We start from the raw sequence: 60,948 nt of genomic DNA, 5'->3' as shown, positions 1-60,948 counted from the left end.
TAGGTCAAGATCAAAGGGAAAACTTTGAAATTGATTAATTAAGGCAATGAAATTTCCTTTGATCGGTATCTCCCATTTTTCTGTCTATATTAAATAAATTCTTTTTCCTAATCTTTTTTTTTTTTTTTTTTTTTTTATGGTGATGGCTTCTCCTGTCATGTAACTCTACATAGGGTTTTGGTTCTCCTTCGAGTTGACTTCTCAAAAGCCAAACCTATTTGTGTCATGTTGGTTTAGAAACTGCGTTAACACCTACTATTGAAAAGAATCCAGAGCCTGAATGAAATTAGAACTGTAATGGGATCTAGGGCAAGATGACATGCCTATTTTCAGTCATATTTTTTTTTAAAAAAGGACATATTACAAGGACTATTGTAAAAAAAACTCTAGATCCCCATACCTAAAAAGACGGGTGACTTAATGCATTTCCTTTGCTCTTTCTTTTCCTTAACAATTTAATTCCTATATAATTTTTCCATTACAGTTGATATGTCAGTTTTATTTTTATTTATAGAACACTACTTCATATATCTAAAGTGTGCATATTTTAATTGTTTAAAGTTACATTGTAATCCAGAGAAATAATATGATATAATTTGTTAAGATGTTTCTAATTGCAGAAATGGGCAGATAGAACAATAAGGATAATTCTGTGTACGTTAAATTATCAAGGAGTCTGTATAACCTGACACAATCATAGGAAATATTATTTTTTTCTTTGTAAAAAAGTAACTCAGAAGCACAAGATATGGTGCAATTATGCTATTGTAGTTTCGATTAATTTTCTTCACTCCTGTGCTAATTAACCCAGCTTGTAAATTTTAAGAGTATACAAAGAAAACACAGGAAGATATAACTCATCACACATCTTTAATTTGTTAACAATTATAAGTAGGCCACTGGAGACAAGTTATGATGGAACTTCACCTCATCTTTTTCAAGAAACTGGGTTTGGCAGGATGCTCTGACCCTATGCCCACTGCCAACTTTTTTTTTTCCCTTATGACCAAAAAACAACTTATTCTGTAACAATGTTTGCTCACTCTGTATCTAAGTCAGGTGGCTGGCATCTTCTAACTACTACTATGAGGGTCATACATATTTATTAGGTTGAAAGGACTGTCTCATACAAAAAACTAATTATATATATTTGTTGTATGGGAGGAAAAAGTACTGAGACATTTCGTAGCAACTAATGGAGTTTTCTGAAGTCTTCATTTTTAAATCTCCTCTGACTATCCAGCAGTAATGATTCCCCTAGGGATCCGGGCCTGCTACTTCCTCGTTCCTGTACATACAGAATAACAAACAGTTAAATAGCAAGTTGTACAGCAAAGTGCTGTGGTAGGCACTTTATGCATATTAATAATTTAATCTTTCCAACAACACTGAGGCAAGGGTACTATGAATAGCTCCATCTTATAGTAATGAAAATGAGGTATAGAGAGGTTAGATAACTTGGTCAAGGTTACTGCTGATCATGTTGAGTCCAGGGTTCCTGCATGGGTGGTCTTGCTCCAGAGCCCGTGGTCTGCACCACTGTGTTTTTTTCCTAGATGCCAGGCATCTTCCAGGCCAAGGAAGGAAGTGGTAATGCACAATGCAACATGCTCTCTTTCAGTATTAAGTAAGAGAGAGAAGATTAATAAAAGATTAACATTCATCATCTTGAAATGAGAAAGTGAACAAAAAATTGGGGAGACAAATTAGTCCTATGTGATCACTTACTCATTCAAGAGTCAGTAGTTGGGCTCTTTCCTCTTGCAATTACAGCTTGTGCTGGCTCTGCATGGAATCTCACTATCTCATCTTTAAAAATTTCTCTGAGAATATGCCTTCTTCCTGTTAGGGATAGTATGAATACCTTAGACTTGGATGTTTGCAGACTTGTTTACGGACTATATAGTTTTGCAATTCCTTAGACCATGTTTAGCCTTTGGAGGAGGGGGGTCATAAGTCTGAAGGTCACTTCAAAAGCAGCCAGCTGTCAAATGTTGGAATATGACAGATTATCTACTGCAAGGAAGGGCGGATGAGGAGAGAGATCTGGAGCTAGAGGGCCCCAGGGGGCTGATATGAGCTGGAAAAAAGTTCCATCTAACCAGTAGATTCCGGGAACACAGGAGCATGCAATGTTGTGAAGTGAAGAGAGCATGGGATTCAGAGCCAGGAGGCCTGGGTCTAAGCGCTGGTATAACAAATGCTAACTCTATGAGCTCATGTGAGTTATCTAACGTCTCAGATTTCTGGATTTTTTTGAGGCTCTTCGGATTAAATAAGAGAATAGATGTAAATATACTCTGTGAACTACTCATTACTAAATATACTTGAGCTAATTAAAAAAGAGAGAGAGAGTGACATGGATAGTGGGCACTATGTTAGGCAAACAAGCTGAGTCTGAATCCCTGATGTGGTATGGTGGTGTACTAGCTAGTGGTCAAGCTCCAGGGTGAATAACCCAGATCCAAGCAAGAGTTGGAATCTCAGGTCTCAAGAACATCTGTGAGCAGTTACGAGAACTCTAGCCACTGGGCTAGGATTCAGGCAGAAAGCCTCAGTTTTAAATGTTAAGATGCTAGGCAAAACTTTGGTTATTTACATAAGAAGAAACAAGGCCAGTGCCCAGATACTGGGTCATAATATTATCTGGGAGAACAGCAAAGATTCTTGAGTCTGCATCCCAATATTTGGGCTACAGGGTCTAAATAAACCCTTTTTGACTAAAAGGTAGAGTTGAGTCCATAGACAGGGCACTGGCCATGGGATATAACGGCTGCCAGGGCCAGGAACCTGATACTAGTCTCTGAAACTAATGGGCCACGCATGATTCTTACAAATTACATTCTCTCCATTACAAAAATGGAGATGGCTTCAAGGGGTTGGAAAATGAGGACTCAAAGGTGACTTTGTAGTTTTCAGCCAGAGTTGTTGGGGCCACAGATATCTCATTTACAAAGTTGCAAGGTAGGGGCCAAAGGTAAGAAAGAAGGGACATGAGAGAAGAGTAATATTCTGAAAAGGCAGGATCATGGTTGGGGAGTCATGAGGTGCTATTGATATGGTAGGCCTAGAACACAGAAGGAAAATTAGGACCAGAGATAGGAGTTTGAGAAACTGTTCACAGAATCCTTGTCTCTAAGCCCTTGGAAAGTGTTTAGTTTCCTGGGGCTGCTAGAACAAAGTACCACAAATTGGGTGGCTTAAACAAGAGAAATTTATTGTCTACAAGTTGTGGAGACTAGACATCTGAAATTAAGGTATCAGCAGGGTAGGTTTCTTTTTGAGAGCTTTAAGGGAGAATCTATTACATTCCTCTCTTCTGGCTTCTGGTAACTTCAGGTGTTCTTTGGCTTCTAGATTGCATTCTCTTTGTGTGTTCACATGGTATTCCCTCGTCATGTCTGTGTGTGTATCTAAATTTCTCCCTTTTATAAGGACATAGCTATACTGGATTAGGACCTGCCCAACTGACCTCACCTTAACTGGATTATTTGCAAATAAGCTCACATTCACAGATACAGGGGTTTAAGACTTTAACATGTTTTGGGAGGACACAATTCAGCCCAGAAGAGAGAAGAAAGATGGTATTCGAAGTCTGTAGAACAAGCAAAGACAGAGGCTAAAGTAATACCTTTGAAGGTGAGAGCATGAAGAGAGGCACAGAAGACTGAAGAAAGAGCTGCAACCATCTCTTGGAAATAAGAAGAGAACCAAGAAAAATGTAGTAGCCAAGGGAAGAAGAGTTTCTCAGAGAAAGAATATGAACTGAAATACTAGATAAAAAGTTAGGCAATAGAATGAGGACTGAGAAAAGATAACTGGATTTGGTAATCAGGAAGCCACAGATGTCCATGATCAGAGGTGTCCATGATATAATGTTTCTGGGACAACCCCATGGGCTCTGTCTTAGTCGTTTTAGGCTGCTGTAACAAAGCACCATAGATTGGGTGGCTTATAAACAACAGAAATTTATTTCTCAAATTCTGGAAGCTGGAAGTTCAAGATCAGTGTGCCAGCACCATAGGGTTCTGGTGAGAGCCCTATTCCAGGTCATAGATTGTTAAATTCACATTATAGCCTCGCGTTGTAGAGAGCAGAGAGATCGGGATGCAAGCTCTCTTATAACTCTTATAAGGGCATTAATCCCATTCATGAGGGCCCCACCCTCATGATTTTATCTAATCCTAACTGCTTCCCAAAGGCCCCTTTCCTAAAACCATCACAATAAGGGGTAGACTTGTAAACATATGAATTTGGCGGGGGGAGGGGGGGACAAAAGCATTCAGTACATCAGAGACTCAAATCTAAGCTCATTCAGGGGCGCCTGGGTGGTTCCTTTGGTTAAGCATCTGCCTTTGACTCAAATCATGATCTCAGGGTCCTGGGATGCAGCTCCACGTTGGGGTCTCCGCTTAGTGAGGAAGCCTGCTTTTCTCTCTCTCCCCCTGTGTGCTCTCTCTCTCTCTCTCTCAAATAAATAAATAAAATCTTTTAAAAAAATCTAAGCTTAGTCATTACCATGGGATGTTGGTACATTACTTAAATCTCCTATGTCTCAATATCCTTATATGCAAAATGTGGATAATAATAATAGTACCTACCTCATAGAATTATGAGGATTAAATAAGTTGTGATTAAAATAGTATCATGTTACTTTTATACACCAAAGGGCACTATCAACAGAATGAAAGGCAACCCATGGGAGAAAATATTTACAATCATATATATGCTGAGAACATTTATAAAGAACACATATATAAAGAGCTCCTACAACTCAACATTAACTTGACTAAATGACTTGATTAAATGACTCAATTAAAAAATGGGCAAAAGGCTTGAATAGACATTTCTTCAAAGAAGACAACTGAATGGCCAATAAACACATAAAAAGATACTCAATATCATTAAATCAAAACCAGGATGAAATACCACTCATACTCATTAGGGTGGCTATTATAAAAAAAAAAAAATAACAAGTGCTGGTGAGGATGTGGAGAAATTGGAATCCTTGCATATTGGTGGTGGGTATGTAAAATGAGTAGCTGCTGTAGGAAACACTAGGGTGATTACTCAAAAATGAAAAATTGAATTACCTTAATAAGCCAGCAATTCAACTTCTGACCATATACCCAAAGGAAGTGAAAACAAGGACCTGAATGGATATTTGTACACCCATGTTCACAGTAGCATTGTTTGTAATAGCCAAAAAGTAGAAGCGACAGATGAATGAATCAACAAATTATGGTACATACATACAGTAGAATATCGTTCAGCCTTAAAAAGTAAGTAGATTCTGACACATGGTGCAACATGGATAAAACTCAAAAACACTAAACCAGACACAAAAGGACACATATTGTATGATTTCACTGACGTGAAGTACCCAGATTAGTCAAATTGATAGAGCCAAATTCATAGAAAGTAGATGCGTGGATTCGAGGGGTTGGGGGTGTGTGTGGAGGGGGTGTGGGAAATAGAGAAGATGGGGAATTACCATTTCATGGGTACAAAGTTTCAGTTGAAGGAGATGAAAAAGTTCCAGGGATGGATGGTAGTGATGGTTGCACAGCAATAAGAATGTACTTAATGCCACAAAACTGTACGTGTAAAATTGTTTTCTTCTTTTAAAAGATATATTTATTTTATTATTTTTATTTTATTTCATTTTAAGATTTTTTTAATTTATCATGAGAGACACAGAGAGAGAAAGAGAGAGGCAGAGACACAGGCAGAGGGAGAAGCACGCTCCATTCAGGGAGCCCGATGTGGGACTCGACCCTGGTATTCCAGGATCACACCCTGAGCTGGAAGGTAGATGCTTAACTGCTGCGCCACCCAGGCGTCCCAAAGATATATTTATTTTAGAGGGATGAGGGTTCCATCTCATAATCCATGAGATCACGACCTGAGCAAAACCAAAAGTTGGTCCTCAACTGACTGAGCCACCCAGGCAGCCCTAAAATTTTCATGTTATATATATTTTACCACAGTGAAAAAATATACCAAACTGATGAAAAAACAGTGTCATGGAGGTATTATCTCATGTAAAGTCTATTACAGAGGGTTTAAAGAATAAATGGGGGGTGTCTGCATGGCTCAGTTACTTAGGCTCCTGCCTTCAGCTCAGGTCATGATCCCAGGGTCCTGGGCTGGAGCCCCGGGTGGGTATCCCAGCTCAGCAGGGAGTCTGCTTCTCCCTCTCCCACCCTCCATGCTCATGCTCTCTGCCATATACATAAACAAAATCTTTTTAAAAAGAAGAAGAAGAAATGAGAGACATGGAAAATCAAGTAGCGACTGAAACTACCACTCAGCAAGTGCTTGGGGACAGAACATTGGATGTAGTCCTCTAAGAAAGGGGCTTGGAGACAGGAAGAAGGAGTTTAGGTACAGACATGTATTAACTTTTATAGTCTCTTACTACTTAGGGGATCTGAAAGACAGTTTTTGAAACTTCCAATTCTTGAAACTTTATTTCAAGGAGAGCAAATACTAAAGATATCATTAAAAAAATGCATCATTTAAGTTATTTCTCTTTTCCTGAAAGAGATAAAAGACATGAACCTAGCTTCACATGAACACTATTTTGTGCCAAGGTTTTTTTTTTTTTTCTTTTCCTTTTACATGGTATACTAACAGTCTTGTCTTGCCTTGCCTTGCCTTTTCTTTTCTTTTCTTTCTTTTTTCTTTTCTTTTCTTTTCTTTTCTTTTCTTTTCTTTTCTTTTCTTTTCTTTTCTTTTCTTTTTTAAAGATTTATTTATTTGAGAGAGAGAGAGCACAAGTGGGGACAGGGAGGGGCAGAGTGAGAGGGAGAGCCACACGGGGCTCCACCCCAGGACCCTGAGATCACCACCTGAGTCAAAGTTTGATGTTTAACTGACTGAGCCGAGCCACCCAGGGGCCGCTGCATACTCACAGTCTCAACTGTAATAAAGTTAGATCATGGGTTGCCTAACTTAGGTGGTAACTCTATTCATTTATTTAGATTTTAGCAAGTTGTTTCCTTAATATTGACTTTGGAAATAACTGGAGTAGGTTTTACTAATTGCATCCAAATGAGTAGCATTAAAGGCTCTTAAACTCCAATATCAAAAATATTCCAAGTAATAAGGAAATTAATGTTTAAATTTAGAAATATTCCTGGCTGAAAACAGAAATATAAAAACAGTTATCATATGTAATTACTTCCAAATTTAAGCCTTTGACAGAGTTATTTTGAAATTGAATCTAAAGAATTAAAATAACCAAATGGGGAAAAGAAATAAAAGATCTAGAGCTTTAATTATTTGCACACTCTCATAATTTTGCTAAAATATCTTTTAATTGGAGAGTTAAAGATATATTCAGCTTCTTAGCCAACTCAAGCTAAGTAAGTACAGTCCTGCCTTTTTCATCATTTCAGTCTTATGTTTACTGAACTGTAATGTTAAGGTTAAACCCTCAAATTAGTTTTCAGAACACTTCACAGTTGTGGAAATAGGGTGAAACAATGTTAAGCATTGTATTTTTAGGTATAATGGGCCATCATGTATTTAAATGTTGATACAGGTGAAACAAATTTTATTGGTTGATTCCTATTTAAAAGAAAACATTTTACATTGATGTGTTTAAAAAATTAGTTTCCCTAAAATTTATCGTCTCGTGATTTTTTTCATTTAGTAGGAAAATCATGTTCCTTACTTACTCTCTCATTCTACCCTTCCTAGGATTAAAATCCTGGACGACCATGCCAGATTTTAAGTCCTAGCTCGTATAGATGGAAATTCAGATTTTCAGATGAGATTCGCAATTAGACTTATATTTTCTTTATATAACATGCTAGTAGCTTGAATAATGGCTTCCAAAGATATCACAATCTAATCTCTGGAACTTTTTATTTAGAAAAAGGGCCTTTAAACATGTAATTATGTTAGCAATTTTGAGCCGGAGAGATTATCCTGTATCGTCTATATGAGCCCTACATGCCATCACATGTATCTTTCTAGAAAAAATTCAGAGGAAGCTGAAAAACAGAGGAGAAAAATATCAGGAGATAGAGGCAGAGATGGGATTGAAGGGGGCACAAGCCAAAGAAAGTCTGCAGGCACTGGAAGCTGAAGAGGCAAGGATTTCTCCCTAAGTTCTCCAAGGGAGGGCAGACCCTGATGACACCTTAATTTTTTTTTTTTGACACCTTAATTTTAGCTCAGTGATTTTTGCTTTGGACTTCCGGCCTTCCAGAACTGTAAGAGAATACATTTTTGTTGTTTTAAGCCACCCACGTGTGGTAATATGTTTCAGCAGCCATAGGAATCTAAAACAAATATAAGCTTTTCCAGGGACAAATTTTCACACAATCACTTTAATGTTGTAGGTAATTCTGATGCTTTCACAAAACTCTGGGGTCGGGGGGGTGGGGGTAGTCCTATGAATTAAACTCCATTGATTCCATATTTAGGGAGCCATAAAGAACATTCTAGAAAAAGAATGTTGCTGACATGCTGAATCACTGTAAATGATACTCAACTGCATAAAATATTTCATTACACTGCATAGTGTTACTATGTAAGCCTAGGAAGAAATTTCACAAATGTCAGCGAAATCAACATTATTTGAGTATTTTAATCTTTCCTCCTACTCATTTACTTAAAAAATTATTTTTCAAATTATAAAAATAGCATATTCACATTGAATAACTTTTGCAAAACAGAAGAAGAAATTCAAAATCCTCAATATAGCTATTATATTATTTTGCTATAATCACATTCACTTTCTTTTTATAATGGAAGTAATCACTCAACACCTACACATTTGCATATTGATTTTTTCACTTAATAAACATGCAACTCTTGCTATTGTTATTTAGTCTTTATGACTATTATAGTAAAAGGTAGCTTAAATCACTATCAAGCAGGTACACTGTAATTCAAGTATTCTCTTGTCAGACGTTGTACAGACTACCTTCCATTTTTTAAGGAACCCATAGATGTCATCTTTGAAAAACCCCCTTATTTAACATTAAAGAACTCAAGACCTACTGACTAGAGTTTCTGAATCTCAGCACTATTAACATTTTGGGCCAGATAATTCTTTGTTGTTGGGGACTGTCTTATACATTGTAGAATATTTGGCAACATCTCTGGTTTCTACCCAACTAGATGGTAGTACCTTCCCTCTCGTGCAGGTGTGGCAACCAAAAATGTTTCCAGACATTGCCAAACATCACCTGGCAGGCAAAAGAGCTCCTCGTTGATAATCATTGCCATAGAAGCTAAGTTCAAGTTCAGTAAATGGACAATCCAATATTAAAATCCAATTTCAGCGCTTTTTAGTCCACCTTCAATGGTCTTACTCCACCATTTCAATAAGAACTTTAGGACTCCTGGTGGTAAGCTGGTCCCTGCATCCCAGGTACCACATATACATTCCTGGCAGGATGATGAGAGGCTGACGGGTAATGATATGCAAGAACACTATTCTTGAAGAGGTTGTCTTTCTATCGAGAAGGAATGTTGTCACCAGTAATTGTACCTACGCATTATAACCCCCAAAAGTGTGTTACATGGCTGCCTCTAGTCACAAAGGGAGGGAGGAGTTCAAATTCTTAGCTTTCACAGCCTCTATAATGAAGTCAGGGAGAAGGGTTATTCTGAATGGTTTTTGAATAGTCCATTCACTACATTGGCTAAAATTTCCCATCCTAGTTCAGCCACTTCCCTGCGGCGGATGAGATGGGCAGGAATTTGGAAGCTCCTAAAAATGTTGTCTCATATACGTGTGAAGTTTTAGTGTGCTATGATTTATTATCTACAAAGTACTTCATAAAATCCTTTCTAGCTGATGGATTTGGTGATTTCTTTATTCTGTTTTCTCTAAAGCAGGAGAGTGTATTCACGTACAAGTAGGGTCATTGAAAAGACTCAATTAATTTCAGCGAGAAAGGTCACTACTTAAACCAGCAGTGCTTTTACCAGTGGTAATAAATGTGCCTATCAATTCATATCATTCTCAGGCTAAAGTTTAGAAGACTCGAGCTTGATTTCATTTCCCACCCAGCAATATTCAGCAGCGATCCAAAGAGCTAGGAGCATCTGAAGATGTAAAGGACATGGACACATCAGACATACATTAAAGGCACGACGAGCAGCAGCATGATTCACTAGCTAAAATTCTTTGTTCCCTTATTTACTAAGTCACCGAGAAATTTTATTTAATTATGCACTTTTTTTGTTTTTCTATTCAAAGAAATGTTCCCTTCCCCAAGTGTTTGGATTAAATTGTCTCTCTCAAAAAGAAATATTGAAGTCCTAATCCTAGGTACCAGTGACCTGATCTGGAAATAGGGTCTTTGTGGATGAAACTAGTAAAAAGGAGGTCACTAGGGTGGGCTCTCCATTATGGCTGGTGCCCCCCTAAGAGACCTAGAGACATGCAAGCTGAACACCATGTGACTACAGAGGCAGGGATTGTACTGATGCATTGATAAGCCAAGAAACACCAAGGGTTTCTGCAACATGAAAAGCTAAGAGAAAAGCATGAAACTTCAGAGAGAGGACGGCTCCCCCAACACCTTGATTCCAGACTTCTAGCCTCCAGAACTATCATAGAATAAATTTGTCATTCAACACCACTCCTTTGCAGTGCTTTGTCACACAGCCCTAGGACTCTAATACACTAAGTATGGGAAAATAACTACTTGCCGATTGGAAAAATCAGTAGTACCTTTTATTAGGCTTTTCAAGAGATAGTTTTAGACAAGTTCTTCTATTCTGCGTGTAAATCCTCTTTCCTTCTATTTGAGCAATTCCCTTTCCTTTGCATTTATCAAACAAGATCCTTTCTTTTCTTCTTTTAAAGATTGTATTTATTTATTTGAAAGATGGAGCAAAGCAAGAGAGAGAGAGAGAGCATGAGTCTGGGAGAAGGGTGGAGGGAGAGGGAGAAGCAGGCTCCCCACTGAGCAGTAAGCCTGATGAGACCGACTGGGATCGGGACCTGAGCTGCAGATAGACACTTAATTGACGCAGCCAACCAGGGACGCCAAACAAGATGCTTTCCAAATCAAGTCTCCCTCAGGAGGAAGGGAAGACTTAGCCCTGGCATTCAGTACCAAGAGAGTGGTACTGCTGGGGGATGGAGAATCTTTCCTTCATTGTGTGATTGTGGAGGGTTTGGATGCTTGTGAGAAAGACTTCACCCAGCAGCTCAATGGAATGGAATCTCAGAATGGTGTTGTAGTTGGCTGTGTTAGTTGGGGTCCTCTGAGCAGACATCAAGTCAGGACTGGATGTGCAAGAAATGTTTCAGGAGATATGCCAGAGAAAGATAAAGGGAAGGATAAAGAGGAAGATCTGGAGAAGGCAAGGAAGACCTCCAGATCACAATGCCGGTCTGACTCCTGAGAAGGAGACAGAAAAGGAAAGAAGTGGATATGAAGAGTTTCAGACTTCAGCCCACTTCCATGAAATAAACATTGAGCCAGGTCAATGATAGGATAGAGAGGAGGATCAATTGATATTTTTGAATCCAAGATTAAATTGGTATAAAATACACCATATTTGTTCGGAAAGTCTCATAAGAGTTCTAAACACCAGGCACTTTCAATAAGCAGAACCAAGTTATCCAATGTTTATGCAACAAATATTTACAAAATCCCTATGTGGCAGGCATTGTGCTAAGAGCTGGGCGTACAATAACTGATAAAAACAGAAGTGAGCCTTATTCCCATGGAATTTTCCAGTCCAGTCTAATTCATTCAATTATTTAATCAATTCCTAAATACAAAGTACACTGGCTCAGTTTTTTGCTTTGTGCTTGATATTCAAGGGAAAGAAAAAAAAGAGAGAGAGAGAGAGAGAGAGGTCACTACCTAGTAAAAAAAGAGAGAAATGCAATCATTAACAAAGATGAGATATAAATTAAGTGCTATCAAAATATTAGTGGGTGATTCATTCAGCCTAAGTCAGCCTGAAGGCTTCACAGATATTTGACCTGAGGTCAAGTATCTTAACTCCTCAGAAGCCCTGACACTAGGTGTAAAGTGTTGTGTGTATATATGCAGATATGTTCATTAGTTTCCCATGTGGGACCTGTGTTATTTTTCTAATGACGGATATGGTAAATTCTTAAATGTATGGGCCACGATATATAGACTATTCTATGCATCAAAAACATTTAGAAAATACACTGATGCTGATGATGAGTTGATATTACAGTATTCTAGATGCTAACAAGTATTCCAAATTATTTTCTCTACAAAATATGTTAGCAAATACTAGATTAAGCCATTATGATTTTTTTTCCTTTGCCGTATATTTTGGTCTTTATTTAATATGTTCCTTGGTTTTATGAATCCTGAAGAGTTAACAAAGCATGGAGCTTTTACCAAATTCCTTGACCACAGAGTTTTTGGGGTATTTTTGTCTGTTTGTTTGTTTATCATGACACATTTTGAAGGACTAGAAATATATATATATATGAAATGAAAATATTATATATTCAATATATAAATATATTCAATATATATGAAATATAAATATAAATATAAATATATATATATGAAATGTTGGAGAAAATATCTACTCTTCCCAGGAGTGGTTTTCATTTCTATGGGAAATTCTAGAAGACCCAAAAGGGCTTCATGACCTAAACAGGTGACACTCTAATGGTAGCTTTTCAGGCATTGAGACAGTCAATGAAGCCAGGAACAGGAGGAGAGACTATTTTGGCAGGAGTCTGATGTATCCTCCCACTGACCTCATGGAAGCTCACACGAAGAGCGCCAATTCTGCAGCACGCTGTTCTGATTTGGATTCAAACCGAATTGTCCTATTATTCATAGACTGCATGTTATCACTTGTCCCTCCTCTCCCCCTCTTCAGAACTGAGCTCCTTTCTTGTGAAACTTCTTGTTGAGCCTCGAAAAGCAGTCAGAGAAATCGCAAGCCTCCTGCATCCTCAGAAATGACATCCTTTGTTTTTAGCCTAAATTCAGGATCTTCTCTCAAGAGATGTGACATTGCCTGTCTGGTTGGGAACACTTCAAGGTTATCGAATCAATATCCATTGAGCAACCAAAATGTGCAAAGTCCTATGCTTTATATTTGCCTAATGTCCTGTTTTCTCTGCCCATTAGAGGCAGTCCAAATCAATGGAATGAAGCTAATCTTGGTAGTCTGATTATTTAACATTTAACCAAATGCCATGGAATTATTTTGAATGCAAATGGAATTATTTTGAATGCAAATAGGAAGCCAAGAAAGATCTTTGTTAAGGTTTCCACCAGAACTATTTTCTCTTTGAGTCGTGGGTATAATTGTGTCGTGATCTGTCCCTAAAACCTTTCTGCTTCAGAAGATTATTATGTAGTCAGTTATTAAAAACTCTCTTCAAAGATGTGAGAGTTTCTCATCGAACATACACACTTAACTATTAGACTGTGGTCATTAGTTTTTTATGGATTACCCACAGTCAGTAAATGTTAATAAATGTGACTGATACATTCTTTTTAAATAATCAATATTAAAGAAATTTCATGGATGGCTATTCCTTATCTCAACTTTTCTTTTGAAGACATTATTATTACTATTAATGCAATTCCCCCTTTCCCAGGGCTCAGTAATGCTGTATAGACATTATTTCACTAATATTGCTTTGTTGTACATTTTTCCAGATACAGGGCAGATGCAATTATCAATATTTAATGACAAACAGAAGAGGAATAATTAAGATTTCTTTCTATACATTCATAACAGGCAAACTTATTAATTGGGCCTTGGCAAAAAAAAGCTTATTGTCTTTTTATTTTTTCCTTAGCGTAGTAAGTTGATAGCACTGAGCTGAGATTGGACTTACCACACTGCAGTGCCTTTTAAAATTTATTTTGAGGGGGCCCCTGGGAGACTCAGTTCATTAAGCCCTGACTCTTGGTTCTGGCTCAGCTCATGATCTCATGGGTCCTGGGATGGGCTCCACATGCAGTAGGGAGTCTGCTTGTTTCTCTCTCCCTCTGCCCCACCCTCCCCAAATGCCTGGGTACTCTCTCTCTCTCTTTCTCTTTCCCCCCCTCTCTCTCAAAATAAATAAATCTTTTAAAAAAATAAAATTTATCTTGAGTATCTTGGCTTAGGTGTGTCTTGGGGAAGGAGGACCTGTGAAGTAGAGTTCAACGTGTGGGCAGCTGGAGTGGGGCTGGTGAACGTTGGAGAGGACAGTATGGTGTCATTCTCTACCGAGCTGGGGACTATGTCTGAGGCCTGTGGAAAGAAAGGAAGCAGCTGAAGCTGCTGTCCTAACCCAAGACCTGGTGAGGGACTAGGAAGCGGTTCCATGGCTTGTAAGTTCTGGGTGAAAAAGGAACCATATATCTGTTGACTCTTGGTCCTGGTTTGCCTGGGACAGGCCCAGTTTAGTCTGTCTTGGGGTAACTTATTCATTAGAGGCCCATTCCATTCTTAAAGCTATTCAAGTTAAAGTAAATGATCTATTCATCTTTAACCTACAGGGAGGTAGGAGAGATTCGCTCCTCAGTGAATGGGGAAGGTACTGAGCACCTCTGAGTTTAGAGGGCTGATCAGAAAGCAGAGACATTTGGGCACCTCATAGATGGTGCTCACTGGTGCTCAGTGTCCTCCAAATGGCTTTCTGAATGGCAGGCATCATGAAGAGACCGCCATGGAAGAAAATGAGTTGGTTTTGTATGTGTGTGTGTGTGTGTTAGGGGCGGGGGTGGGGATGGACACATGGACAGTTGCCCCGAGGACTACCCGAAATATTGGGGAGAGGCCTCTGTTAGCAGGGAATTTTTGTTATGAGACCTCACTATCTCCAGGCTGGTGGGGCAGGAGGAACTTAATACATGGGCTGGCAGGAATTATATGTGGAAAATGAGAGCACATATTAGTTCTAAGAATTTGTTTAATGGATTCAGCAAGTTTTTTGAAATGGGTGAGACTCAGTCATACAGTTCATCTTATGTAGTTTCCCCAAGTTAAATGGATCAAAATAATGCCAAACTCTTTATCAAATAGTAGAGTTTAGCCATTTATCAGTCTGAATCTTGGTATTTTGAAATCCTGTGGCTCCTGTCTTCAGTCACTCAAAGATTCTCATAGTGATGACAAGATGGGGGTGATGACTAAGTTTGCTTCCAGGTGCAGAGCCAGTTTGAAAATAACTATAGTGCATTTTTGACTGATTAGCTCATGCTCTCACTTTAATATTATCATGTCTGTCTGATTTATTTTTATTATGTTATATAACCAAAACCTTTTCCAACACAGAAATAAAAATAGAAAGAACTGCCATAAGTAGTTATGCATTATTTGTTCTATGGATGGTTTCACATTTTGTTAGTGCTCAGAGAAATGCCTTAAATTTACCTGTGCTTCATCAGAAGGGTTAAAGACAAACTACTCTCTTCATTTTTTGTTTTGATGACTTGACTTTTGGATTGAAAAGCGCCTTTGCAGGAGTGCCCTGAATAAGTTAAATTCCAGAAAAACTCAACTGATCCCAAAGAAATGATGCACCTCCCCGGGGTGAATAATGGATTCCCTTTCCTCCCCCATCCTTCAACGTTATATTGGTATGGATAGGCTGTTTCCTTATAAAACATTAAGTGTGCTTAATTCTGCCTTTTTGCATTTGTGTGTGTGTGCGCGTGTGCACATAGCGCGCTCGTATGCGTGCATAGGATTCACTCTCCTAAACAAAGGCACTGAGTTATTTTAGATGTTTTATTCTCCACAGCACAATAACAAATACAGATGACTATGAATGACCTTTGTACTGATATATTATAATTTTATATTGTAATTTTGTTTCTGGGGGCACTGACTCTGAATATTCTGAATTATTCTACTTCTGAATAATCTGCTTGTTTTATTTTCCTAATATTTTAATAGGTTTAGTTTTCCCATATATGTGCATTTTATATTTATATTACCCTTTTCATTTCATTATGTCCTAATTGGAAGGAACTATTTTTATTATTGGACTTTTCCATTGTAATCTGAGCCTACCCCCACCCCCTCAGTTTTATTGAGAAATAATTGGCATTCATCACTGTGTGAGTTTAGGGCATGCAGCATGATGGGCTGATTCACATATATTGTGAAAGGATTACCACAACAGGTTCAGCTAATATCCATCATCTCATAAAAATACAGTAAAAGGTAAAGAAATACGAAAAAAGAAGAAAAGTTTCCTTGTGACGAGAACTCTCAGGATCAGTATACTCTCTTGAAACTTTCCTACATATCCTCCAGCAGCGTTAGCTGTAGTCACCGTGCTGCACGTTATATCCTAGTACTTATTTATCTTACAACTGGAAATTTGTACCTTTTAAAAATATATTTTATTTTTAAATTGGGATCCCTGGGTGGCGCAGCGGTTTGGCGCCTGCCTTTGGCCCAGGGCGCGATCCTGGAGACCCGGGATCGAATCCCACGTCAGGCTCCCGGTGCATGGAGCCTGCTTCTCCCTCTGCCTGTGTCTCTGCCTCTCTCTCTCTCTCTCTCTCTGTGAGACTCTCATAATAAATAAAAAAAAAATATATATATATATATATATTTTATTTTTAAATAATCTCTACACCCAACACAGGGCTCAAACTTACAACCCCAAGGTCAAGAGTTGCATGCTCTACCAACTGAGATAGCCAGGCACCCTGGAAGCTTGCCTCTGACCACCTTCCTCTAGTTTCCTTGCCTTCCACCCTCTACCGTTTGAAAGCATAAGTCTGATATGAGGTCTTCTGTTTTTTAGATTCCACATATAAGCGACATCATACAGAATTTGTCTTTTTCTGAGATTATTTTGCTTAGCATAATGCCTTCAAAGTCCATCTATGTGGTCACAAAAGGTGGTATTTTCTCATTTTTAATAGATGAATATTTCATCTCATATATACATATGTATGTGTATGTGTGGGTGTGTATATATCTCACAAATTCTTTATGCATTTATCCATCAATGGACACTTAGGCTGTTTCCATATCTTGGCCATTGTAAATAATGCTGCTATGATGGGGAATGTGAGTATCTTTTCAAGTTCATGCTCTGGTTTTCTTTGAATATATTCCCAGAACTGGGATTGCTGGATTGTATGGTAGTTCTAGTTTTAAGCTTTTGAGTATCCTCCATACTGTCTTCCAGAGCGGCTGTACCAATTTACAAGCCCACCAATAGAGCACAAGGGTTCTCTTTTCTCCACGTCCTTACCAACATTTACTGTCTTTTGTCTTTTTGATCATAGCTATTCTAACAGGTATGAGGTGCTATCTCATTGTGGTTTTAACTTGATTTTCCCTAATGATTAGTGACGTTGAACATTTGTCCATGTGTCTATTAGCCTTTTACATATCTTTATTTTTTTAAACATTTATTTATTTATATTAGATATAGAGAGCATGGGGGTGTGAGGGGCAGAAGGAGAAGGAGAGAGAGAATCTCCAGTAGATTCTCCACTGAACATAGAGCCCCACCTGGGGCTCCATCCCATGACCCTGAGATCACGACCTGAGCCGAAATCAAGAGTCAGTAACTTAACTGACTGAGCCCCCCAGGTGCCCCTAGCCTTTTATATATATATATATATTTTTTTTAAGAAATGTCTATTCAGGTCCTTTGTCTATTTTAATGTTATTAAAATGTGGTATAATAAAAATGGGACAGGATTTTCTGCTTTTGAACACTTTCACTTCATAGTTCCTAAAAGTTAAGTTGAAGTCAGCAAGGTTTCTGGCTTTGCAGGTGGTACCTCGGGCCCCAAGTCCCTAACGCCTCACAGACTTGAACATTTAGTACACAGCGGCAGAGCTGTGCTATAGGGACATGGTTCATTTTAATCCTCCCCTGAGCATCCTCACTGTTATTAAAAAGAGAGATGCTAAGATTTAAATGAAGCCTCTCTATGACTGGTGTCAGCTGAGCAATAAAGCAGTGCATCCTCAGAAACATTTTCAAAGTGATTTAAAGGTTAAGAGCTACTTATTCTTAATAGTTCTGATCCTCTCCACATTGTCTGGCATCAAGCAACCCCTGCACTCACACACGCTGATGTGCTTCAGAACTTATGTCAGCACAGCCTATCCTCTTTTCTCTTCTCTTCCTAGATGTTTATTTACATTCTTTTATTGCATATGTATTCAAGCAGCAGTTATTGAATGCCTGTTATGGGTGTACTGGTCACTGAGTATATAAAGATTAATCAGACATGATCTTTATTCTAGCATGTAGTCCATTAGGGGAGACAGACATGTAATTGAATATTCATAAAATACATACAGTGACATTTCTGTCTGAACAGTGAATGTGCCTTTGAGAAACAATTCCTCCATCGCTCCATGTTTACTTCATGAAACTTATAGACTGATTCAAGGGTAAGAACGTGAGCTGACCCATTCCAATCAGGGCCCTTTGATAAAATTTGACATATGGATATCAGCAGATCTCTCCTTCCAAAGAAGGATTGAGAATATGGGACAACCCGCAGCCTCCCACATAGAGAGGGTCAGTCTGAGGATGAGAACAATAGACAGAAGGAACTATATAGATAACACACGGAAAGAGACTAGATTATCATGACATCATTTGATCACTTATATCCAATCATTCCTACCCTTGCTTCCTTGAGCCTCCAGGAGTGCAGGCTCACACAATAATATAATATGGGAGAGAGCACAGATGAGCATTATAGAAACACAGATGTGGAGGCCTAACCTAGAAGGATGAGGCTAGGCTGGATGGAATCAGCAAAGTTTTTTTCTGAAAGAAGTAAGTAGCATTCTTTAAATAGAATCTGAGACCCTCCGAATGCAATGTCCAGAAGCACCAACACCCCCTCCCCAATACCAGTTCCTGTTGCTACACACTCAAAAACTGCATTAACTTAATCATCACATGAAATTTAAATATTCTGATTAGTGAATAATTTGAAAAGTTTATGTCATCAGAAGTAGTGAGACTTGAAGTTTCATGAATCACAGGTACTAATGTTTACTAAATGCCTAAAACCAAGGAGATTTGTCATGGGGTTCTCTGGCCCCAAACAAATCTCCCTGTGGTCTGACACATGGCAGGGCTTACATTTTGCTTCATGCTCCCCTTTGTTTCCTGCACTTCACCTTCTCAGAACCCAACACACTGAAAATGAATCATTTCCCGAGAGAATGCACTCTCTGAGGGTAGGGATGGCATCTATCCATCTTGTGTTTCATCATATCCCACGCAAATGGCTCAGTGCCTGACACACTGTGGGCGTTCAACACATTTGCTGTATGGAATTGTCTTAAAAGGAGGGATATCACACATGGCAGGTCTGCAGTGGGGAATCTTTCTGGATACTGAGGTAGATGGTAGAAGGAGAGAACAAAAATGCGGGAAGAAGAAATGTCCCTTCCTGGTTGGTGGCAGAGAGGACAGACAGCAGTTCTGCTGGACTGTCTGAAAACATCTTCCTACTTTTTCTCCCATACACAACATATACTGTTTGTAAGACCAGCTTAGACGGAGGAGTTAGCTACCGCAGTGGAAGTGTAACCAATAGAAGTCCTGTATTGTAATAGTCATTGTATCACTATTTTTGTGAAATTTACTTGTATGACTTACGGTTTTATTCAGTAACTGGACTTTGCTAACAAAGTTAATTTTTCATTTAGCATAGTAGATCTTGATTGGTCTTGTTTTCATAAAGGGATGGATCACTTGAAATTGGTAATTTGTTTCATCATTCAGGACAAACAAATGATAAAAATTGATTCCTCTAAGAAGAAACAGGGCTTCAAGGGTCTCTTTAATGGCATTAATTTGTTCAGGACATTCTTACCTGTTATTAATGGGAAAAAAAAGGACAGCCATCCTGTATTTCTCAAGTCTGATGGGGAGAGAATTCATGTCAGTAGTATCATATGATAATGTTCATTCATTCTAGAGCTTTTGGGTTTTTTTTTTTGTATTTTGCAATCTAAAATATTTTTTAAATGATTATTTTATTCTTTAAAGTAATCCTATAAATTGGTTATTAGATTTGTCTCCATTTTAAAGAAGAGGAACCACAGCTCAGAGAAGGGAAAGAAATTGTGAGGTCTGAATCATTCACCAAAAACCCTGGTTCCATTTCACCTAATCACCTTGGTTTCCTATGAAACCTTCCACTATTCCCTGTCTGCAAAGATGTCCACATTTTACATTACTAGCTTGTAGTGCCAGCCTGGTAATATTACCAGGGTCAGAAGGTGGATCAAGTAAACACCTTTCCTCTCTGCATCTTGTTCAATATAAAATTACCTTCCTTCAACTTTGACTAATATATTTCTAAGTATCTATAGGAGATAAAATTCGCTAAAACAAAGTAACTTGATTTTTTAGAAAATTGTAACCTTTCCTGCTGCTTATTTTTCTCTTTCTACCATACTGATAAAGCGTATTCCTGTGAGAATTTATTTTCACCATTTCTGCTTTTAATGACAGTTCTGTATTGTATTATTGTTGATGAATATAAGGAGACTTGATTCACATTATGAATTCAGAATTGATTAGTGGAACACTTAGAAACAGTGCAAATTGAGATTATGACATTTCTCAAAAGCAGTATTGCTCTTAATCAAATTAGCACTTGGAACATGGTTGTTACAAGAAGAAAACATAATTTTTTAACATTGAAGAAGGGGACAATTGACCATCTGAGAGCAGCTTGAAATTAATATGCTAAGTATTGCAATTTAGTGATCATTATCATTACTTGTTTTGTCTGGCTCTTCTTTTGGGAAGAGTATTGCTATCTCCTCCTCCAGTGTGGCCCAAGCCCATGGAATTGTAATGAGAACCTCATTCTAATGATCTCCTTGACTACAGTGATGGGCCTGGCTCAGGCTGGTCGAATCACAGCACCTCCACATGCCCCAGCACACACAGTGACTGTCTAGGGGTGGGCCTGTGACTCAATCCCGCCAGGAAAATCCTTCCAGGAAATGTCTGTAGCTGGGATTGTGGACAAGTATTTCCTCTTTGGACACAGGCAGGTAAAGTATAAATCAGGAGCCTCTGGGAGCCAGATCTATTTCTCAGAAAAGTCTGTCTGAGCAAATACAGCCCGCTTGCAGAGAGAGGTGAAAAAGGAACCTAAAGAGGGGAATGCCCAGCAGCGTAAGAGCCCCCAGTACTGCTGACCCTGCAACTCTCCCCGTTCCTTTCCCACATTTTGAATATGTAGCTAGTAATCACTTCCCTCCTGCTCTTTTTGCTTATGCTGGTTCAGGTTTTTGCAAAATCTCATTGGCAGATTAGACAACTGTGTCTTTAGTACCATAGACCATACTTTATTTCTAACACAGACACAGATTAGAATTCCTGTCATGTCACTTACTAGCAATCTATCCTTGGCTAAATTACTTAAACTCTCTAAACTGGTTTGTCATGTATCGCAATGTGAAGATTTATTCACAATTATTCGTTTATGGGACGGTTGCATGAGTTAAATAAGATGCGGTACGTAAAATGCATTGCTCTGAGTCTCTAAATTGTATCTGCTCTTATTGTTATCTGTGGCATACTTTGTTGACTCTAATTGCAGCTCTAACTCACAATTAGAGTTAGAAAGTGAGGTAAATTAAGTTATTGGGCTCAATTCTAAATCGTTTCCTGTATTCTTCTCCTTAGTCTATAGCTTTGCAGTTTTTCTCTCTCTTTCTCTGTCCCCGCCCCTGACCTCCTCTGACTTTGAACTTGGCCACATGACTTATTTTGGCCATGGGTTGTTAATAGACTCGACACAAGCAGAGGCTTGAATAGGACTTGCATGAGGGTTTTCTCTCTTAAACTCTGCCGTTGCCCCAAGAAGAGCACATCCTAGCTAGTCCCAGGAGGATATGAGACATGCAGAGCTGAACTGCCCCAGGGGACTCACAGGCTCTTGAGTAAAATATATACTCCCTGTTATTCTGAGCCTTTGAGATTTTGTGGTTATTATATAGCAATGACTGAGCGATATAGTAGTTAATAGCCATGTTTCAATAGGTTTTAATTCAAACTGATTTAATTAGAACAGAAAAAAATCGATACAAGTGCATACAGTCTCCCACAGAAAAAAAATATTCATTAAAAATAGCTAGGATGAATAGGTTTGATGCTCATAAATGTGATAGAAAATGACCAATGATACTGGTTCTTAATCTACTGGGGTCATGGACTCTTAAGAATATGAGCAGAGCCCTGAACTCTCTCAAGTATATTACAAACACAATATTTTGCATACAGTTACATGGAGCTTACAGATGCCTAATGCCAATTGAGTTTGGAGTCAATTCATTTGGGATTTAGCATATATCATCTTGTATATAAGATTTTTTCCCATTTTATACGTATATAATATGTGTCTATACATCAATGCTAAAAGAATTCACTAGAAAAAAGAATGAGCAAAGGTTGGGTTGGGTGTGGCCAAGATTTTCAAGAAATATGGAGTCATAAGCTTCACTTTGAAAGAAGTATGACTCTGAAGTAAAAATAGTGGAAAACACCATTTCATGTGTATATGAATTTGAGTCATTATCATGATGGCTAATTTTATGTGTCAACTTGACTGGGCTACAAGATGCCCTGATTTTTGGTTACACGTTATTCTAGGTGTGTCTGTGAGGGTGTTTCTTGATGAGATTAGCATACACATTGGTAGAATGAATAGAGCAGATTGCCCTCCCCAATGTAGATAGGCTTCATTCATTGAAGGCCTGAATAGAACAAAAAGACTGAGTACGAAGAAATTGCTCTGTCCTTGATCTAGGGCATCTGTCTCAGCGTTAGACTTGGGCTGGGATTTACACGACTGGTTCCCCTGGTCGTCAGGGCTTTCAGAATCCCCATGTCTCTGTCTTGCTAACTTCAGCATCTATAACTGGCTTGTGAGTCAATTCCTTATAATAGATTTCTCTATATACACAAGCATATGCATAAATAAAAATTATATTACACATTGCATATATTACATGTTATATATAAGGGCAAATATATATATTATCTATCATCTATCTATCTATCTATCTATCTATCTATCTATCTATCTAATTTTTTCCTATTGATTTTGTTTCTATGGAGAACCCAGACTTACACATGCATTCATGGGATATTTATCATAATATGAATCTATTGCATAAGGTGAGATGAAAGATGTCCAGTTTAGTTAGTAGAGATAGAGAAGTTAATAGATTTAGAAAAAAAAACTGCCCAGAGGTCAGACAGACTTTGTGAGAAGGGAGAGACCAAACAATGGAATAAACATGTAGAACTCCATTCTATTTGCATTTTTTTAACTGGAAGAGTGAGTATAGCCTATAGACAGTGGGCTTTGTATGTGGTCTAGTTAAATCTTTGTCAGAACTGCTTTGTATGTTCTCCTTTTTGCCCCGCCAATAGGATCTCTGCCATATGCCATGTCATTAAAAGAAAATAAGTAAATAGGACATGAGGCAAAGAAGAGAGAACTTCCAGGCATTACTGACCCTATGTTTCTGTTGCTGAGTTTAGCTGGTGTCATTTTTGGGTAAAGAAAATTGGAATATTTTATCTATATTGTCTTGTCTACTCTTCTCTGGTTTTGATATTTATATAGAAGTCCTAGAATTCCAAAACTCAGGAAGGACTGGGCAAAGGTGAAAAGCTACTTTCCTTGTGCCTGCTGCTGGGATTGTTCATCTGTATAGAGATATATAGAGATGAGATCAGAGAAATCCACAAGGGACTGATTCTGGAGAACCTTGATTATACGAAAAATCACCCCCAAAAAAATTGTGTTTGGGTGTGTGTGTTGTTTCATATTGGAGGAGTTGTATGTAAAATAAGATTTAATGATAATCACATGAAAACATGGATTGATGCATTAGAGGCCAAAAATCACATGAATTAGCAGGTGCACACCACACTATCACTCAACATAAGTTTATTATGTTCAGAATCACTATTTTGGGGGATTTGGAAGATATAAAATTAACAGTTCTTTCCTAGCATGGTATTGACAGACAGAACATTACCTCTACTATAACCGCATCAGTATATTTAATACAGTATTAAGACATCTCTAATACACTCAGAATAAAGTGACAAAGATAGAGAAACAAATGAGCATTTTCATTGTAAGTATTGTGTTTCCAGAAAGTGACAATAAGAAGCAGTCTGAGACTAAATGACAAAGAGTTAGTGCTACCGATTCTCAGGGAAGAGTAAATACTGTAAAAAGTCAACTGAGTCTGAATACACTGAGGGGCTATGGTTTTGCTTCTTATTCGCTGAGGAACATTAATATGAAAATGTAGTATTTTTTTTCAAAAATATAAAAAGTGAAAGTATTCATAATTTTAGTTTTCTTTGAGAAATTACAGTGGTGCATCCCTATTGAGCAGGGGGAGGGCAACTGTGTGGGAGTGGGCAGTGTGTGTGAAAAGAATTCACCCAGGGCAGAACAAAGGAGATGGAAGTTTCCTGAATCTACAGCAAGGGAGCAACAGGATAGCAAAGAATAGACTGTCTGCCAGGAGGCGGTGGTGAGGGGCTATAGTAACAGGATGGGGTGAGGAGGTATGGGAATGTTTGGGATTTTCCCTTTTCTGGTACCAGTGTCTGGTTGTAAGTAGCCCATTGGTTAGTTAGGCTTATGGCCATTTCGAGGTGGGTCGCTTAATGAGCCTGTTTGCATTCACTGTGGGCCCTTTCGCCTTACTCAGGTTGCCACTGCGCAAGCCTGTTGCCTGCAATTATGTTTTGATTTAACATTGGACAAGAACATCTGGTCGAGCACACTTTCATTATCTAGCAACTCACAAGGCAGTTCTTAACTTGTGCCCTCCTGAACTTCATTTTGGGTTGCTTCACCCCTGCTGGTTTCTGAGAAGGGTAGTGCAACTAACAGTTAAAAATGTTGTTTCTCTAGTTGTTCCTCCATTCGGAGAGCTGAGTATTCACTCTTTGTGGCAGTGCATATGAGTTTACCATTATCAGCAACCGGTATCTCATGTTTTGCTTTGGTTCCCAGTGTGATCTGAGAATATGTAGAGGACCATGGGGGAGAGGAAATACTGCTGATGAGACAGCAATGAAGCCTTGGTCCCTTCTGTATGCGGGCCTGTGTCTGCCTCACACTGTAACCCATGGGCCCCTGATGGCCAGCCTCCTGTTTGAGAGACTGGAGTGAGCAGAACTTCCATTGGAGAAGCAGGGTGAGAGGACGGACTGGTGGATGGGAAGAATGGAAGATCTTAAGTGAGGCCTATGGATCTGGTTTACTGGAAAACCGAAGGGAAATGAGGTTTCGTTTGCAGAGTGGGGGGCTAATGCTTGCAGGACTACTGCAGACAGCAGGGGATGGCTGAGCGGGTGAGGCACGGGGCTGAGAGGACATGGAGTGTGTGGGTAAGGACTTCTGATTTGGCTTCTTGAAAACGGAGTCATTTCAGGGACTACTGCAAATGTCATGTGAGGATGACTGCATGGGAGAAGGGTGACTGGCCGAGGAAGTGCAGCACACTCATTTAGTTTGAATAGAGTTGGTGGTGGAAGAAGAGTTAGCTGCAGATTGCTGTGATGTGTTCTCTTGCTTGGAGATGAGCAAAGAGGGAGAAAGGAGATCCATTTTAAATTGTAGAGATCAAAGCATTTCCACCCCCCCCCCTTTGGAGATGGTGTTAACCGACAAGCGTTTGGGGTACTTCATTATAAAAGATTTATTCAGATAGAGACATAATAAGACATGTTTCCTGCTCTGAGGAGAAACACAATGGAAAGGAAAAGTAGTACAAGAGATCATTTTTTTTTATTATTTAAAAATTGAAAAGCCTATATTATGCTATAAACATCAGGTGCTGAATAAGCCAAGGCAACAATGTTCTATGACAACTTTTAAGTACAGCATTCTTTCCAGAATATTTAAAAGATTTTGAAGGTCTCTTATCAATATTGACAATATAATGAATGCGTCCAAAGGGTGCAGTATTTTATTGATCCACATTTAAAGTCTCAACCTGTATCACCCTTAAGGTGATATAGTATGATGGCGTTTTGAATTAATAAATAATTCACAAAATTAATGTGCACATAAATGTTGTATAACCAACTTATTCGTTACTATGTGAAAAACTGAGTTTGTGAAATCTGCACCTTTCAGTTATAAATGTTTTTTTTTTTTTTTTTTCCTCCTTAGGTTATTTTTAAAGTCGGATTTATGATCTACTATTACAGATTAATTTGTGAGCAGGCTAGGAAGTCACAGAAATTTTAAAAAACCTTCATTTGGCTTCACCTCTTAAAGACTACTGACATCTAGGAAAGCGTGAAGAAACATTCTATCACGTGAAATACCTTTTAGCTGGAAGAAAGTTTCATGTAGGAGGCAACTCCCCCTGCTGTGATGTCTAGGAACAAGGAAAACACAGCCTATGGTTGAGAGATGTTAAAATGTGGAGGTTTTCATAGAATTAATGGTGCTGAGATTACTTTCTTTTTATATCCAGGACCAGATGAATAAACACTTTCATTGTCAAATCGTGTGGCTCAAAAGAAAAGAGAAGCAATCTTTCAGTCTATGAATATGCAGTTTTTTCCCCTGTTACTTTCAAGAGTTCCTTGCATAGAATATTGCTTTTTATTTTATCCAGCCACATAATCCTTTTTTTCTTCTTTTCTTCACCTTTAGGCACGTTTAATTGTACGAAAACTCTCCCACCTGGCTGGCAGTACTTCAGGATAAACCACATTTTCAAAAGAACATCTGCTTTTGACTACCGAGGAGATTGAATTGTTTCAAAGTGTCACCTGTTCTGTGGCAAGCAAGTGGACCTGTTGTAATGATTTTAAGGAGATATTGTTTACGGACCATATAAACAGTCACTAAAGCCCCCATAACGTACTCAGAGTAAAATGATGCAGAGAAATAATGGGCTGGAGAGGACTGAATGGGCCCAGTGTCTCTGGTGTTCAGCTTATAGGAATGTTTGGTTTCTAAACCACAGGCAATGCAGACATCTGTGTTCTTCAAATGCCTTAAACATGTTTACCTTGGGTAACACCACACTTGGATAACATACAGAAAAAAATTCCTTCTTTTGATTTTTCTTCCTAATTACACGGGGCTGATGAATCTAATCTGGTTTCTTTGTTGGCCCCCTTTTCGAGTCAGTAGAGGGAGCCAGAGTGACCGAGCCGGCCGTCCTGACCTGGCAGGCTTCAATCAGGCAATCAGGCCAGAAAATTGTAGCCGGAGAGTTTCCCTTGGGCTCCAAACAAGCAGAAAAGGGGCAGTGAGGGGAGCAGGAGCTTTCTGAATCAGGTAGGGCAAGGCTCTCATGAAGTGTTGCAGTGTTGCATCAAGAAAAGACCATTTACAAAGGGGATCTTTGTGATGCCCCATGATAAAGAGCAAAATTCGTTTTATGCAAATTAGACATTACGTAATCTCCTTCTACACAGTTAGCCTTGGAAATACACTGCAAGTTTGTGGAGACGGTCCTTGCCGTATGAGGCACTGGTGTGTGTTAGCACAGAATTAGCAAATTGCTAGATTCTTGTCATAGTTCTCATTAAATTTCCTATCCACCACTATTTTCTCTTTTCCGGGTGCCTGCATTGGTCTCCTGACAGGTCTCTATGCTTTCACTTTTACTCCCTGTTTTTGATGTGGGAGCCAGAGTGATCCTTTACAAATAAGTCACTCTGTTCAATGACCCTCTGAAGCCTTCCCAACGTAGAGGAAAAGCCGGGGCCCTTACAACGGCCTCCAAAGTCCCCCACCCTTTGGTGCTTCATCATTCTCTGTCCTCATCCCCCACTGTTCTCCCTCTGCTCCAGGTGGCTGGCCCCTTGCAGCTCCTGGACACTCAAGTTCATCCCTACCTTAGAAGGCTTTGCAGTGGCTGTTCCTCCACTGAACGCTTTTCCCACAGGCAAACTCCAAGCTCTTCAGCCTTTACTCAAATATCATCTTCACAATCCACCTAGGATACTGCTGGTTCCCCGTCTCTTGACATATATTTGGTAACATTTAATAACTTTCTAACCTACTACACAATTCACTTATTTACTATATTTGCTACTTTTTGTCTGTCTTCAGCTACTAGAATTTAAGCTCTGAGGGTAAGAAATTTTTTTTTTTTAATTTTCATTTTCAGAGGATTGTGGATTCACATGCAAATTGGAAGAAATGGTACAAACAGATCTTGTATACCAGTTACTCAGTTTCCTCCAGTGGGAACGTCTTCCAAAACAACAGTACAACATCACAGTCAGAAAATTGACATTGATACACTTTATCCACCTTATTCAGATTTTATTATTTTATGTGAATTGATTTCTGTGTGTATTTAGTTCCAACCAATTGTATCGCGCATTTAGATCTGTGTGACCATCATGTGTGTGACAATCAAGATACTGAACAGTTAGCTCCCTTACAAGGTTCAGGGTAAGAATTTTTATTTAATTCATTGATATATTCCGAGGATCTGGCACATAGGAAGTGCTCTATGCATATTTATTTAATAAATCAAGTTATTTTTTGTAATGGAACTTATGTAAAAATATTATCAGCATCGGGTTACCAAATATTTTTTTTTGGGGGGGGGTAACCAAATAATTTAAAGCCATATTCAGGTTGGGTTTTCTCTTTTGGTTATTGTTCATTTAAAATGTATCTAATAAATGTAATTCTTTTAGAGTACATACATATTCATCTCTTGTTTCCGAAGTGCTGGTGGTTACGATATAGTCACTGGAAATGTGATTTACTATAAATCCTAGGAAGTATTGTTGTTCGAGGGCTCAGAAAAGTTCCTTAGTGTCCTTGATTTTCAAACTCTCATTTTAATGGGGTAGTTTTTAAAGTAAAACAGTCATTCTACGGATGAGCTAACCGTATTTCAAATACATGCCACAAAAGCGGTCTGAGACTGAATCCTGGTAGAACTGCGAGCTCGCTTATCGCCTTAGTATCCTACCCTGAGGGGATTCATCAACAGAGCAAAACTAGAATCAGACCAAGGCTTCTTCCCAGGGACAATATTCCAATCATTATTATCTGCCTATTTGTTGTTGTTGTTGTTATTAGGTGGATTCACTTTATAGCAATTTCATTTTATTGTGAGTTTATGAAATGTCTGACTTGGTTGCTTAGTCTGGGTATAAGGAAAATTTTCCTTTCTGTCAAGTTTCTTGGCTCAGTTAGCCACCAAACTAAAATGTTTTGCTGTATTAACACCACAACATGATCACAGTCGGTGGCTGGAGTAAATAATCCTGAAGAGGCCTTCTGATTTCAAGGATTCCTATCAAGATGATTGTCCTACCAATGGAATAAATGAACCTTATTGCTTATCAATTTTTTTTTAAATAAACCAGCCCTCTTCTCATTTCTTATATCTAAGAGTCAAAGATTAATAATCTAAAAACAGCCTAACTTCTCCCTGTATTCCCAGGATTTCATGTCGGTTGTAGTTTTGGGAGACTTTAGTTGATCAGGAAAAAATAAACAAAGCAAACAAAAAACACAGCCAAACTAATCTTGAAATGCAGCTAAATTACTTCTGAAGTATTTTTTGTTTTGAGCTAGACACACAGCAAATTTTGATTAGGTCTAAACTAATCTTAATAACTTTGATTTTCATCCAGATCATAAGATTCATTAGCATACGTAGAATGTTAAAGAAAAATGTTGTTAAATCATGTGGGATTATAAATAACTTCAAGTCTATGGTTTAAGCTATTAAATGGGGAAATCGAAGAAAAAATTAATTATCTATCTGGGGGAGGATTTCATTAGATGAAAAGTATTAAAGGAAATTATAAACAAAAGGATCAATAGATGTGATTAAAATGTAAAGTTTTACATTTAAAAAGAGACCACAGGGCAGCCCTGGTGGCTCAGCGATTTAGTGCTGACTTCAGCCCAGGGCCTGATCCTGGAGACCCCGGATTGAGTCCCACGTCCGGCTCCCTGTATGGAGCCTGCTTCTCCCTCTGCCTGTGTCTCTGCCTCTCTCTGTCTCTCTCTGTCTCTCATGAATAAATAAAATAAAATCTTTAAAAAGAAAAAAAGAGAGAGACCATATATATATATATATAATTATATATATATATTTAAAAGACAAACCATCAGCAGGAAAATGTTTAAAACAAATAAATAGATAAAAATATCCTTACCACATGAAGCATTCTTCTATCCCGTCAGCTCTATTTCAAATACTTTAAATGGCTTATCACATGGCAATTTGCAAATATATATCAAAACCCTTAAAACATCAAATCGTTTTTAACCAAGTAATTGTGTTTGTGGGGCTCTAAATAAATAATTACAAATGAAGAAAAGGATTTACGCTAAAAAGATATCACACAGAAAGAGGAATAGTTAGATATGAGAGCATATTTAAAGAATGAGATTTTATATAGCTATTAAAATCATATTTAAGATATTGAATAGTGTGGAAAATTTACATAATGTAATGTAAAACATCATATCATTTGATCACAACTATGAAAAATAAAGCATAGAAAGGCTTTGGAAAGAAAAATACAATCTTAAAAATAGCTACCTTGAAGTTGTTTTGGGGGGACATTCTTGGAAAACTATATAATTTAGCTAATTACATAAACTATAATTATATAGTTTCCCTAAGTTATACAATGTCTGCATTCTTTTTATAACAAAAATCCACAAAAAATACTTTGTTAGCTCAATGACTTCACTTAAAGCCTTTAATTCAATCTTTGTGGGACTATGAACACAAAATTCCATTTTCAAATGTTTCCTAACTTGTTATAAAAAAGGAACAGCAGGGATCCCTGGGTGGCGCAGCGGTTTGGCGCCTGCCTTTGGCCCAGGGCGCGATCCTGGAGACCCGGGATCGAATCCCACGTCGGGCTCCCGGTGCATGGGGCCTGCTTCTCTCTGCCTGTGTCTCTGCCTCTCTCTCTCCCTCTGTTACTATCATAAATAAATAAATTAAAAAAAAAAAAAAAAGGAACAGCAGCTGTAACAAAAAAAATCCATGACACTGGGGCGTTTTAATCCTCATTTGATAGAAGAATAAATGATGAAGCTAAGTCACAGGTTAAGCAACTCTTCCGAGGTCACACAGGCAGTAAATGGTAGCGTTGGGATCCCCACTAACGCCTGTGTTCTCTCCATCGTGCTATGTACTGTAAAAACTGGGTTGAAAAATATCAAAACCTGGAAAGTAAACAGGATTTGGCTATCAGAGGACTTGTCTTCATACACCAGCTCGTATGCTACTTAACTGCTTGACCCCGGTTAACTTACTTATGTAAAATATCAATTTCCCAATCTAAACGATAGGCATAATGATGCTTATTGCAGAGAAATCTGGTCAATATTATAGGTGAAGGATCCTAATTATGATGGAAATCTGCTAAATAGTAGTCGAATATAATTCTACTTGACCATTTCACTGAAGGAGATATAAAATTATTTTTTAAGCTGGATATTTGATATTTGTGTTTCCCCTGGTGATAAATGTCTACGATAGAACTTAATCACCTTTACGTGATATTTTGGATGAGGGACTCAGATACGTTTACTCTCTCTCCCCTTTCCCCTCTTACTTTCAGCTATTACTGTTTGATAATTTCTGTATTTAATTCTATCTTATATCCTCTAATCCCCTTGTTTTGGTGTTTATTTTGGTTTATCGATTGATAAAAGGAATTAATGTTCATTTCCAGTCAGTTCGCCACAGGTGTTTCCAGCCATCTCTTCACTGGTGTGAATTAGTCCTCTGTCAGCTTTTTTAAAAACTGTTTTCATTTTATTGAGATATAATAGATATATGACTTTATGTAAGTTCAGGGTGTACAATGTGATGATCTAATGCACATATCTTGTGATCTAACAGTCTTGAAGAAGGATAGACAGCTTCTCACATACTCAGAATTTTTTTTTTTTTTTTTTTTTTTTTACTCAAATTTTTTCAGTGACCTTTACCCTTGCACAATGGTTTGGCTAAGAATGCAGTGTGTGGATCACACTCTCTTTGTGGCCTTTCAGGGCGCGGCTCCAGTGTTATTTAGAGTTGTCTGCAAAGGATTCTTCATATTAGAATCCCAAACCACTAGAATGTATCTCAAAGTTTACTATTATCTATTTTGGGTTTTTGTTTGTTTGGGCTGCAATATATTCTTTTCAACAATAGATTCAATTCTTTTCCTCCTAGAAAATTTTCTTGAGGTTCGCTCTCATGTTTTGGTGTCTTCATTATTTTAGTTCTCTTTATTATGGGCACCCATTATATACATATTGCCTGTCTTTTGCCTACCTCAAAGATCCATTATTTTTCTTTCAAAAATCGTTTAAAAGATGTTTTGTTCATTCACATTTCATGTTATTTGCCTTTCTTGGTTCTATTCTTTATATGACTTGCTGCATTTTCTTTTACCTGATTTCTAGATCTTCTTGGCCTTCGTTTATATATAATGTTTAATGATTTCTTTTTTGAGCTCGGCCAGCTCATGTTTTATCTCATTTTATTGTCTCACCATCCCGAGCTCTGATAGATCACTTACTACTCTTTTTCACTTTTGACAAAAGATTGCACCAATGAGTTTGATTGTATTTTAATCTGTTTCCTGGCAACTATTTTCTAGCTTCCTTTACCACCTATTTTTTGCAATTCTTGCTCTCCCTTCTTTTCTTTTCACATTATCCTGTGTAATGTCTGTGTTGGTTCCTTTTTTATTTTTATTCATCTTTAAATTAGCTATGTTCTCTCTAGATCAGCTACTTGCGGATCTAGACGTTCAGTACAGGAGGGGCCAAGCCATTATTTTATAGCAGTAGAAATTTGTTGTATGCCTCAAGATTGGCTCATGTGAATTCTTTCCCCCCACCCTAAAGATTTTATCTATTTATTTGATGAGAGAGAGAGAGAGACTGAGAGAGAGACTGAGAGAGAGACTGAAAGAAAGAGAGAGAGAGTAAGCACATGCAGGGGAAGTGGCAGGCAGAGGGAGGGGGAGAAACAGGCTCCCTGCTGAGCAGAAACCATGATGCATGACTCAATCCCAGGACCCTGAGATTATGACCTGAGCTGGAGGCAGATGCTTAACCCACAGGAGCCACCCAGGTGCTCTGGCACAGGTAAATTCTTTTAGCCACCCTCCCCACCCCCCGCCCAGAAGACCAACTGGGACTAGCACTGCAGGGCTGATAATGAGGAAGAGCATCCCTGCTCCCCTTGTCTCATCCTTCCTGCACATCTGGTGTTAAGCGGCTTCTTATCTAGCCCTGCCGCCTCCACTCCTACACCGAGGGGACACATGCTCCCACCACCAGAGTGCTCAACTTTTTCTTGATGTCATGATCAAGAAGTTGCTTGTTTTGAAATCTTTTTGTCCTGTCCTTTCCCTTCTTTCCCCCCCTCCCCCCTTTTCTTGGAAGAGTGAGCTCTGTCCTTATTTTCTGAGAATGTGTAGCTGTAGAAATGTCCTTTCACATTCTTTCTACATGCCTACCTCTTTGACCTTTGTTGTTTTTAGTAGCTCTTTTGCTTATGTCCCTGATGGAGAGTTTATTTTCTAGAATCACCAAGCACGAGTTTGTGTTTTGTGTCTTGTTCTCCTTGTGGGTTTTGGGTGATTTCTGAGAGGGAAATGGGAAAAATCCAAATTTACTGAAATCAGAAGTCTGGCTATAAACACAAGTGATTGCTTTTTGTTTGCATTCAGAAAACCATTGGGGTCAATTATAAAATATCCTGAAGATTTTTTTTTTTTTTGAGTTTTGGCTTATTCTTGAACTGCCCCAAAAAGAACTAGCTATACTTAGCATCTATCTGCTTTTCACTTTTCACTAGTCCCTTCTACTTGTTCTTTGGATAGCAATTTCCTGGTTTGCTATTCATTTATTTTCTGTCTTCTCTCATTTTGCCCCATTCTATAGTAAGTTTAGATATAGTGCTGATTTTATAATAGTGAACCCAAGGGGAACAATTTAGAATGAAGATAAAATGGATTGGGGAAAGCTATTGAGAATGAGGCACAAAGGAAGCAGGTGGCCTTGATCTTCCAAACAAAGGCAGAAGAAAAAAGAAGTGTGATAAACAAACCTGAATTGTTTTCAATGAGAGCCTTGGAGATTTGTGCTCAGGTAAACTGTATGTGAATGTTCACGACCCAATTCCAAACTGGCAAGCACGGAAACAAAACCTCAACATGGAGATTTTATTTTTACAAAACTGTTAAACTAGTCACTGGACATCGGACTTTGAAATATTTCACATACACCTGCTATCTGGATACTTTTGGATGGGCACTACATAATGTGATCTTATCTGAATGATTGGCCTAAATCAAAACCCCCCAAAATGAAGGTATTTATCTGAGTGAACATGTTTTTAATATAAAATAAAAATCACATCTTATTTTTTTTTTTTTGAAATAATTATCTGAACTCCTTTATTCATCTTGAAGTTAACTGTTAGGCTCCCCTAGGACGGAGGTGATTTAGGGAAGGTCATCCTTTGAAGCTGGGGCAAACCCAGAGGAGCCTAAAGGCTGCTGCTGATCTCCCCCTGCTGGGCAGCAAGCTCTTCCACGGGAGCACCTCTGGGCAGCACAGCTCTGTGGCTACCACAGGAAGAAACCTGAACCAGCCTCTCTGTCTTCTCGCAAGGACCCTGGCAAAGTGGCAGGCTCTTAGCTGACCTTTGAAACCTTGTGATTTATCTTGGGTATAGCTTGTTGCATAATCACACTCTGGCCACTTGCTTGACTCATTCAGAGCTCACTGAGCTCCATTCCACCAGCATGGAATAAGGCCCTGGCTGCCTTTTCTAAATTGTATGCATTCTTTGGCAAGGAGTCACATTTCCTTACAGGTCCAGTTGTTCTTGCTGTTACTGACGGCTCCTGATACACCCAGTACCGTAATTCTTATCTCATGTTGTTACTGCTTACTTAATTCTTGCTGGGATTAGGTATGGGGCCTTCCTTGTCCCCCGAAATCCCTAACACCTCAGAGAGTGAAACAGAATAACCATTGATGGCGTGAGTAAATTATAGTCTTGGTTAATAAAAACTCCTTAACTTCCTAGAGTCATGATCAAGAGGCAATATGGACTCATGTTTAAGAACATAGCTGTGTAACTGGGTGACAGGCATTGAGGAGGGCACTTGATGGGATGAGCACTGGGTATTAAACTATATGTTGGCAAATTGAATTTAAATGTTTTTTAAATGGAAAAGAAAGAAAGAAAAGAAAAGAAAAGAAAGAAAAGAAAGAAAAGAAAAGAAAAGAAAAGAAAAGAAAAGAAGAAAAGAAAAGAAAAGAAAGAAAAGAAAAAAGAAAAGAAAAGAAAAGAAAAGAAAAGAAAAGAAAAGAAAAGAAAAGAAAAAAGAATGTAACTATGATCCGGGGCAAATTTCTTATCTCTCTGCAAGTCAATTCCCTGACCTATAAAAATAGAATACTAAACAGTATCCACTTCACAAATCTGACGTGAGGATTAAATAAATTAAATATGATGTCTTTAGGACAGTACTTGGCATGATATGTGCTGCTGCTGCTCTTTTTATTATTGATGTTGTTGCTCTTATCATTATTTTGGCAGAATGGAAGGAGAAATGGAAAAGGCAAGTTTGGCAAGTCTTATGGATGTAAAATACAAATTAATATACTACTGGTTCCTAGAAAATAAGAGATGGGTGGCCCTAAGTATGTGGCAGCCAGTAACATTGAAGAATTGGTTTGGTCATAGATGAGTGAAAAAGCTTTATAAATGAGTGAAAATAATTTTGTAGGCTATGTGATAAACTTTTCCCCAATCATCTATTAACTAACACAACTAACAAGTCAATATGACAAGTTCCAATAACTGGAACTTAGCTTTCAAGCTCTTTAATCCTACAATTTACTGTCTCCTTCAATCTACCTCATGATTTCTCTTTTAACCTTAAAAATTATTTTAATTATGAAATATTTCAAAAGTACATAAATTAGCAAAAATAACATAACTCCCCTCTTTTAATATCTACTATTCTTGGGGCACCTGGCTTAGTTGGTTTAGTGTCTGCCTTCAGCTCAGGTCATGATCCCAGGGTTTTGGGATTGAGCCCTGAGTCCGGTCCAACTCCCTACTCAGTGGGGAGGCTGCTTCTCCCTCTGCCTCTTCCCCCTGCCCCCCACCCTGCTCATGCTCTCTTTTTCAAATAAATAAATAAAATCTTTAAAAAATAAATCTGTCATTCTCATATTAACTTTTGCCATATTGTCTTTAGGTCTCTATCTCTGTCATTCTCTCTCTCTTTCTTGTAATTCTGCCAAATAAAGAACTTTGGTCTTATTTCAATTGGCTGAACTTTTTAGGACTTGTATGGATCCATTGGTAATCTTCCACTTTCCTAAGGTTTTATGGCATCATTTTAGAGGTTAAGATTGAATATCATAATTGCTTTTCTTCCCAAGCTAGTTGAAAGTTTTAATTGGCAAGCAATATTTTAAGTCTTGTTTATAACCCTTTTGCCTCTAGTAGAGCTATTAATTCCTTCATTTGGGGGAAGGGAAGAGTCCTGTGCGGGGGTCTAATGGTAGTTGTGTCTACTTCTGCCTTAAATATCTTCACTTTACCTGAATGCTAGTACATGCTCTTTACTTCTGTGATACACTGAAATAATACTATAGTGAAATGTTAATCACCTTTGGTCACTTGAAAGTTGGAAAGAAGAACTTCATGTTACTATGGATACCAAAGTCTTGCTGGCTTTCTCTCATCATTAAAACACCAATATTATAACATTCTAGTCTAAACTTCCCATGCTACAATAAATTAATTAAAGATATAATTATTTTAAAGCTTTGAGACAGGAAAATGTCACGGTTTCTGCAAATCATCACATATTTGATATAAGAGCTCCATCGTCAAAGTGAAAATATTAACTTTGGATTCAATAATTTGCAAATATGCTTACAGCTGCCTTGAAGATAAACACAAAGAATTTACTAATCTATCTTTCTGAAAGTTAAACGTGCCTCTCCCAAAATACTCTTCATGGTGGAAGAAATGGATTAGACGTTCACAGGTTGAGTCAATGAAATGTTGCATAAATTATGAGCACCTATGTTTTATTTATTCGTTCAGCAAATATTAAGTACTTACTGCATGCAAAGCACTTTTCTAGGTTCTAGGGATGTATTAGTGAACCAAACAGCAAATAAAATAAAACAAAACACCAAACCTGTGCACATGGAGCTTACATTCTCATAGGGAAGGTCAATGATTAATATATTAGATAACTGTATGCTTTCCACTAGCTCCCATTAACTGCATCAAAGCAGCTGTGAGTCAGGCAACACATTAAATGTAACCACAGTAGGAGTTTTGCACTGTGAGTACAAAGAAGAGAAAGGTAAGAGAGTTCAGGGTGCATGCAAGGGAGTACCATGAGACTTGGCCATAGAATTGAATCTTCTCAAGTAAGAAGTAAATAATTTTAAAAGGGAAGAATGCCAGGGGGGAAAAAAAAATGTTTGGATCAATGGGTTGTAGATCCCAGTGCAGTTGAAGAACTGAGGGAGTAAGATGCTTGAATGGGTACTTGGAATTAGGATTTTAGGGGGATTGCTTTATTTGTAGTGACAAGGTCTACAATTCAACAATGGGAGCAAGTGGCTGAGGTATTATAGAGGACATGATCACTGGAGCAGAGGAATTCTGAGAATTAAGTGATAAAGATGTTGGAAAGGTAATACAAACAGGGTGAAGCACTAAGGATAGTATTTATTTGAGTGCCATTGAGCTGGGACCTAAAATCTTCTAAGAATGAAGGGAAATAATATAAAGTCAGTGAAAGAAGGCAACAAAGAAGTATAGGATTAGCTAATATTTTATACATGAGGGAACTGAAGTCCAGAATTGTGAATTGACCTACACAGGGTTATATTAAGCCATAAAACTCAAACTCAAGCAACCTGTCTCCAAGCTAAATGTTTTTACCACAGCATTACACCATCAAACACTATCATTTCTGTGAATTGAACACTGAATGAAGAAAAGGAAATGCCAGGAAATTTGTTGAGTGATGGGCAGAGAAGTGATGAATTAAATTAAATTTTCTGCAATCTGAGTTCGAAGTGCTTATGGACACCATGGTGAAGAGGGCTACTGACTAATTGGAGGTCACACCTTCAAGTGGAGAGGTTTTGTGGCAATCAGGGATCTACAAGATCTTTGAGATAAAGCTTTGTAAGCCATTAGACTATCATGGCATTTGGAACAAGAAGTATGGATGAGGTACGATAAAGAGAGAGTATAAAGAGAGAAAAGGAAGCTAGCAAAAAATTGAGAACAACGTATAAGGAATAAACAGAAAATGGAATCATGCAGAAAATTGAGAGAGGACAAAGAGGTAGAAGAACCAAGAATTCAAGAATTTCAAGTAATAGTGAGTGATCGATTACATCACGTGTCCCAAAGATATTAAATGCAGTAAGGGATGGAAAGAGTCCTTTGGATTTCTCACTAAGAAGGCTAAAAGACTATGGTGTTGAATAATCATTCAGTAATGAATAATATTTAATAATTAATAATAAACACTCAGCATTGGAATTTCAAGGATCAAGCAGAAAGGAGAGGTTATGATTACTACCGTTCTGCTGAAATCCCTGGCCACGAAATCAATGGGAAAGCTCTCCAAGCCTTACCCTCAGAGAAGGGTCACAACAAAGTGTTTAATGTTTGCTGAAAATGAAGTACAGAAGTATTTTCTAGATTATATGCCCAAAACACACGCCTTAAAATAATGGTCAGATAACTTAGAAAACTGATATTTTATTTCTTTGGAAATTTAAAGTTCATTTTAGCATAGTCAAGGCTCTGAGGGCAGCCCAGGTGGCTCAGCAGGTTAGCACCACCTTCAGCCCAGGGCGTGATCCTGGAGACCCCGGTTTGAGTCCCACATTGGGCTCCCTGCATGGAGCCTGCTTCTCCCTCTGCTTGTGTTCCTGCCTCTCTCTGTGTCTCTCATGAATAAATTAAAAAAAAAAAATCTTAAAAAAAAAAGGCTCTGAGGAATCCTGCCCCAAAGACACTAAATTTTGATTAGCTCAATCTTTCCCAAACTTATTGACTAAAGAGCCTTATTAATTATTACTATCATCATAGTCATTATTTGCAAAGTACCTTTTCACCTTCTAAGATTAGTGTTTGTAGAACACACTTGGGGGAATACTGATTTATAGCAGTAAGGCCAGATGCTCTGGTGAATAGAAAATACTTCAAGTCAGGTCACTAAGATATCAGGGGGTGAAAGCTACAACTAAGGGACACAGAAGTATTAGAGCAACCACTACAGATAGTATTTTTTCTTCTTAATTATTCCCAAGACCCAAACCTATTATTATTTTCATTTATCACCATTATTATTACCACAACTTAAATTCTTACTAAACTAGAGCTTTGGGTCAAGAAGATTATATATACTTTAGTTATCACCACCTCAGATCCTTTTCTGTGTATTAAGTTTACAATAATGATCGTGTTGGAAAACTCATGAAAAGTGCCTTGATTTAAGTTCACAATAACAGACTGATGGATTCAGATAATGGATAACTAAGCTTCAATCTGCCTAGACTTTCTATCATCTCTTTTGCATAAGGGGGGAGTATATTAGTCATCTGGGAATGTCTGAGCCTTTCTCCAGGATTTATAGGGGGTCCCCTGTGGACTATAGTAAAGAGGAAATGACATCAGAATTATTTGTGATGGACATTCTTCAGTTTTTAGATTGGCATATTACTAATAGGATATTTCACTATGAACATTCTGGATAATGACAAATGATGTAATTATTGAGTTTAAACTGCCAAAGAGAGAAATGGCCTTGCAGCCAATATCAAAGGGAGAGGTTTTTGAACACTTTTTAAGTGAATAATTCTGAGATTAAGACTTCTTGAATGATGGAAATTAACCTATTAACATGAGAAATTTTGTGATTGTTTTATGATTGTATATTACTTTGTTGCACACGACAGGTTAGGCAGGATTCTCTGACCCCTGGTACCTCTCTCCTCCTTACCAATTCTGAAGAGATATTCTAAGGAAAATCAGTGTAATTTTTGTTTGTTTGTTTGTTTGTTTCTAAGAGACATAGGGTAAATAAGGAAGACATAGTAAAATCATAAGTGAGGGGGATTTTAAAGGTGGAACCCAACTTTGAAAGAGGATGTTCTCATTTTTTTATTCAGTCAACAAATACCGAATGCTTGGTGTGTAACACACACTGTTTGAGACCTGGAAGATCTAGCAGTGACATATACAAACTCCACGTGCTCATGAGACTTGCTTGGAAGTAGACAATGAGGGGGGAAAAAAAGATAATATCTATAGTAATATGTGCAAGAATTTAAGTGAGGTGAAGAAAGGTAGAGAAAATGGTCAGGGACATCCTTTCTGAGGAGGTAATATTTGGGCAGAGACCTGAATAATGAGATACAGCGATAAGAAATGGTCAGGAAAGAGTCTTCGTGGCAGAAAGAAGAGCGGGGGAAAAGACTCAGAGACCATTATCTTAGAGTATGTGAAAAAAAATAATAAGAAACCACTGTGGCTGAGGTTAAGTGAGCACACAGAGGTGTGGCAGGGGTGAGGCTGGGGAGGTGGGCAGGACCAGGTCATGACAGCCACGGCCAAGAATTTGGAATTTATTTTTCAAGCTTGATTGGAAGCCATTAGTCAGTCTTCAGCAGAGAAAAAGCCAAGATCTGATTTATGTTTTTAAGAAATCCCTTTGGGTGCCAAGTAGAGACTGGAGCTGAGGAAAGGCCAGAGAGAGAGAGGATGTTGGCATGGCCCAGTACCTTAAGGGTGAGGGTGATGGTGGGGAGAGGTGATCAGATCTGGGATCTGTCTGGGAGACCACAGGGAACAGGCCTCACAGGTGGATTCTAATCGGAGGCCTGAGGGAAGAAGAGTGAACCAGGATCATGGGTCTGTTTGGGTCTGCACAACTTGGTCAATGAGGCAGAAATGGGGAGGACAAAGATAAAAGGTTGACGCCAAACATTAAAAGAAAAATGATATCATTTGCTAGGGAGTCCCTAAAAATTCCTTAAGCACGCTTTCTTAAGTTAATTCATTTTGATAAAGGAACCCCACTAGAATCTCAATCTTTCATGACGATAAACGTTTTCACCGGAGTAACAGGTGGCAACAATGCACATGCAGGCTAGAAGCTGCTATTTGCAAAAAGATTTTTATTACTTTGGGAATATAAGCAACAAGGACTAAATAGCTCATAACAAGATAGAGATTTATTTCTTAACGCCAGAAAGACTTCAAGGTCTTTTGTGTATATTCTTCTCAACAAGCTAAATTAGATAGGGCTTTTCAAGAATTACAAAAGAGTTTACTTATACTTTAAAAAAAAAAAATCTATTTTCCTCCAAGGATGCACAATGGAAAAAAATAAATCAGCCGCCAGGGAGTATTCCTTTCCTTTAAAAATAAAAGTAGCCTTTTTCACACTGAGTTGTATACGAGGAAGAATAACTTGCTGACCTCTCCTTTCACTGAAACGTAACAAGACCAAATGATCAAAGCACTGATTGGGGTTGGGCACCGAGTGTCTTTAGCAGTAGATCCGTTGTAAGACGGCAGATGCTAGCCAAGAGCCACCTCAACTGGGTTATAATGAAACGTTTTTATATGGGAGGCTGATGAAGAAACAATACACTTGATGTGATCTAAGGGCTTTGCTCCTGCAATCACTTTTACATAAGAAAAGAACGGGGAACAGTTCTATTTTACCTGAAGGTACAACGAACTTTCTTCAGTAATGCTGACAGCTTCATGACAATGAAGGCCATTATGTCTGAGGGCCCTTGTACCTGTTGAAACAATTTCTAAGGTGCTATGTGAAGATTGCTGAGTGTCTGAGCAAATTTTAGCTATTCTATGATAAGCTTTGAATGCCCCTCCCATGACCAAACCAATAAATTGAAGCGTTTTGACTTTGACATGGACTAGACAAACTTGGGTAGTAGAATTGCAGGTCCATGTAAATTTTTTTTTTTCCAGTTTCAAAATGTTTTGATATAGGACTACCTCTGATAGGTCATCATGCAATAAAAAATAACATTTCAGGGGCACCTGAGTAGTTCAGTTGGTTAAGTGTCTGCCTTCAGCTCAGGTCATGATCCCGGGGTCCTGGGATCGAGCCCCCGTGTCTGGCTCCCTGCTCAGTGGGAAGCCTGCTTCTCCCTCTCCCTCTGCTGCTCCCCTGCTTGTGCTTGCTCTCTCTCTCTCTCAAATAAATATTTTTAAAAGAAATACCACATTTCATGGGCTTATGGCTTTAAAAACAAGGGAATAAATCCTGAATTCGTAGTATGTGAGTTGTTTTCACGATGTCTTTGCAAGTGCAGCTGAATTATGAAGTACTCAACTATCTGAAGATTAAGACACTATTGGAAAGCAGAACTGCAAAACTTTCCAGAATGACTACCTCAGGGACTGAAGAGAGAAGGTCTGCTGCTTTTCTCTAAATTTATTGCAGGCAGTAAACATCGATCAGATCACCTTTGCTTAGCTTTGGTCAAAAATGTGTAGTGTATACATATTTTGAAGGGAGAGAAATATAATGAAGAGAGAAAGTAGTTTTTCACTAAGAAATGTTCCCAGCAACGGGGAACATTGTGGATATTGCCACAAATTGTGATTTCAGTTTTCCTAAATGCCTACTGGCCAAGTCAGTTTGGAAACTTGATTTTCTCTGATGTGTGAATTCATAACTCCCATTAAACTAGAAGAGGTAATCTCAGCTCTACTTCAACGGCGCACGATTCCCAAAATAGACGCTCCAAACTGAATATTCCCAAAAGTGTTCCCATTCATCTCCATATAGATGTGATTTATTAGCTTATAGCAATTTTGTGTTTGTTGCCTTGCTTTTATAGTCACTGTAAATGTATAATAGCAAATTCTTGGTTTAATTCAGCATAAATTACTGGATAAAAATCTAATTCAGTTTGCTTACATAGAGGAGGAAGGCAGCTCAAGATTATGTTTCTTTATATTCCACCATCTTTAGTGTGGTGTTAAATGCTGAATCAATTCATACATTTTATGCAATCACAGTAAATAACCTTAGTTATTTCTGCGTCTTATCACGTCAAGTGCATTTGATGACCAGAACTAGAATTTCAAAGGACTGCTGTCAAATGCTCATGACAAAAATTTGTCCCCACGTGATTCTTTTCACCAAAGTTAGCGTGACTTTCTACAGATCTGAAGAGCCAGGTAATACCATCTGGGCAACTTCGACAAGGTTCGTAATAATTTAGATTGACCTTGTTTGGCAGGCAGTGCTGTGTGGCAGTGCTATTTGGTTGAAAAGGTGGGCCAGAGGTGATCTTCTCTTCTGGAAATATAAGCGAAGAATGACCTATTCTCTGTGTTTCACAAAACATCATATGAAGTGGCTTATTTGGCTTAAAACATGAACATTAAGTCAATTGGAGAAGGACAAACATTATATGGTTTCACTCATACGGAGAATATAAAAAATAGCAAAAGGGATGATAGGAGAAAGGAGAGAAAATGAGTGGGAAATATCAGAGAGGGTAACAGAACACGAGAGACTCCTAACACTGGGAAATGAACAAGGGGTAGTGGAAGGGGAGGGGTGGATGGGGTGACAGGGTGATGGGCACTGAGGGGGACACTTGGCGGGGTGAGCACTGGGTGTTATACTTTATGTTGGCAAATCCAACTCCAATAAAAAATATACAAAAAAACCCCACGAATATTCTGATTTTCTTTTGAGGACCCGAAGTTGAAAACATGACAACCTGGATAATTCCTGCCAACCAAGGAACCCTGCCAAGCTTTCGAAGATGCCAAAGGGCAGGGCAGCCAAAAGACGAAAACAGCAAATCTTCCAGGCAGAGTCAACCGAGAGGAGGAAAGTATGAGCATGGGCTGTAGAACAATCTGGTGGGGCTTTCTAGTGTTAAGAAAAGGGACCCCGGCAAGAAGGGAGCACAGAGGATGTGCATGGGAAATCACCCTGTGAGAACCTACAAACACAATTCAGAGTGAGCCAATTCCCAATTATGGTTCGAAGAATATCTGACTGCTCGTAAAAGACTTAACGTGACTAAACTAATTGAGGGATGTGATAGAATTAGATTGGGAAGCTGTGAGTTATCCTATCTTTGGGAGTTGCCAAGGCAACTCAGAAGGGCTGAATTGGATGTCTATGGGGTAGGTTTTTAAAATGAGACCTGGAGGAGGTGGGGAGGGGGGGAACCAGAGAGAACAAATAGCTGGTATGAAACAGTAGCTGAAGGCAGGAGGACTGGGAGGCTCAGCTCGGGAACAAAGTGGATTGGGCGTGCTGCTCATGCTGGGTCTTTGGACTTTATACGTGAGAGGAGTTTGGCAAGTCACTGGTTGGTCTTGAATATATTTTCGGACTAAATAATGTGCAAAAAAGAGGCTAATTATTAAATGTGATAAGGTAGTTGCACTCTATTATTATTGTTGATTGTACAGGTCTCCATTTTTTAAACTATTTTTTCATGTGCATTCATAAGAATACTATGTTTGGAACAGACAAAAAGAGAATTCCTAGAACCTTGTGACATTTTAAGCAACCAAGATAATGAAAGATAATCTGATAAATCTACTATGCTTTATTGATCTCCACCCCCACCCTAAATTTTAAATCAAAATGTTTTACTGGACCAGAGCGCATCTCTGGCCCTCAACAAATTCCTTTCCTTGAATTTGTGCAGCAAAAGCCCAACATGTTCTCCCCTCTGGCTCTCCCAGGACCAGGGTGTTTTACCCGCCAAAGTGTGTATGTGTTGTATTTTCCTTTTCTTCAATTCAATCCTGAGTCGATTAAAAATAAAGTTCACTTCTTTTGACATTTGTGATTATCTAAAAAAGAAAACCAATCCATTTTTCCTCAGGCTTATTTTCCAAACAGCTGTTTGTAGGTGTGTATGAAATTTTTAATTAGCTACTGTACATGGATGCCTATTCCTGGTCTGTGTAAAAGCATTTAAGTAGCTCATCCTAAACAGAAACGTTGAAGCTGGGCTTAAAATGTAGGCTTTGCCATCATCTCTTGGGGTTGAACTTACCTATGTCAATTTGGTTATACATAATGCACGAGTTCTTTTGAACAGATACATCAACAGTACCTGTTGACGAAGTTTCGAGCTGGGTGAGCATTACTACGCTATTATAACTCAGCCGTGTGTTGACAGACATAAATAACCAGCTCTCTGAAAAGACTTTGTGTGTGTGGTATCAAAGATGTGAAACATACTATTTAAAAACAATAAAATATATAATATTCATTAGAATATGTTCCATGCAGCCAACTGATTCGCATGGAATGCCTCATTGATTTTGGCCAACCTCACATCTCAAGTTATGGTTGCAGTTGAGGAATGTGTAGGTCCCTACATGAATATCAGTTACTATTTTCGCTTTTTTTTTTTTTTCACTTTTGTTAATGAGTAAGACAGAGGTGATACATTGAAGACTTCTGTTGGAACTGCATTTGGCCACCGAGGACATATGCGACCTTGCCGAACCAGATGAGTCTTTAAATACTGAAAGAATAATTCAATTTTTTGAACTACTAACCGTGCAATGGCTATAGATATAAGGAACATGTAAGTTTGATCTGCACTATTTTCTCCACTATTTTCTTAAGATAATAAAACAATAAATCAAGCCCAGACTTGTAGGAAGTTAGTGATAGAGATATGGATAAAAGAAACACTAGTAGTAAGCACCTTTGAGGAAGAGTCTTCCCGACTAGAAGGCCAGTGGACCAGGGTCTCTGAGTGGCTCAGTTTGTTAAATGGCGGACTCTTGATTTCTGCTGGGGTCATGATGTCAGGGTTGTAGGATGGAGCCCTGTGTGGAGCCCGAGCCCACGTGGGATTCTGTGCTCAGTGGGGAGTCTGCTTAAAATTCTCTCTCTCCCTCTGCCCCTCCCCCCCACTTTCTCTTTCTCTGAAATAATACATCAATAAATCTTAAAAAAAAGAAAAAAAGAAAAAGAAAAGGCTAGTAGACCAAGCCTAGAGACCATTTGTTCTTGAGTAGTTTGCAACCTCAGGATTATCACATGAGCCAAACAATATATACATAATATGACACTGTAGGTGTGAAAGTGTTTTAATGTACATATGGCTATTGCACTTCTACTTAATATCACTGAAATTTGAAGCTTGTTAGGTTTCAACATGTCTGTAATATTTTTCTGCCCACACATATTTTAATAAGATTGTAATACAGCATATTTATTTTTAATGAGATACTATATTATTTTTAACTTTGAAGGGACACATTTGTATATATTGTTATGTAATGTGTAGGTTTTTTTTTTTTTCCCTGTTCGTATTATATTCTGTTTGGTCAGTACATATGGGCCTGCTTCATGTTCTGCAAGAGCAGTATTCTAAAGCTATAACGATTACCCCACAAATAGAAGTATAATCATCATAAGCCTTTTCCTACTAATACAAGTTTAGTTTTTTTTCAAGGTTTTCACTTTTTTTATATGCCTTTTGCTTTTGCAAAAAAAAATGCATGTAAATATCTTTGCACGTATATTTTTGTGCAGTATGTGAATTTCTATAGGGGACAGAATCCTAAAAATAAAATTTACGGGCTTCTTCAACCTTTTATCACTTATTTCTTTATTGCTGAAGTATCCTGGCTTCAATTCTAGTTCTGTACACAAATATTTGCCAACCCACCTTTCCCAGGTAGTCACTAAATGAAGTCCCAGGGCATCCCATCTTTCAAATTCATGAAGTTCTCTATAATTTTGCTTTTGAATATTTTGTAATTCAAAAGCTTTGGTTTGAAGCCCCCATTTGCTACAAGTGCTTTCATTAACGAATTGTCTGGCCATTAATTTTAAGAAACAAGTGCAACGATTTTAGAAACCAGGTTTATTGTGAACAAATTGGAGTCAATTGAATTCTCATATTTCAGGGCCCATTAGCACATCTTGAGAATGGGACAGATAGTGTCCCACTAATTTGGGGAAAAGAGTGTGTGTCTTTAAGGTACACTTTTAATTGAAGTGGGGAAAGACATTTAAAATTGCTCAAGTAGCAGACATTATTGTTCATGGACTAGAAACTGTAAAAGTAAGTTGCTTATATAAATAGGTAGGAATCTTTCTTTTTTTAAGCTTTATTTATTTATTTGAGAGACATAGAGCAGGGGGAGGGACAGTGGAAAGGGGGGGCAGAGAGAGAAAGAGATAGAGAGAGAGAGAATCTCTCTGCTAAGCATGGGGGCTGACTCAGGGCTCTATCCCACCACCCTGAGATCACGACCTGGGCTGAAATCAGGAGTCAGACATTTAACTGACTTAGCCACCCAGGTATCCCTGGGATGGGAGAATCTTGAGTCTTAGTGAATTTTATAAGATTGAAATGCATGGATATCTGGCTCAGTTTACACCTATAAAACATGTACATCATAAATATATGGCATAGTTCTTTTTATTAGACATGTCAGCATTCTTATTTGCAATTAAACTAAATGATTTACAACATAAACTGGTATATTCAGTGGTGTCATTCAAAGATTATCTATTTTAATTTTTCTGATGTGACCTCTGTTGGGTGACCAAGGAGCAGGTGGGGTGTGCATGTGTGTGTATGTGTGTGTGTATGAAGTTACTGTATATCTACTCAAATTGGTGACTTGGAAATCTAACAAGATATACGTGTTATAATCTGTAAAATGTAAATAAAACCCATTAATTGTACTCTCTTGAGAAACAGGCTGAGGTATGAGAAATAGGTACTTGGGACTGGATGAAATCTCCACTGTGGGGAGGGACTGATAAGGAGAACAGAAAAAAAAAAAAAACTTCAAGAATTCTAGAAATAAAATTCACAGGCTCTTTCAATCACTGATAATGTGTTTGTTTTGCAATCACTGAAATCATCCTGGTTTCAGTTTTAGTGGAAAATTTATTTCTTGTTAGAAGACAAAGAGTGGTCGTGGGATCTGAATAGAGCCTAACTGACCTCATAGACTTTTCTGTCAGTTTATAGTTTAGAGGGACAGTCAAAGAGCTAAATTCTTAAGCAGCTTTTCTTTCCACAGCTGGATGAGCTCAATTTCTGCTCTGCAGACCTTACATTGTATTGTCAGTACAGAAATTAAAATAAATCACCCAGGCTCTCACTGAGCTAGGAAGTCTGGAGAGCCAACTATAGGGCTACAACACAATTATGACCTAGGAAGACCAGGATGATTCTTCATATTTCACCCAAAGGTCATCAGTATTTGATTTATAAGCACAACAGTTAAGAACAAGCAGTGCGCCAGAGGCTCTTTGCTGTTTAAAACATTTTACTCTTCTTGATCAAAACGTAGGTATTTAATTTTGAGGATGCTGGATGGTAGGTTTTAAAAAAGACCGTGAGGATATCTGTTTTGCTCCCCAGATTTCCAAGGCTTGGCACAAAACAGATACTCAGTGAATACTGATGGGTGAGTGAATGAAAAAAGAGACTGTGCTTTTTCAAGAGTAAAATGTTGAGTGAGTGACATTGCGGTAGGCAGTCTCTAGCCTGGCCCCAATGGCCTCTGCCTCCTTGCATTCATGCCTTTTGTAATCTTTCCTATTTGAGTGTGGGCTGGATCTAGTGACTTGCTTTCAGTGAGTAGAATATAAGAAAGGGGATGGAATATTACTTCTGAGATTAGCTTACAAAAAGACTGTGGCTTGTGTCTTGTTTGCCCTCAGAACCCTCCTTCTGGGGGAGGCAAATTGCTGTGTCACGAGTAGCCCAACGGAGAGGCCCGTGCAGCTACGAGGTGATGCTCTTCGCCACCCAACAGCCACATTAGTGACCTGGGAAGCAGACCCTCCCCAGCTCAGCCTACAGGTGACTGCAGCTCTGGCCAACACCTTGACTGTAGCATCATGAGAGACTGTGGGTCAGAGATACCCTATTAAGCTGCATTTTAATTCCTGACTCACAAGAAAATTACGAGATAATGTTTGTCGTTTTAAGCCATTACATTTGGGGGTAATTTGTTAGACAGCAATAGAAAGTCAATACAATTTAATTAATTTGTTGAATTGAATTCACTGGTTATAGAGACTCCATCTAACTGCATAACCCCTGAGAGATATTGATGGGTTGTTGAGAAATGCAATCCTTCTATTTCAAGCTTAGTTCAGTGGCGATATAGTCTAAAACCAAATGACTTCACTCAGAGGCACAGATTACTTCAAAAAGGTAAAATGGGGGATACTTATTCTGCATCACTCCATCAAAAAGATGTAGAACCATCTTGATGCTCTTTTCACCACCATGTGGGTAGGCATTATACTAAGATCGTGAGGAGTGGAATACTTTAGACATTGATCATCTTCAACAAACTCTACCCACACATTCAGATGGAGTCTGATGGTGAATAAAGAACCCACAATTTCACTTTTTTCAAGAAGTTTTCTAAGGAAGTTCCATTTTTCCTGGTCTTTTCCATTATTCCGTGCCCTGTTTTGATGGTATTAGTGCACTCCTACATTCACAAAGCGGGCAAATTGTCTGTGCCAGTGCTCCTTTACAATTTTTTAAAATAATTTATCGAAGTTACACATGCATTTAGTTTCCAGGCTCACTGTCAAATGAGGTAGTCCTGAGCACTTGTAACGTGGCCCGGCCTACTTGAGATGTACCGCAAGCATAAAGCACACCCTGAGTTTCATACTTGGTATGGGGAAAAAAAAAAAAAAGAAAGAAAAATCTCTCTTTAATAATTTTTTATAATGATTACCAGCAGAAATATTTGGGATATATTGCTTTAAACAAAATATGTTACTAGAATTAATTTCACTTGTTTCTTTTTACTTCTGCTTAAATGTGGCTCTTAGAAGACACATATTTCATAAAAAACACTATCATACTGAGTCTTAAGAAAAAAATAGCAGTACGCCCCCCTCTTCTCTGTTGTCTCCACCCCTCCACTGCCTGCCTGCATTTTCACCTCTTTCAATCAATCAGGTGACTGATTTAGGTGATTTGGTGATGATCATTTCATCTCTCAATAACACATTTTGTTGCTACTCTTTGATTTTCAGCCACAGTCTGTCCCCTGCCTGTCCTCCCGCAAGTCCCCAAGGTTTACTTCCCTTCCCAATAGCAGCTGAGACAGGTGGAGGACCATGACTGACCACCTCTTCTGTACAGTATTTTGTTTCCCCAATAGGCGCCTTCCCCCTTCTCATTTGCTGCATTTTCTGTGCATTTATAATTAATACAGCCTCAAACCATTTGCCAGATTCCTAGATCTCTTAAAGAGTCAGATATATCTGGTATTCTTTCAATTTCATCTTTATGCAGAAGTCCCTTTGAGAGCCATCAAAGCCACCCCAAACCACACTGGGTTTTCTATCAGGTGCACAGCCATCACCTGGAATCCCTTTTCTGCATCATCCTTGGAATTCCCCTTATTGTGCTTCTCTGTTGAATTAACACTTTCTATCCCAGAATTTTTTATATATATATTTTTTAACTCTTGGTTTATTTCCTCATTCTGCTGGATTACATTTTTCAAAGGTTTTTAAGGAAAGGGAGCAAGGAAGGTAAATTTTTGAGACTGGTGTGTCTGAAAATGTTTTAAACTGATGGGGATAGTTTGGTTGTGTAGAATTCCATAGAATTTCCCTTGTGAATTTTGAAAAGCTTCCTTAGAGTTTTCTCACGTTCAGTGCCACTATCGAGAAGTCTGAAGTCATTACGATTCTAGGGATTTTTGTCTGTGACAATATTTTTTTCTCTCTTTGGAAGCTTATGGGATCTTTATGTTATCCCTCAAATTCACTAATTTCACCTTGATTTGGCTCTACTTTCAACTCATTGCTGTTCCTTGCATCTGGAACACCGATACCTCCAATGGCCATCTGGTTACCTCTCTCGCCTCTCTCTCTGTGACACCTACTCTGACTGCTCTCTTTAAACTGCACCCAACTACTGTCTGTCCACCTGCACTGCTGATCCCCCTGGTCCGGTATTGTTGGTTTGTTTTTTTATAGCACATACCACATTATGTCATCAGGTCTATTTTCCACTTCATTAATTCTCTTTTTAGTTTGACCTAATCTGCTGTTTACGCCATCTTATTTATTTATTTCAATTATATATTTATTTCTAGGAGCTCTATTTTTTTTTTTTTCAAACACATTTGGTCATTTTGATGGTCTCTCCTACCTCATTTTTTCATTCCATCTTTTATATTTTTAAACACAGTAAATATATTTTACTTTATATTCAGTATCTAATAATTCCTGCATCAGAAGTCTTTGGTTTTGTTGTTTGTTGTTACTGGTGGCACCTATTTCTTTGTATGTGTGTGTGTGGGGGGGGGTGGGCATGCACATATTAATAATTATAAGTTCCTAATTTTTCAAATTCTGGGCAGGAATTCCATGAGGACTAAGGGAGAATCGTTACTTCTGCTAGAGTACTGAGGGCACTATATCATCCGCTCTTTTTTAATAAGGTTCTTCATGGAGTACTCTGGGACCACAATGATTGTGATTCCAGGTTTGTGTGGCCCAGTTTATCCTGGCTAAATACCATAAATCTATTGTTGTTTTTTTTCCATATTGACTACTAAAACAGATTAGACAGTTTTCTTTTTAGTCTAGCATTACTAAAAGGATTTTCTTATGGATCATCCTGCTTCTATATGCTTCTATGATTACTACCAGAATCCCAATGTTATGTGGGATGAGTGCGATCTCTATTGCTCTGCACAGGTGTCTCAGGCTCCAGGCTACCTGCATGAATCTCACAAATGCCTCTGGGTATGCTGCACATTCAATTTCTCATACCTGCTGGGATTTTCTGCTTCTATTTTGCTCCTGGCTGTGAAGAGCCCAAATTGTTTTAACTACTACTCCATTAATTTAAAAATATTCTGCATATCATTTTTAACTATTTATACAGGGGGAATGTTAGGACTGTCAGCATACCGTAACAATGAAAAACAGAAATACAAAGCAGTTCTGAAGCTATGAATGATCTTTTAATACATACATAATGTGAAGCCTAATGTATATAATATCCCTGCTCCCACCAACCAGCTTAAAAACATTCTAGAATATTTTCAAATATTTGAAGCTTCCTGTTTGTCTTCCATGATTACATAGCCCTCCTCCCTAATAGAGATGTAATTTATCTTGAATTTTGTGATGCATTTCCTTGCCTTTCTCAATAATTTTACTACCTATGCAAATGTCCCTTTTAAAATAATGTTTACTTTTGCATGTCTTCAAACTTTATATGAAAACCATACTGATGCAATTTATCTGCAACCTGCTTTTTTTTTTAACTTGTTGAAGATTGTGAGATTCTATAAAATTTTCTTCATTCCTCAAAAATAAACTAACCATTATTCACAGAATTGTGGTGTCAATGAATAAGCACCCTAAACAAATAAGTACTAGAGGGCTTGGGAACTTCTGTGTTTTACTTTTATTGAAAATAAAAGTTTAGTTGAAAAGCTTAATATTACTCACTGTCCCCAAAATTAGAAAAAAAGAATGTATCATGATTACATATTCTACATTATCATGAAAAGAAATGCCACATTTTCTGTTATGGCAGTGGTTTTATGCTGTTATTTTTCTTCCTACAAACCCAGTGACAACCACTCTTGAGTTAAATGATGTTTAAATTAGTTCTTAAAGATTGTAAAACTAAGCAGGGATTGAAGTAATGAATAACACTATCAAGCTTCCTGCTATATCTATACACATACACACACGAAATTTTAAATGAAAAATTTTGAATATGATGAAATACTTTTACTTTTTATTTATCCATTCAATTTCAAATAGTCTTGTCACCCAAACATTTCCTTCCTTCTTTGTTTATTTCTGCTTTTGGGAGAAGTCTGAAAAAAATTCCAAAGGAATTATACATCTCAAAATTCTCCCCTTCTTCCCCTTCTGTTTTCAGGTATCTATGAGTCAATTTCTGGGATGATAAGAGCTAAATGTAGAGAACACAATAGAAAGGGAGATACAAGTGGGGAAAAATGTCATATTTCCTGAGAGAGAGAGAGAGAGAGAGAGAGTATAAATTCTCAACCTTCTGAGGAATTTCTATCATAATTTCCATACACTATTGAGTTAATAAGACTCAGACAAAATAAAAGAAAGAAGAAAAAAAGTGCTAACACCCTTATAGTTCCACTCTAGGAATGTGCCATGCCTTATCAAATATATAAATGACTAAGGTCTATCTGTCACCTATCAAGCTAGGAGAAAGAAGTTTTCATGAAAAACAGAGGCCAGATGTCATCACCTACCATGAAATATAGTCTGCCTTGAACAAAGTAGGTCCTTAATCATTTTTGCTTTAAGTAAATTTCAAATTCCCATTCAGATTTACACTTAACAATTGCCTCTTAAAATACACATATACATCATAATACAATTCAGTAACATAAACATTGAAACAAATTTTATACTTCTCCCTAACTGCCATTGAAAAGGGGCTTATCATTACAGAACTTCTTTAGCATCAAATTTAGCCATAAATATTTCTGACATATTTGTCATATTTTCAACATTTGAAAGTTATAATATTTTCCTGTGGATGTGACCATCTTGGCAGTCCTTCTGACACACTTAGTATGTTTTCTCAGCACTATTATATGTTGCCTTTTATTTTTCTGTTCGTTTGTATATGTTTTATTTTTTAACCAGATACCCAGTTTCGTTGCTTTCTTATTTCTATGCATTTGCCACTTTCACTAAGATGTTATTGAGCACCATATTATAAAACAAATATTTATTGAGCACCTACTATATGTCACACATTATTTGGAAGGCTCAAGGTACAGGATAGAAAGACAGATACTATACTCTTAGGTCTCATGTTATAGTGGAGAGACAGGTAATAAATCCAACAAAAAAGAAAGGTGATGGTTTTATATAGTAATGAGTGCAATGGAAAATAAATAGAGGAGTGATGTAAAGAAGAATGGACAGAAAGTAAGAGCTTTCCTTACCTTTCTTAAGGAAAAAATATAGAAATTATATTACATGTGTTTAGATGTAGACTGCTGCCTTTTAGAGCTACCAAAGAGTTAAGTTCATTCTCTATGAGACAGCTTTGTTTGACTTAGTATTTGGTAGTGATTAGGGTTCAGACTCTGTGAAGTCACATGTTGACATGAAGACTACTATATAATTGAGATACCCACGGATTTCATCTGGCAGAGAAGATAACCCTACATTTCATGGTTGTATTGCCCTGCAGGATATAACCAGTCTTTCTCTAACATAGCAAATTTGTTTCAGTACTTCTTTCCTATATGATATATAAACATTTATCCCTCAAATTCTCCTTGGAAAAAGATTTATCATCTTTATTTTTCTTTTATTAATGAGTTAAAATTTGATATTCATTCAGCATTAATATGAGAATCTTTATTTTCACTTTTTGAAAATTGTAATTTGACCAGAGGATGAAAGGGAAAACTCTTCTGAAAAGGGAACATTTGGGTTCAAATCTAAATGACAAGACAGAGACAGTCATGTAAGCTGGAGACAGCATCCTCCAGGCAGATAGAAAAGGACCTTTAAAATCCTGAAGCAGGAGTGAGCTTTGATTGTCTAAGCATCAAAGATCTTAAGGAGCAGAAGAGCAAAAAAGTAGGAGGAGATCAGTCCAAAGAACTAGTCAAAATAAATAAATAAATAAAAATGAAAAAAAAAACAAAAACAAAGAACTAGTCAAGGGAAGGTTACACAGGCCTTTGTAGATTATGAATAATGACTTCAAATCATATTTAAAAATATTTTCTATGAAATCTCACTGCATATGTGCTTGTTTCTACACTCAAGTTAAATTTATTAAAACAATAAGTTAGAGTCAGAGGGACGAGGTAGATTTACACAAACAAAGGAAAGAGAAAACTATAAAAGAAATTTCCAATTAAGAAAATATAAATTAACATATTATATATCAGTTCTACTTCGTTGACAAACAAAGAAAAGAAAATATACTGAATCACATCCTCTGGGGTTCTGGTTTCATCTAAATTGAAGACTCAAGTAGGTGCAAATATTCTTAACAGGTCCCCTTTCTTTCCTTCTTCTTCCCAGTAAAGAAGAGAAACCCAACTCCAAGTTATCAGAAAACTGTGGAGCAGAAAATTAGAGCAACGCTCTGCAGCCAATTCTGCCTCTGATTGATTGTGTTTTTTCATAGTGTTTTAGCTTCCCCATCTCGATAGCGAGCATGAAATTGCCCAGAGAGCTCTGTTGTTCTTCTGTGGAAAGGTTTTAAGACAGATAAAATTAGCTGTACATCATCTTGAATTTCTAACAGAAAGATTCCAGACTCTAGCTGAGGGTTTGTCTTTTCCCACTCACTTTGCCCACCATGTTCTCTCACATGGTAGAAGGAATAATAAAGACCAGAAAGGGCAACTCTGGTTCCTTCTTTTTCCTTCTTTGTGACCAGGCTGTTCTGTGCTGTTTCACTTCTTAATTTATAAAAGGTCATGATACTGCTCTTTGTTCTATGTGGTCTTATTTTAGGGATTTTTCTTATTTTGTTAAGAAAGAAAATGCACAGAACTAAAGTAAGATTAAGGATATATTTTATCTTTACTGGTTTCTTAACTTGTCTGCTTGTCCTAGTTTCTTTATTATTGCTGGCTGACCTTTTGGCAAAGTTCATTTGCAGTTTCTATTTTGTTTTTCCAGTGCTGTGGAAAGGTCTCACCCATCACCCAGATGGCAGAAATCCACCAGAAAATCCAAACTGGGGAAGTCCCAGAGTTGAAAATAAGAAACTTCTCAAAAAAAAGAGAAAATCTTACCAAAATAAGCATGCTCAGGAATACCCTTGTTTGCCAGGAAGGTGATCTATAGAAAATTCTGAGACATGAGATGATTAAAATAGGAAAATGCAGGCATAATTATCAGAATATCAACTGATATAATGGATGTTTCAAAGCCCAGCTTCCACATGAAATACATACTAGCAAACTATTCTATGCCTTTGCCCCTTTAAAGTTTCTTTTCAAAAATTCCCATGACAATATTCAGGTATCCGTGCCACGTGAGGATACATTCCATGCCAAAACTGGTTTAGAAATTCTGGAGATCAAAGAAGGAAGGTATGCTGCAGCTGAGACCAGACCCTTCTAAGACATCTTGCAAGGGAAGTTCAGAGCCGCGTGCTCTTTTGAATACTGTCTGGATATTGACAAGAGGATTCAAATAGACTCTGCAAACAATGGAGCTTTGGGAATAGTGTACATCTTGAGAAGTAATTTGAGTGGCATATATTTAAGACAATCTATTCATATTTGAGCAAATCCAAGCAATTTATATGTCCTGGGTGTCAGCTTGAATGGGAGGTTGGAAGAATGGTGTTGTTTCACTTTCATTTTAGATAAAAATCATGGATAATCACATATTTACACATTAATTTATGTCACAAAAGTATGCCAAGTAAGAAAATAGGACCTTCATACACTGCCATTGAGGGTATCAATTGTTATAAACTTCCATGGAGGACAATTTAGAATTTATATCCTAAAGCTTAATAATATTCATGATCTTTGACTCATCAATTTTTCAAGGAAAGAGGAAGATAGATATTCAGGATTATATAATTTATTTATTATGTTGTCACTGTGTTTACAATAATGAAAATACGGAAAGAGCCTATAGAGTCAGAAAGAGAGGAATGTTAAATACGGTTCATTCACACAATAGAATACCTTGCAACATATATAAATGATAATAAAGATTTATGATTAATGGTGTAATGTTTTTACATTACAAAATCAGGCTACAAAGTGGTATTTAAAGAATGATCCCATTTTGGTAACAATACATTTTTATTCATTTGCTGGTATATAGGAATGAAAACTCTTGCAATTCACTGAATAATGTTTTAGGTTTTGTTCCTGGCTTAAACTTATATATTTCCTACTCTTCTTGCCAGAACATTTTTGGATTATCATGTCATATAAGATTCTATTATAGATTATGATTCATAAATTGTAAAGCATATGTTTTAGCAATCTATTGCTACATAAATAAATGTAGCTGAAAAATAACAATTTATAATTTTTCAGGATTCTGTGAAATTCTGCTTGGTATATCGTTGATGGGGAGCTGGGATGGTTGGAAAATCTAAAATGTACATATTATGTGAATGGCTGTTGGTGCTGCCCACGAGATGTGAGCTGAGATGCTGCTGTCTGCCAGTAGCAGTTCTATATATGGAACGCTCCACATGGACGCTTGGGCTTCCTTTTAGCATGGCAACTTCAAGAAGAAACATCCCAAGAGCCGAAAAAGTAGAGGCTACCAATACTCTCAAGACCTGGATTCAAAAGTCCCAGAAAGTCACTTCTGCTATTTATTTGTCAAAATCTGTCATAAGACCAGCTTTGAATCAAGGGGAGAGGAGTGAAGTGGTGTGCATACAGGAAGACAGCAATCGTTGGGGCCACGTTTGGGATCTAAGGAGCATATTAAATTATCTCATTTGTCAAAAGAGACTTCTATACTCCAGATTCTGGCTGGGCAGAGGAGAGGAGAAAGTGACTGAAAGAATTTCCTCTATAAACGATATTATTTGGACAACTGGAATTGATTTGAATGTGAATGGAATATTAAATAATACTCTAATTTAAAGGTTGAATTTAATAAGTTTTATACAGGTATTTTGTCATGTAGAAGAATGCCAATATTCCTAGGAGATGTGTGTCTAGGTATTACAGAATTAAGTGTTAGGGGGATCTGGGTGGCTCATTCAGCAGAGCATGAATCTTGATCTTGGGGCTGTGAGTTTGAGCCCCACGTTGGGTATAGAGGTTACTTAAAAAAAATCTTTAAAAAAATTGTTTAAAAAATTGTTATGAGGGCAGCCCAGGTGGCTCAGCAATTTAGCACCTGCCTTCCACCCAGGGCGTGATCCTGGAGACCCGGGATCGAGTCCCATGTTGGGCTCCCTGCATGGAGCCTGCTTCTCCCTCTGCCTGTGTCTCTGCCTCTCTCTCTCTCTCTCTCTCTCTCTCTGTGTGTCTCTCATGAATAAATAAATAAAATCTTGATAAAAAAATAAATAAAAATAAAAAATCGTTATGACTAATCTGTCTACTTTTAATGGCTTAGCAAAAAATTTAGAAGATAAAGTGTATATGTTAATAATTTGTGAATCTAGATAAAAGAAATTCAGCTATATGCAGTTTTCCTTTCTTAATCATGATCCTGTGATTGAAAAGGAAGTGGATTAAGGGAGATCTCTAGTGCAGGGATAGGAAGCCCTGGTAGGAAGCTCAGATACAGAACAGACTGAGTCTACCCCGAACAGAGATGGATTTCACTAAAAATAAACTCTAAAACTGGAAAAAAGTGGCATGACTTTTAGAGGCAATTTGAAATTTGAAGTTTATTTCAATTATAAAGAAAAAATATTTATTTTTGGCATATCTAAGTTTAGAGTTTAAATTTGGCTGTCATACCACCCTCTTCAAGAGAATGGGAAGAGACAATTCAGAGTTTATAACTATTATATATTCCTCTTAAACAACACATTCTATGTTAAATTGGATAAAAATAGTTAATGGGGGGGGGGGATTCACAGACTTCTGCCTTTCCTTTTGCCCAAATAGGTTTTTTTTCTTTCCTCTCTCACCCTCTGAAGAAAGAACAAACTTCCCGAATGGATTCCAAGGAGAAAGGCATTCAAAACCTAAGGAACTTCCCTTAGGGACTGAACATCAGGGAGTCGGGAAGTGTTCTGAGTATATTGTGAGAAACCATGTATTTTTCAGATGAGGTTGGAAGGTGTAAGAACAGGTGGCGTGAGTGAGAAAATTCTGCTTAATAGAAAAGATTACTACTACAGAGAATTTGGAATGCCAGATGTTAATAACAGTTGCTGTGGTCCTGGTATTTAGTATCTCCTTAAAAGTAGAGAGAGACATGAATGACGATTATATTCACTTCTGGGTTCAGAGTCTGTGGGAGGGACACTGCTCCTGGATTTGATTTCAGGGTTATAGCTTAATAAGCATTACATACATATCAAGGAAATTCTTACACATAGTCCCATTAGACCAATTCTAGTTTTTATGCCTTGTTCACTTCTTTCAATCCTATTTATATTAAGAGGGACAAGAATATGTCTCCTCCTAATCAGTCCCCTAAGAAGACAGAACTAGGCCTTCACAACCAATTGTAGAACATGTTTTTTTTTTTCTTCCTTAACTTGTACCAAAAATTTGTCTGCAGTTATTTAATTACAGTTTTTAGTGGCCAAGATATGCCTTCACTGAAATAAATGCTAAGTAAAATGGTAGAGTTTAAAAATAAAGTCTCTGAAGAATATATGAAACTTAGGAAAACTAAGGATGAATGTAAAGACATAAAAGGAACAAAATACTCCCTTCCTGCTGACAAAGATCCTTAGTTATCCCATAGATTGCATGTGCAGTCTCAGGAAATATTAAAGCCCATTTTTACGTCGATAAGTCATCATATGGCTTTTGTAAATATAAAGCCCAAATATCACAGTGCTTTGTTCCAGTTGAATTCTAATTTGTATGAAAATTAAGCTCTGATACAACACATGAAGATTTCATAAAATATTTATGACCAGCTCAGTCTTTGTTGAGAATAACAAGACATGTGAAGTGTGCAAATTAGTTATCATGTGGTTAAAAATTGTGTGTGTGTACTTTTAAATTTATTAGAGAATCTAAGCTACAAATAAATGTAGGTTCCCCACAAACCTGATCCGTGGTAAAGTCCAATATTTTTGTTTGCTCTATTTCCATAGATCACTGGGTTCAAGGTTATTGTGCGTATGTTTAACAAATTATGAAATATGATTATTGACTCTTCCTTGGTTTCAAACTGTATTGAGTTTGGAGTGGAATGGTGGTATGCTTTGCTGCTAAACAAGCTCAAGTAATTCCCTGACTTCTTTATTTTCAAGCCATATGCTTTGAGGCCTCTTCCTTATAAATAAAGTGTTACAATACCTCTATTTTAGGGTTACTGTTGGGATTAAACAGTATAGTATAGGCACCGTGTCTAGTACAGTGCTTGACATGGTAAATTCTCGGTAAGGGCTAATATCGTTTCATTTTTGTATTATTTTATCACTGAATAGTTAAATTACTCCAATATGGTCACTTAAAATATATGCAGAAAAGAAAAACTCATTTGGATGAGTTTGAAGATTTAAGCTTCAAGTATAGGCATATATCAAAGCTTGAGATGGTAAGTCAGGATTCTGGCAATTTCATGGATCTCCAGGGGCAACCGATTCCATAAATGCGGGGCCCATCATACCGAGTGTGTGCTCTCCCTGTTGGGCCCCTTGTACAGTGAGAGAAAAGGTCTGTGTACCTGGGAGATGAATCAGGTTTTCCATGCTATCCTCACAATTTTTACATAAATCTAAATCTATTCTAAAACAAAGGCTTATTCTTAAAAAAAAATATCTATAAGAATATAAGCCAAATTGAGAATATGCAACACACACACACACACACACACACACACACACACACACATTTTTAAAGGTAGAAAAGTTTAACAGTGAAAATTTGAAAAATCACTCCAATCTAAAGAATTACAAACTGGTTACATAAACTGAGTGGTCCATAAATTACAGTGGATATTACATTGTCACTAAGCATTTTAAAAGGTGTGATGTCTTGACATACGGAAAATCATTAATGAAATTTTAAGAAGGAAAACACAGAAAATCATGTTTACTCTGGTGATAAAAATTTCCAGAGATAGCCATATTCACCTTTAGAAATGATTTTTTAAAAGACATGTGCAAAGAGGTCATGACGTTTCGTATATGTGGATGTTTTCCATGGATAAATGAAATGAAATACTCTTAAGAAATATTCCCTTAT

General features: G+C 37.7%; 2 long non-coding RNA genes across 3 annotated transcripts; one reads left to right on the top strand and one right to left on the bottom strand.

The window, feature by feature from the left end:
* Positions 1-867: 867 nt before the first annotated feature.
* On the bottom strand, positions 868-20,787 carry LOC144294283 (uncharacterized). The gene is made up of 3 exons (XR_013361710.1): positions 20,724-20,787; positions 1,729-1,842; positions 868-1,614 (listed from the first exon to the last, which is right to left on the bottom strand). It is a non-coding gene; the product is annotated as an uncharacterized LOC144294283 (long non-coding RNA).
* Positions 20,788-20,841: 54 nt separating this feature from the next.
* On the top strand, positions 20,842-28,678 carry LOC144294282 (uncharacterized). 2 transcript variants are annotated; one of them, XR_013361709.1, is made up of 3 exons: positions 20,842-21,003; positions 26,661-27,997; positions 28,132-28,678. It is a non-coding gene; the product is annotated as an uncharacterized LOC144294282 (long non-coding RNA). The 2 variants fall into 2 exon arrangements; XR_013361708.1 differs by having other exon boundaries at positions 26,661-28,678.
* The last annotated feature ends 32,270 nt before the right edge of the window (positions 28,679-60,948 follow it).

This window comes from Canis aureus, chromosome 22 (genome assembly GCF_053574225.1).
Source record: "Canis aureus isolate CA01 chromosome 22, VMU_Caureus_v.1.0, whole genome shotgun sequence".
Lineage (NCBI taxonomy): Eukaryota > Metazoa > Chordata > Mammalia > Carnivora > Canidae > Canis > Canis aureus.
This window is presented reverse-complemented; position numbering and strand designations above follow the sequence as displayed.